This window comes from Onychostoma macrolepis, chromosome 10 (assembly GCF_012432095.1).
Source record: "Onychostoma macrolepis isolate SWU-2019 chromosome 10, ASM1243209v1, whole genome shotgun sequence".
NCBI classification, from domain to species: domain Eukaryota; kingdom Metazoa; phylum Chordata; class Actinopteri; order Cypriniformes; family Cyprinidae; genus Onychostoma; species Onychostoma macrolepis.
This window is the reverse complement of record NC_081164.1, coordinates 21,546,229-21,618,317: the sequence shown is the minus strand read 5'-3', so window position 1 is coordinate 21,618,317 and position 72,089 is coordinate 21,546,229. Positions and strand designations below refer to the sequence as shown.

General features: G+C 35.3%; 2 protein-coding genes, 1 long non-coding RNA gene and 1 pseudogene across 6 annotated transcripts; 1 reads left to right on the top strand and 3 right to left on the bottom strand.

The window, feature by feature from the left end:
- Nucleotides 1-17,936: 17,936 nt before the first annotated feature.
- LOC131547746 (uncharacterized) lies at nt 17,937-22,398 on the bottom strand. 2 transcript variants are annotated; one of them, XM_058788362.1, is made up of 3 exons: nt 22,263-22,398; nt 21,631-21,796; nt 17,937-20,546 (listed from the first exon to the last, which is right to left on the bottom strand). In XM_058788362.1, exons 2-3 carry the CDS (start codon nt 21,759-21,761, stop codon nt 18,035-18,037), a joined length of 2,643 nt encoding a protein of 880 aa, XP_058644345.1. In that variant the 5' UTR covers nt 21,762-21,796; nt 22,263-22,398; the 3' UTR covers nt 17,937-18,034. The 2 variants fall into 2 exon arrangements, with proteins under 2 accessions (XP_058644345.1, XP_058644346.1); XM_058788363.1 differs by having other exon boundaries at nt 21,631-21,775.
- An 8,711-nt stretch (nt 22,399-31,109) lies between these two features.
- On the top strand, nt 31,110-34,534 carry tdgf1 (teratocarcinoma-derived growth factor 1). The gene is made up of 6 exons (XM_058789584.1): nt 31,110-31,303; nt 31,391-31,440; nt 31,514-31,669; nt 32,601-32,715; nt 32,801-32,910; nt 33,788-34,534. Exons 1-6 carry the CDS (start codon nt 31,287-31,289, stop codon nt 33,886-33,888), a joined length of 549 nt encoding a protein of 182 aa, XP_058645567.1. The 5' UTR covers nt 31,110-31,286; the 3' UTR covers nt 33,889-34,534.
- Nucleotides 34,535-39,921: 5,387 nt separating this feature from the next.
- Nucleotides 39,922-47,432, bottom strand: LOC131548468 (uncharacterized). Of its 3 annotated transcripts, none has more exons than XR_009273159.1 (4): nt 47,300-47,432; nt 46,852-47,060; nt 45,404-45,519; nt 39,922-40,625 (listed from the first exon to the last, which is right to left on the bottom strand). It is a non-coding gene; the product is annotated as an uncharacterized LOC131548468 (long non-coding RNA). The 3 variants fall into 3 exon arrangements; XR_009273158.1 differs by lacking the exon at nt 39,922-40,625 and adding an exon at nt 43,225-44,644 and having other exon boundaries at nt 45,404-45,564; XR_009273157.1 differs by lacking the exon at nt 39,922-40,625 and adding an exon at nt 43,225-44,644.
- Nucleotides 47,433-68,379: 20,947 nt separating this feature from the next.
- LOC131548378 (C3a anaphylatoxin chemotactic receptor-like) lies at nt 68,380-71,545 on the bottom strand (annotated as a pseudogene).
- Nucleotides 71,546-72,089: the final 544 nt, after the last annotated feature.

Below are 72,089 nucleotides of genomic sequence, written 5' to 3'. Positions count from 1 at the left end.
ATTTGTACTTGTAAGGATAGATATGTGTACATAGCATGGAGACCGTGTTTAAATATGAGTTCATGGTTCACCACGCGGTCATATTATAATTATTATTTTGCATCATCCATAGTATTTTAGGTTTCGTCTGAAACCTAGTACGTCTCTTTCGCATTAATTCAACCGCATTAAACCTACTGATCTGCCACTTAACATCATATTGAACGAAACCCAACACGTAGGTCTACAATATTAGCCTAATATCAGTTCACACACAGGCTTATCGCCGTGTTAGTTGTAGTGGGTGACAAGCTACGGTATTAAGCTTGTTAACCTTATAATCGCTCATAGAAAATACATAGGATGTCATAATTTTCTTGTCATGACTAATTTATTAATGATCCAGCATCTGTATTAAAGAGAAAGAATCATTTCACCCGATGTTTAAAGAGAATAAAATAGCCTTGACAGCCTAAGTTAGTTACACATAACTAACTTGCTCTCTCTCACCGGACTCGTGTGTGTGTTTATCGGTAAAGAAGGAAAGCAGGCAGTGGACCAAACCACTGTGATGAAAGGGAGGGGGGAATCAAAACATTTCTGAACTTAAAACGTTTTTTTGCATTTATTTTGTTTTACTACTCACACAGTTATTTTAAGTATATGTCCATTATATTATTTTCAATACACAGAGTCGCTTGTAATGATATTTTTAGGGGGGGCAAACCTCAGATAGGGGGGGTCCTGTCCCCCCCCGGGATTTACGCCTATGGCTGTGGGGCTGTTTTTCAGCGGCAGGGACTGAGGGACTCGTCAGAGTAGAAGAAATGCTCAAATGCACCAAAATATTGAGATAGCCTTAATGAAAACCCAGTCCAGAGCATTCAGAACCTCAGACTGGACAGAAGGTTTACGTTCTAACAGGACAATGACCCTAAGCACAGCAAGAGTGGCTTATAGACAACTCTGTGAATGTCCTTAAGTGGCCCAGCCACAGTCGGAGCTTGAACCCAATCAAATATTTCTGGAGAAACCTGAAAATGTGTGTCTGCCCCCATCCAACCTGACAGAGCTTGAGAGGTGAAGAATGGCAGATAATTGCCAAATACAAAGCTTGTCACATCAAACAAAAAAGACATGAGGCTGTAAAGGTGCTTCAGCTAAATTGTTAGTTAATGGTATGAATACTTGCAATGTACTTATTTCAGTTTTTTATTTTTAATAAATTTACAAAGTTGGGACAATTCTGTTTTTGCTTTGTCAATATGGTGTATGGAGTATAGACTGATGTGGGGAAAAACTAATTTAAAGCAGTTTAACATAAGGCAGCAACATAAAACGTGAAAAAAATTAAGGGGTATGAATACTTTCGCAAGACACTGTATAACACGATTATACAAATTATTATTATTATTTTTAAGTAATAAAAGAACAAAAAAATGAAAAACATATATAAAAAAGCAAACATTATTTTTTTAGGGCTGCCAAAGTTAATGTCTTAATATTTAGCGAATATGGCATTTTTAACACATTGCTTTGGAATGATATTGGAAAAGAGCTTTATAATAAAAAAACCTGAATTGAAAATGTTTATTTTTTTGATTAAGTTCATTCATCCAAACATTATACTGACATTATACAAGTGTTATTAAAAAAATAAATAAAATCCAAAGAAAATAACACTCAGACTATAAGAGTATGTTTTACAAGAAAAATTTCTCATCAAATTTTCAGAAATTTTCTACATCAAAAGTTCATGTTTTAGCCTATTCAATATGTTACTAGACATTCCTTTGTAACTGTTTGTGAAATTCACTACCAATTACTAAGTTACATTTTTTTCTACACCATTTTTTTCAGTACAATTAATAGTAGAGTAAAAAGTAACATCATAAAATTAAGTAAAAGTAAACATTTAACATTTTAATTTAACAAAAAAAGGCAAGGATTATACATAACCAAAAAAAGACAGAGCTGCCTTTGGATTTTAAAAAGAGCATCCCACACAAGTGTTATTATATTTGTTTTTTAAAGAGACAAAATAGATATAGATATATATATATATATATATATATATATATATATATATATAAAACAAAATAGATCTATATATCAGTGGCGTTCCATCCATATAAGCTGCGAATGCGCCGCATACCCAGGCCGTCTGAGAGAATGAGTTCACGGGCTAATTAATATAAATATGATTATAAGTTGATACCTTATCATTTGAGATGTGATTTAAAGCTTAATAAAGCGTTGGGAATAAGTATGTAAAATTATTTATGAAAAACAGTGGTAATTTTCTGTAAATCTACGTCAGTGACGGAAGCTTCCGGGTAAGCGGATTCTCCGCGGCTGTGGCGCCTCCGCTCTGTCGCTGTGACTCGTCAGGATTGTAGCGCGTTCTCAGTGTTTCGCTGGTACGCGCGTGATTTCATGCAAGAGGTAAGCTGTCCGAGAAGTGCTCGCCCAAGTGGAAAAATGCGCTGTTGCTGCCAGATCTCGATTGCTGAAAATTACATTGTATTTGATGCAAAACTAACCCGACAAAATCATATGAAAAAAAAAAAAAAACATAACTGTATATTTTCATGCTTTCTCAAGCAAAGCAAATTTTGAAAGGCCACTAAAAACATATCTGGACATAGACAATATTGAAGACGTTATTGTCAACATGCCTAAGTAGTTAAAAAAAAAAAAAAAAAGTTTATAAAAATGTATATAAAATTTTAAATAATAACAATACCTTTGTTTTCCGTATACTTGTGTTGCTTACAGTTAAAGTCATTTTGTGATTTTATTGTTGTTTTTGCAACGTTGCTTGGCAATATTTTAAAGATATTATTATTTTTTATCATTTATTTATTTTATTTTATTTTTGGGGGGAGATTTTGCATGGTCTGTTATTGTCATCCGTGTGGTAGTTTTAACTCCTACACTGTAAAAAATAAATAAAGTTGAGCGAACTTAAAAAAAAAACATTTTTTACCAGCTTCAGCAGATTTTTGAGTTTGCTCAACTTGTTTTTGTGGGAGATTCTCAAATTTTTGTTGTATAAACAACAAGTTGAGAAAACTCAAAAATCTGCTGAAGTTTGTTGCCTTAAAATTTTAAGTTGGCTCAATTAATTTTTTTTTACAGTGTATTGACTGGGAATAAAAAATAAATCAATAAAAAAAATTAAAAAATAATTTAGTTAATGCAGAGACTTATAGACCGGGGGAATCTCCCATCTCCCCAAGCTCTGAATATTACGTATCATAACGTAACTACGCGTGAACGTTATTTGGCGGTTTTTACTTGGAAAATCAGCTGTTTTCTAGCATGCTGCATTCGAGTTAACTATGGATAAACCTGAAACGATAGAAGGATTGGAGATGAATTTCATTAACAAATAGCCTAAGGTAGGAATGTGCATACTTTTAAATGGGGGTCTTAATCTTAGCACTCAGCATACCGGTTAGAAAAGTCACCGCTCGATATATACACACACATACACAAAAGCCCCTGATCCAGCTGACTGTCCTGACCCATCCTTAGGGTCACATTCACATCATGTAGTACAGCAATCTGTTGAAGCAGGAATATAACTAAAATGATTAACATTTGAGATCATTATCGGATACAAAGGACTTCATAAGGATGTATGTCACCGAGGTCAACATGAAGAATTACATTTCAAATTAGAAATGTTCATGACTTTCAAACGACGTGCAGCGATTTGCTGGTCGATCTATAATAACTTCATGCCTCGGCTGATAATGAAATTATTCATGTTTTAGAAGGATTTCTCCAATCCAGATTGGCCTGAAATCCAATTATGCGTTTGCTCAGCAGAGAACATTTTTCATGAGAAAAAAGGCAATGAGAAGTTAATAATGTACTACCAACTGTTCTGTTAAACGGTACAAAATTATGCCAGTGTATGCAATGTGTTGTCTGGCATTAGACCTGCAAAGTAGAAACCAAGGTCAAAGCCTTTAGGTTACAAAATACACAGTCTCTCTGACTCCTCCGTGGAAGATTTTACAGCAGATCAATGATCCCAGAAGCCTCGTATCACAGGAGAGCTTACTGAAGCTTTTTTTTTTTTTAATAGCGTTAGTCTATTCTGTTCAGCATGGTTTCTGTTTTGGGATTTGGCTAAAACTAACTTTCGCTGAAGGCATGCTGTTTATTGCTAATATTACTATAATTTAGGCAATTACGCTGAAATATTGTTTTTGAAACACGCATCAATTCCTGATGGAAAAATCAGCAGTGTTGCATTACAGAAGTAAAATGGGTGGCATTTTGCCGTTTTCAGGTTTATGTTTCTCATGTAAAAAGCTATAATTGTTTGAGGCCTCTATATGTTAAGTGCTGTACTTAACAGAATTGTCTTCAGTGTCTGTTTAACTCAAAGAAGAAATAATAAATGATCACCTCTTCACAACAGTCTGAATGTATGTCGCTTCAAAAAAGGTCCTTGTTTTGGTTTCATCTCATGCATTTTGACTGACAGGCTCTAGACACTCGGCTCTCCTTGAGTGTCCATTCTCCACACGTAATTACCCATAATCACTTGTACATCCTGAGGAGGATTTGCTTCAGTGAAAGGCTTCGAGAGCCAGGGACGAATGCAGGCCTCTCTCCTCTTTAAGTGGCAAAATCAGAGGGGAAAAAAAGAAAATCAATGTGGTCAACAGCTCGATGGGTCGGAGACAGATAGACCTTCATCTGAACATGCCTTTCATCCTTCTCTATGCGTAACATTGCTACATTTTCCTTTTTCTTTTGTGAGACCTTCATCCACAATTATTCCTCCAGTGCTCTCTTTACCTTCACTGTCCTTTTAAAGCATTTAGTTGACATGTAACTCCACTGAACTTCACAATTTATTACCACTGCCAAGAAATTATTTCATATTCAGATGTTATCACTACTATTCATTTTCAGCATCAGCATTCAAACAGATACAGTGGCACGCTGCTCACTGAATGCATGTTTTCTTAAAGCAACACGTTAAATGCATGAAATATGAATGATTTTGTGTGTAGCCTGTAAATGAAGCCCATCAATCCATAAGATCAAATTTACACGGACATATCATAGTTCATGATAATGATTGAAAAATAATAAATTTCACTGAATGATCAATCATGTTGCCCAACAATGAAGATTTTTTCTTGGCCTGACAAAATTTTTACTGACTTCAAAAAAAAAGCATATCACCAGAAAACTGGAAATTCTGTCTATAATGTAAATATATTTGGATATTAATGAATTTATTGCTTTCATTTTGCTGAAAAATTATGGGATGTCGCTCAAAACATTATATTACCTTATAATGCTCAACCCATCTTAACTTATGCTTCCAAGGATATGACAAATCATTAGTGCAATTTGAAAAAAACTAATCTATGTCAGCCAGAATTCATGATAATTTAAAATCATACAACAAATGCATCAACAAGCACAAGACCAAGTCCGACAGATAAAGTGAAATGTCTATTAACTATCTGATAAAAAGTTGACCAACTTCACCTGCCAAGTTTGGCTCAGGAAAATACCAAACCAGCACTAACCAACATAAACCACTGAGGGAATTCATACTGACCTAAGATAGTCTGTGCAGTATCAGAGATGAGAGAATCCAGACAAAAGAGGAAAAATGATAATTCATGATCTGTGCAAAGACTAAAGATCCAGACGAAAAAATATTTACAAGACATTCATGAGAAGGAAAAAAATAATTATTAACACCCACTTCACTCCTGTTACACAGCCCAAGATAAAACTGACATTCAGAAAGCTAAATCTAAAATATACTTCAAAACTAATTAGTAAGTAAATACTATATTTCAGCAAACCACTAAAGATACATTTATCTTGTCATCTTGTCAAATTATTTTAGCACAAAATCAAAGCAGATGAACAAGACTGCTAATGCGACTCGTTAACATCACCAGCAAAAACCTACAGCACTGTGTGCATATTAATTATGAATATTTTCATTCAATGTCATAAAAATTCAGATTTTTGATGTATAAAGTACAAACAGAGTCAATATAGATGACATGTACAGATACAGACACTATAGACTATGACTAGGATAACAAATATCTATTTTAACCAAAAGTCATTTTAAAATACACATGGGCTGTAATTGCACTACAGCTTCAACACACTTGGTTTAACAGCTCAAATGCAACTAGAGAAGCCAGTATAACACATAATGATCCATTTCCATGCAATTACATATAAGGATACGGTTTAATGCTGCTTTTTGTAACTATAATAAAATACCTGCTTCAGTTACATTTGTAAATAATGATTTTCTATTAAATCCTAATGCCTGCTCCAAACTTTAGATTTAGCACGAGTGCATGCATAACAGTTATTTATCTGGAAAGTAAAGTCATGTAACTCATTTAAAGGTTCAATGAACAGAACATGAAACACACCACACACTCATTTAAGCATGATTTCTCATGGGGCGTCCACTGGAGGGCGATGTTGCGGGAGACTACAGGTTTTTAATGGCAGCTTGCAATGTGAAAACTGAATTATGCATTCAGACTAAAGACCTCTGTGCTACTTTTAACGGTTGCCTTATGGAAAAAAGCCCGAGGACAGTTTTTCTGCATGCCTACCGCCTTGGGTAAATGTAAAAACCCATAAAACTGAAGTGTGCAATTTTATTTCGATGCTAAAACACTTTGTTCTGTCCCAGTTTCCAAACATCTGATCAAAACACCACAATAATCCATGAGTAATCCACACCACTCCAGTCTGTCAATTAATGTCTTGTGAAATGAAAAGATGCATGTTTCCAAGAAACAATTCCATCATTAAGACGTTTTTAACTTTAAACCATTGCTTTCAGCTAAAATACGAATCCATAATCCATAATCGCGCTTCTTCCAATGAAAAATTCCATATTGTCCTCTCACATAAAAATCCACTCACATATTTGTTTAGAATGGTGTTTGATCTGTGCATATTTCTCTCCTGATTCAGACAAGGCGACTTTTTCACTGCAGGAAAGCGTTATTATGGATTATGGACTTGTATATCAGACAGGAGCAATGGTTTTAAAAACATCTTAATTGTGGATTTGTTTCTTACAAACACGCAGCTTTTAGCTTCTCAAGATGTTAACTGATGGACTGGAGTGGTGTGGATTATTGTGATGTTTTTATCAGCTGTTTGGACTCTCATTCTGACGGCACCCATTCACTGCAGAGGATCCATTACTAAGCAAATGATGCAATGCTACATTTCTCCAAATGTGTTCCAATGAAAAAACAACCTCATCTACAGTGGGGCAAAAAAGTATTTAGTCAGCCACCAATTGTGCAAGTTCTCCCACTTAAAAAGATGAGAGAGGCCTGTAATTTTCATCATAGGTATACCTCAACTATGAGAGACAAAATGAGAAGAAAAAAATCCAGAAAATCACATTGTAGGATTTTTAAAGAATTAATTGGTAAATTCCTTGGTAAAATAAGTATTTGGTCACCTACAAACAAGCAAGATTTCTGGCTCTCACAGACCTGTAACTACTTCTTTAACCCTTTCGCACTTGAGTTTAAAATATTCTAGCTGAGCCCCAGGCGTGAGTTTTTTTAGGCGACCGTTATTTTAGAATTTATAGCCTTATTGTTTCCATGGCGACGCGTCATGCTTGTCATGTGACACACCGCAGCCGTAATAGCGCTGTATGACACATGGATTGCTTTTATTTCGTTTTTCCTTTTTTTATTATTAATATTCACAAACATACTCGCTATATTATTAAATATCTGATATTCCGATTCTGAAATATGTGCAAGTAAATGTGTTTGGTTGTTTAAACACGTTTATAATGACCGTGTTAGTTGATCTATACCGGGTGATGGGCGCCGCCATGTTTGCTCGCGCTGAATCCAGCTGTGGGATTTACAACACGTAAATTCATCCTCTCCTCCCGAAACACGTTAAAATAAGTCTCCAGTAAACTGGGAGAAGAGCAGAGTAAACTTTATTGTTACTTACACTATGTGTATATGATATCAATAAAACATGTCGTCAGATTATATTTGTAAGGATTTATTATTGTTGCTTCCATAGACATCAGCGCATATTTTACAAACTATAAATGTATGGCTTTGCTAGTACTTATGTGTATTTAAATGTCTGAAATCTTAAATAAGCATTATATGGTTGAAAACACTGAATAAGTGATAATATTACAAGCGCCGCTGCCTGATCTGGCTCCGCGCCAGAAAGCAGATTTGAATTTCAGCAGTTGATGACGTGACTCACTGAAAGTTCTAATCACACCGGTGTGATCGTACGCTCCAGGGACCAGCCAAGACTGATCACACCGATGTGATCGTACGCGTTAAAGGGTTAAGAGGCTCCTCTGTCCTCCACTCGTTACCTGTATTAATGGCATCTGTTTGAACTTGTTATTAGTATAAAAGACACCTGTCCACAACCTCAAACAGTCCAACTCCAAACTCCACCATGGCCAAGACCAAAGAGCTGTCAAAGGACACCAGAAACAAAATTGTAGACCTGCACCAGGCTGGGAAGACTGAATCTGCAATAGGTAAGCAGCTTGGTGTGAAGAAATCAACTGTGGGAGCAATTATTAGAAAATGGAAGACATACAAGACCACTGATAATCTCCCTCGATCTGGGGCTCCACGCAAGATCTCACCCCGTGGGGTCAAAATGATCACAAGAACTATGAGCAAAAATCCCAGAACCACACAGGGGACCTAGTGAATGACCTGCAGAGAGCTGGGACCAAAGTAACAAAGGCTACCATCAGTAACACACTGTGCCGCCAGGGACTCAAATCCTGCAGTGCCAGAAGTGTCCGCCTGCTTAAGCCAGTACATGTCCGGCCCGTCTGAAGTTTGCTAAAGAGCATTTGGATGATCCAGAAGAGGATTGGGAGAATGTCATATGGTCAGATGAAACCAAAATAGAACTTTTTGGTAAAAACTCAACTTGTCGTGTTTGGAGGAGAAAGAGTGCTGAGTTGCATCCAAAGAACACCATACCTACTGTGAAGCATGGGGGTGGAAACATCATGCTTTGGGGCTGTTTTTCTGCAAAGGGACCAGGACGACTGATCCGTGTAAACGAAAGAATGAATGGGGCCATGTATCGTGAGATTTTGAGTGAAAACCTCCTTCCATCAGCAAGGGCATTGAAGATGAAACGTGGCTGGGTCTTTCAGCATGACAATGATCCTAAACACACTGCCTGGGCAACGAAGGAGTGGCTTCGTAAGAAGCATTTCAAGGTCCTGGAGTGGCCTAGCCAGTCTCCAGATCTCAACCCCATCGAAAATCTTTGGAGTCCGTGTTGCCCAGCGACAGCCCCAAAACATTGCTGCTCTAGAGGAGATCTGCATGGAGCAATGGGCCAAAATACCAGCAAAGTGTGTGAAAACCTTGTGAAGACTTACAGAAAACGTTTGACCTCTGTCATTGCCAACAAAGGGTATATAACAAAGTATTGAGATGAAATTTTGTTATTGACCAAATACTTATTTTCCACCATAATTTGCAAATAAATTCTTTAAAAATCCTACAATGTGATTTTCTGGATTTTTTTTTCTCATTTTGTCTCTCATAGTTGAGGTATACCTATGATGAAAATTACAGGCCTCTCTCATCTTTTTAAGTGGGAGAACTTTCACAATTGGTGGCTGACTAAATACTTTTTTGCCCCACTGTATATCTACAGGATGGCCTGAAGGTAAACATTCTGCAAATTTTCATTTTTGGGTGAACTATTCCTTTAAAAATATATGACCCACAAACTGCAACCATCCATCACTGTAATAGAGAATAAAAACTCAAAAATATTAGTTAGAAATCAATAAAGGAATTACAGCTATACATTTGACCAAATGGCATTTCTCAGCCGGGAAGTCCAGATCCAAATAATGACAAATGGTTACACAATGGAGAAACAGGAATAGGTTACTTAAATGAAAGATCTTCCCCACACAGCTCACTTTTTATTCTTTAATATCAAACCAATAGTGAAGTTTCATTCATGCTATCGTCAGCAGTCTTACGAACACCCTCTTCAGCATTTCCCATGGTGCACTTGAAAACCAAATGTGGCATCTCTGGAAAAGAGCTGCTGTAATCTGAAGTGCATTACTGAGACAGTGACGGGAACATGGCGAGTGACAGCAGCCCTGCATATTTGATGCTGTATCTCTCTGTTGGCCCACTTTTCTTTCTGCTCTTTTAAATGTAGGTTACTTAACCTAAGAATTTCACTTAGTCGTGCATTTCATGCGATGACAAAGAATGCATGCATTTCAGATGCATTCTGTTCATACGCTCTCAAATGAAGCTGAATAATAAAGGAAGAATATGCATTGAAAAAAACTGTATTTTTGTGCAAAAGGAAGAGAGGATATGTGATTCCAAATGAACACTATAAATCTATTTTCTCTTTGTCAGGTAGTAGGTAATGAGTTGCTGGGTTTTTTGAATAATTGAAAATGAACAAAGCAAAATAAAAAGTCGTATTGCGTTTCCTTTGCCGGTTTTTAATAACTGGGTTTCGCAAATTCAATCTTCCTCATAGCTGAATATGAAACAAATGCAAAACAGAGCACGCCGGTTTCTCTAAGCCCAAAAAAGCATAAGGAATTTTTTTCTCATATTGCCTTGTCAGATTTTGATAGAACAATAAGACGTTTTGCTCCTTGGGAAATAAACAGACATCAGCTTAAATATTCTGAACATATACGGGTTAGACACTTATACACTGGTATTTAGACACTTGAGCAAAACCTAAAGTATGCATTTCATCACATAACATATATATATAATATTATATTATATATAGCATTTTGGCAGTGGCATTCAGGTTTTAAGTGCATCATAGATGCTCAAGTACTTTTGGGCTGCTGAACATGCAATAAACAAGCTTATCGCTTATCCCAAGCCAATCCTTTCCATACTACGAAAATCTATTTTTAGTATAAAAGGTAACTTTATGTAAATCCATCAGAGAAGTTTTACTAGAGAAAATCAAGAGGCAACGCTTCAGAGAAGATAAATCAGAAACATATGACTGAATGTACATTTTGATGTTTCTCACATCCAACAAGACTGTTCTCTTCTGATACTCTCAGATCTGAATCAAGGGCTTTTCTGGCTCCTTTTCACAGGAACGTCAGAGATCTGTGGTCATTACTGCTCAGTCTGCAAGTCCCTCTTATAATGGAAGAGTGAATTCAAAACTGTCTAAGACTACAACCTCCTCCTGAGAAATCATTTTAGAAGTCCTTCCATGCAGTTAGAGGTACAACATTTCTTTGCTGTGATTCTGTACTTGTTATGAAGCATTAATGACTTGGTCTACTGGTCTGGATATGCAAAAATATGTATAACCTCAGGCAAGTTGTTTTTGAGATTTCTTGCATCAACTGAGATCTAAATGATTTCCCAAATAACTCTGATGCTTCCTAAGGCAACTTCAGTAGCCTATGTAATTCATCTTGAAATGTTTGAATGATTCATAAAATCATGTGTCTTGTTAAGGAAAGGTAAGTGATCAGACTAGTTTTCCCTCAACTCACATATGATAAAATAAGAAAAAATTCCCAGCCTAGAAGCCAATCTGGGTTTTATAAAAGTTTCAAAAAGTAGTTTGAAAGAGCGTGGCAGACCCTATTTAAACACTCTCTAGTGTGCATGATTCAACACCATTTAATGGCACCCGGTTGCAAGTATCTCTAAATATTGTAGATGAAATGCATGAAGGATTCCCAACAAATATACAAATAATAATAGCCAACGATAACACAACACAACCTCAAATATGACTCTGTATATATATATTTTTTATATAAACGTGCCGTCACGTGACCTGCAATCGCGCGGGTTTCCCGCGTGTTACGATTATGAATTCACATAACCGTTCCTGGATCGTTTGTCAGCTACTTACAAAGCCATTTTTACCCCGACAGTTTCACCCCAATTCACACATTCAAGGAGGCAATTCCAACAACCATTACGAGTTTTAGTCTGAATGGGTTCAACACAGGGTCTCCCTACAAACATACACATCAAGAAGTCTCTCGGATGACTGGAGAAACGCCTTAAAAAGAAATGGAAAACCTTGGTGCTTATGAAAAACATATTTACCTGACATTTACTAGTTTGGATGGGCGACATTTTTAAGATGACAAACGGCTGTTTTGGCGAGTAGCCTAAAAACCCGGGTAAAAAGTGCAAGGTGTTTGCATACTAATCAGACGTTTGCTGTACTCGCGCCTGATTGGTCAGTGTGTGACAACTCTCATTCCTCATTGGCTGCCTACAATGTCAATCACATATAATGAAATGAAACGTTCATAAGACGTTTCTTATGAAGTCATTCAACTTTCATCGTCTTTACATTTGTAAACTACTACTTCAGTGTGAGTTTTTCATTCAGTAAGATGCCATTTGTTGTCATGTAGCAGTTGATTGTCATTATGTTTTCTTGCAGGTGAACAAACCAAATTTTATGCTTCACAGTGTGCTTTCCTGAAAGTACCCATCAGCTGTGGCAAACAATAATTTCTTCAGTTTTTGTTATGAATATCTTGGGTAGAACCACATTAGCACTGTGAAGCATATGGCACTGCTGAAATTAATAACGTGCAGATGAAGTCATTATAAGTTATAGGTGCATTAAGAGGTCTAATGATGACAAAGTTTGGGGTGAAGACAATGAGTAGCATGAAATTTTGTGCTGAAGGATAAAGTGAAGGATAATTTTGCGAATCGGCAGCGAGAGGAGAGTTGATGGATGTGAGCCGCCTCAGCCACTATATCTCACTGCTGCTTCTGTTCAAGAACCGTGGGACACCTCGAGTGCTGACAGTAACCAGCCCAAATTGGCTGCCGAACACAGCTTGGGTTCCACCATAAGTGAGGGGGGTCTTAGAGATGGCTATATATCTGGGTTGGGGGTCGACAGGTCTTGTACGCTGGAGACAAGCGGCTCAAATGTGGCTGCATCATTACCGATGCTCCCGTACACCCGGCGCAGGAACCTGCTAGCATGAAAACAGACCAGCTTGATGAGAACCTGCTGTGAAACCTGATAGAAGGACTAGATGATTGTTTGGCCCAGGGTTACTGTCGTTAATAAATCTAAAAGCGTAAAAAAAAATCATTGCTTGAAATAACATATAACATTTCTCATTTTCATTCTCATAGTTGGATGTAGGCCTACTAAAATCACTAAAACTGAAATTAAAATCAATTTAAAAAAATTAAAATGAATTTAAAAAATGACAAACACACGCAACAAAATTAGCTGCAAAAAATGAAATATAAAATAAAAGCTAATTTAAAAATATTACAAAAAAACTGTGTTATAATCCTGGCCTTAATAAGCAAATAAATCACAAATTCTTTTTCAGTTATTAATGAAGTACACTTATAAAGTCCACAAATTAACAATAATGTTTCAGTTGTTATTTTCAAATGGTTGCTTTTCAATTTCTATGAAACAGAAAATGACTAAATAAGTTTTTATAATGCTGATAAAACAGTATTTTACCATAATATAAAACAGCTAAACCTAATATTGACAAATTTATATCCAGTGTACCAATTTAATCCCAGTTTCACGCAGTCAATGCAGGACAGAAATGAATCTCACTGTCTGATCAACTGGTGACCGCTAGCATTATGAAAATTAGTAAAAATGATTGGTGCTCAGAAGCTTCAGCTTTAACAAACAGACCTGCCGGAGGTTTAAAAGACGTATTATGTTAAATCTCTTCCAGGATTAGACTTCAACTCTATTCCTAAGAGATAAATAAAGGATTGTGGAGCTGCATATTGGGGTATTATAATGTTTTTGAGGATTTTTTTTCTCTTGAGACCTGTGACAGTACTGCAAATACTAAAACATCTCACTGCTTATCATTTGTCTCGTATGAATGCTTTTTAATATATTTCATCATGTGTTCTTTTTGAATATAGAGGAGACTGAGGCTAGACAGCATGAGTATTTCTCTTGAATGTCAATGTGGTGTTCTGGATGATTGTTAATAAGCTGCTGAAAAAGTTAAATATGAATGAATTAAATAAAATAAAATCTAAATAGGAATATATATATATATATAATAATAATAGTTTTTGGAATTTTTTTTTTTTCAGATTGAAAGATTGTATATAATTGTAATTTTTATTTATTTATCAAATTTTGTTTGTAAAAAATAATATTGTTACAACTAATTAAATTATTACTAAAACAAAAATTAAAAATATTAGAATGTTTATCAAATATCAAACTGAAAGATTGTATCTAATTGTTATTTTAGTTAAGGTTTGTGAGTAAATGTGAGAAACATTAACTAGAATAAAGTGTACACACTGACCCCACTCTTTCCAATTTATAAGCTTCTTTCAACCACAATATATGTCATTGCAATGTGAGAGTTTAGATGTTCACTTGTTTCTGTGTGAACAGCTCACGAAGCGAGTTGCAAACGATCTGAAAATCAGCTGGCTTCAGAAGCGAACGGGATAACAATACCACTCCTCTGCATTACCTGTTTAAACACACCTATGGGACGAGCCCAGAGATGCTGCTGAAGTGGGAGCGGTTTGATGATATATTGTGTTTGTTTCTGTGTGTGTGGTGGAGAGAAAGAGAGAACACTCTGTGCTGAAGGCATGTCTCCTTTCAGGAAAATTAAGTGTCTGTGTGGCGCCTGAGACATCCACACTACCCACCCTCCATAATTTGGTGTCAGGCCCTCCGCTCATTAATTTTACTGCAGCGTTTCCAGAAGGCCTCTGGAGCGATGCGTGTGGGGTAGACAGTCCTGCTCCTGCCATAACAACCGCAACCATGCCAGGCAAATACGTGCTTGAAAATACAGTGAGCCGTCGGCAAACACACAGGGTCGCCTGTAAATATGTATCTGATGGCGTTTTGCTTTATTTCTGTCCTAGAGAGCGAGGACTGTCACAGTATATGTGATCTTCAGCCAATAAAAACTGAATGCACAATCTGAATGATGCTTCTACCAACTAATACAGCCACAAATACAATGGTGTTGTTACTCAAATTAAAACTATTACAAATTATTTCCAATAATTGAAATGAAGCTGAAGTGAAAAAAAATATAAACATTCTATGAAAAACTAGCCTGGAAGATTTATTAATTTTTAATTTAATTTTTTTTTTACTTATTTATTTATTTATTTATTTGAAGTTTGAAAGGATGGATGAATGGAAGATGGATGGATGGATGGATGGATGGATGGATGGATGGATGGATGGATGGATAGATAGATAGATAGATACACACATGGTCAGAATTGTTGGTACCCATGGTAAATATGATCAAAGAAGGCAGTGAAAATAAATCTGCATTATTAATCCTTTTGATCTTTTATTTAAAACAAATCACAAAAATCTAACCTTTCATTGAACAATTGAAAATGTGGGAAAATCTCATTACGAAATAAATATTTTTTCTCAAATAGGAGGGAAAACAAACTTTGGAAAGCTTGAGTGGCTAAAGACTCTCAAAGGATCACAGCTGGAGAATTGCAGAAAATAGTTGAGTCTCGGGGTCAGAAAACCTTAAAAATATATATCAAACAGCATCTACACCACATGTTGTTTGGGAGGGTTTCAAGAAAAAAAAATCAAGAAAAGAAAATGCTCTCATCCGAAAACAATCCCCAGCATATTCAGTTGTCAGACACGACTTCAAACGGGACTGGCTTCTATGGTCAGAAAAAAATAGCTTTTTAGCAGCAAACACTCAAGATGGGTTTGGTGAACACATGGATAAAAAGTAGCCCATGTGTACAATGAAATATACTGCTGTATTTTTGATTTTGTGGGCCTATATTTCTGCTGGAGGTCCTGGACATCTTGTTTAAACACATGGCATCATGGATTCTATCAAATACCAACAGATAAAAAATCAATAAGTGACTGACTCTGTTAGAAATCTTATAATGGGCCATGTTTGGATACAATAATCCAAAAACAAACCTTAAAAACAATGCAAATAATGGGTCACTGGGTACAAAATGAAATTTATTAAATTAAATAAATTTTCACGGCCTTCTTTGATCATATTTACCATGGGTACCAACAATTCTGACCACGTGTATAGATGGATAGATGGATAGAAAGATAACTTAGATTGTACATAATTGTAAATGTACAATGAATTGTATACATTAATTATTGGTGCTTTTAAGAATATTATAAATCTTGTTACTTTTGAATTCACGAAGAATGTAGCCTGTTGTTAATATTAAATCAAATGAAAAATAAATAAACTAAGTAAATTAAAACTGAACATATAAAAATAAAAGCAAATAAATACCATAATATATACATTCTACTGAAATAACTCTGGGCAGCAAATGTGTTGAATTACTACTTCATGACTTTCAAAAGAACAGACATTAGGCTTTAATTGGCCTTCAAAAAAGAAACTGGAGTAAGGCAGGGTGGGTCACATTAAGCTTTGACCTTTTATTTTACGTGTTTAATTTTAGTTTTAACTACAAAATGGCACAGCCTGCAACACGCTGAACAAAATCTGCAAGAAGCGCCTTGGATTCTGGCCATCATTTAGAGAAGCACATTCAGAGGAGAGGTTTTAAATGTGTTTCTGAAAGGGCAGAGACGAGACGTTTGTGACAGATGGTGAACCGAAGTGAGACAGCTTTGCTTGAGCTCCTGCAAAACAAAAAATGAGACCAGACGATTGTCAGCACATTATTTAGTAGTTTAATTTGTGCAGTGTAAACAATAGCCAGTGAAACGCCTTCTGCTTGTTACTTAATGACAATATCTATATCTGTGCAGCAATCTTGAAAGATGATTTCTGTCTGTCAGACATAGTTTCCTATTCAGGTATAAACCTATAAAAGATCCAAGTTTGTCAACCAGTAATGGGTTGATATATCATGTACACTCAGTATAATTATTATCTTGAAGCAATTGCCCTGAAGCATATTTGACTTTTTCATGTTTATTTTTAGTTGTTTAAACGGGAAAAACATACCAAAACACACCATTAGCTAATCAGATAATTAAGGGAGATTGTGGAGATGTGATGCAAAGTATAAAAAAAAATAATAATAAATGTAAAGACCATATCAATCAACATGATCAGCTGGGTCAGAAATCCAGCTTAATTGCAAAATCAACTGTAGCTAAAATGCTAGTCAGTAAGGGCTGATGCTTGTTATGATTTTCACTGCCAGTAGGTGGCAGTGTGGGATACCCTGAGTTGAGGGCATGTGTGGTTTATAATAAATTTAACAGCCAGAATCATTGCCATTAATACTAATTGTTGATCTATTATGATCTATTAACATTTTGAGTAAAAAGAAGCATGAAAATATTTTATATTAAAATTCTGATAAGTAACTTGGATAAATATATCAGAAAATCAGCACTGAAGTATATATTAGTAGACATTTTTAATTATATATATATATATGTGTGTGTGTGTGTGTGTGTGTAAATATATCAAATATTTTATAATTCTATATTGTTTGAATACATACATATATTTTAATATAATATATTATTTTAATATCTTCCTGCAAAGTACACTTCTCTTCTAATTATGCAGTATTTTTGCCATACAAGCATGGTGATTTGCATGCTGTATTACTGCAGTTTTCATTGTTGCAGTATGTGATCATGCAGCAGAACTGCTGTTGTACTCCGTCCAATTTAATACACTTGCACTAGAGTTAAACAATTGCATTCTTGTTTTTGTTAGGAAGTGCTGAACCACATGCACTCTGTGTGCAATGACTTGAAAAAGAATAAATGATGTGCCTTGAAACTGTTAAACTAGAGCCGCAGTTCTCAGCTGTCAGCGTGACTGCATCAGAAATAATGATATGTTGTTATGGTTTGTTGTACTTGGACACAATAGATAAGACAAAGTGTAATTGTCTGCACAGGACACAACTTTATTCTGGGGTGAATCTGTAGAAGTTTTAAAAACATCACTTGTCATTTATTTTAAATGAAAAGTCTGTAATCCTCAGCGATTCTTGCTAGTTTTTGGGCCGTTCTTTGTTACATTTGGATCAAGGAGAAACTTCCAAGAAACTTTCCAATTGCTCAGAGATAGCTTGGCAGGCTCACAGGTTTTTAAATTATTTGAGAATTTCCAAGATTCCATCCATTCTGCAAACGTTTCTTCATCTTCATCTTCCACGTTGCCAGATCTGGATTGAACGTTACGCTTTGCTCGTGGTTGCGTCTTTGCTATTTTATATGCATCACTCCATCTCTTCATTTGTGGTTTCTGCTGGTCTATATCCGAGTACATTTGCTTTCTTATCTTTATAGTCTTCGTCATTATCACAGATTCATCCTCATCCTTCACGTGCTTTGAGTCAAGGTCTATCTTCATGAACCTCCAGGACTTGCTCCACATTTTCAGCTTCAAGTCTTTGAGTGAAGCAGAGGGTAAATAATAGATGCCTTTGTGTTTGGACCAAAGAATCAGGTCTTGTGCACTGAATGACCTTGGCTTTGCATCAACCCACAAGTCGATGTTCTTTGGTGGTTGTGGGTGTGACATCTTCCACGATCGACCCCATTCTGACCTGCTCTCGATCTGCACTGATTTGAGCATCGCATGGTTCTTGACATCAGATGTCAGGTGAGAATTCAAATAACATTCACCTTGTGTTTGATAAAACTCTGTGCTGCTGAACACCCAAGAATTATCCCAATCTAGCACTTCGTTTTTCATTAGTTGTGGGAGTTCAGGACCATCAAACCTCTTCTTAACCCTCCAGGAGTCATTCCACTCATCCGCAGGATATCGTTCTTTGAATGTCTGAGAATCAAATGATCTGCTAAATGCATTCAATGCTCTGCAAAGTTCCTTTCTGCCTTTGATTTCCATTGATTTCTCAAACCACGTATGTTCAGGTTGGTGATCCTCCAAGGTGGAGCACCTCCAAGAATCCATCCACGCTGTCATGGAGGGTCTATCATGATGACGCAGATGAGTTGATGACTTCCATGATTGTTCCCAGTCTGCCACAGATCGTGCATACATATGTTGACATACCGGCTGGGTAGATGCACTGGTCACTTGTCTTTCCAGAAGATGCTGACGTCTCGTTGACCTCCAGGACTCTGCCCATACGCGAACCCCTGCCGGTCCGTTATGCGGGATATCTTCATTTTCTCGCACTCTTCTAATAGGCCTGGGTTGAGAATTGGAAGACCAACCCTGCTGCCATAGACTGCCATCTTGGTTGAGAGTTAAGTTGGTGAGCCTCCAAGAATCGAGCCATTCAGTGAGATTTTTTGAGAACTGCGAAGGTGGATTTCTCCGGTTCCTCAAGGCTCTTTCTTCTCTATGCTGGTGTTTCATCATCTTCCAAGAATCCCTCCAGTTTATTTGCTCAGAGTAGTTAAGCATCTCTTGCCGCTTCTGGCTTTTTGGCAAAACAAGTACACTGAATTTCACATGTTCAGTTGGTTGCTTGTCTGGTTTCAATGTCTCAACCTTCACTTCCACCTCTTTATTTATCTCTTCTTTATACTCTGACAGATTTTTTATGGTCATCCATGATTTTTCCCATTCAGACAGCTGTGCGTCCGTCCCACCGAACTGAGAGCTCCATGGAATTGTGTGCTTCATCTCTCTAGACACATTCATTATCACGTTGCAGATGTTGGGATGCAGCTCCTCAGGCACCATTGCTTGAGATTGGATTGATTTTGACTCCTTTTCTGATATGGTTTTCGCAACTCTCCAAGATTCACTCCAAGCAGAATTATTTGTAGATTTCACACAAAGCTGATTTTTAAAGTGCTTCCAAGAATTATTCCATGATAATTCAGGTTGTTTTTCCTTATTAGCTGTGGGTTGAATTAAATCAGACTTAACAGCTACTTCTTTTACAGGCTTTGTTGACTTCCAGGACTCGTTCCAGTCTGATGTGATTTCCTCGTTTTGATTGTAAAATTTGTCAAAATCATTTTTATTTCTGTTTTCATAATAGTCTTTTCTTTTCTGACTGATTATCCAAGACTTTTCCCATTCTGGAGTGACCAGGTCTTGTTTAATGTATTCAGAGTCTAAAGCTTTGCTGAGCTTCTCCCATAGAAACATGTCTCTGGTGCTCATATTGTTGTTGGCATCAAACCCGAGATCAAACCATGGTTTACCATTAGTGCTTGGCTGAAAATTGAGAAACTTCCATGATTGCCCCCAGTCGAACGCACAGGGAATTTCTTCAGGTTGCGGCAAAGGTTGCGAAAACTTCCAAGACTTCGCCCACACCATCAACCCCGGGCAGCTTTCACTGAGCTGATGTAACAGGGCCAGTTTATTTGCTTTGGTAGTTTTAGTCGAGTCCGCCTGCCTCTGAACCCGACTGCTCTGGAAGCCTTGAGGCCTGCCAAGGTGCGTCTTTTTAGCCTTGTATGCATCAAGAGTCGATTCTTCAGGAAGCTTTGCTTTTCTCTCCAGTCTTTTAGGGGTTTTTATCTTGGAGGACATGCGCGCCTTCCAATCCTGATTGATTCTATGAAAAGTTTAATTGGTACAGACAACAAATGAAAAGACTTCTCGTTAATTATGAAATGTGTGCTTCTTTTGTTTTAACAGATTAATTAAAGATGGCTGCTGTTATTAAAATTTATATTTACACAATTAAGGCAATTAAAGTTGAAGCGACCACAAGCTCATTATCGTTCTGAATGGCCTTATTATGTGCAAACAGAATAGGCAGAGAGACATTTGGGATCAAACTGCATTAATGCAATATTAGAGTTACTGTAATTATGAGATGACTCAGAGAACTGTTCTTGTCTTCTTCAGAATTTATTCTTTTCTATGGCAACGCTCAAAATGCATCAATGAGCAGCTTGTAATTATGAGTGACAGAAAGTTTTTTTCCAAGCAGGAAACTAATAATTACAGTAATTCTGACATGGCATGAGCGCAGCAATAGCATATTCATAGATATTACAAAAGTATATGAAATGGAATTTGTTACAAATATTTACATCAACAAACTGGTTAACTATCAACAAACCCCATATGGCAAAATGTATATTTTAATTTATGTGGCCAAAATTTATTTTAAATATGCTAAATATATGTTGTAATCAGTAAAGCTCAATTAAATATATTTTTGAAATAGAAAATATATATAGTCTCAACCTTCATACATCAAAATATATTTCAAAATGTATTTCGGTGGCAAGAAAATCTAAGAAAATATATTAAAAAAATTGTACATACATTTTTAGCAACTATACCTTTGTGCCATTTTATATATATATATATATATATATATATATATATATACAGTATATATTGAAATTTATTTTAAAAACATTTCAAAAAATGTTATTATAAAATGTAATAATTGTTTTAAAAAATAATAATTTTTAATAATTTTTATTTTTATGTATTTTTTAAATTAATTAATGTTTTTGTTTTTTTTTTGTTTTTGTTTTTTTTATTTTGCCTTACTGGGCTGCTTGTAGCAAATTGGAAATGCCTCAAATATAAGACATTTTTGAGCCACAAAGTTGTTTTGTAAATATCGAGTTTTTCTGATTGACAAATGCAGGAAAACGAGAGGTTCGGCAGGTCCTCACCTTTCCAGAGCGCTCTTCCCTATCCTCTGCTCTTCCAGCTGCCGTTTCTGTCGAAACTCCCTCAGTCTGATTTCCCAGACATCCTTCATAATTGAAGCGCCACATACTAACACCTCTGTGTTTTTGTCCATTATTGTAGAGACTCCTGCCGTAAGCAGAGATGAAGCTGTCAGTGGATGAACGAGATTGGATTTAACAAGATTGCAATGTTCCTTTGCATAAACTAACCATAAAATGTGCATTTGTTTAGAATAGCTCATCGAGTAGCATGCATTTGATTAAGCTACTTAATTTCACCAGGACAGGCAATTAAATATAAACACAGTACAAAACAAATGCAGACAAAAAACAAAACAAAATGCTATTTGGAACATTTGCACATTATATAACACATTTAGCAGGAAATCATCACTTATCAGGCAAAAACAATAACATATGAAATTGCTTCTGTGATTAATTCTAAAATAGCATTACTGGATTGTACTTTCATGCTATATTTAAAAGAAATAAAACTGTTTATTCCTAGCGATATTAATTGTAATTTCATGAGTGCACTGCATCTAATACTGCTGTCCTGTCAACATAATAAAAGTGTATATTTCTGTGCTGATTAATAAAAAATGCTTACTTACCCGTCTGGCTGTTCTCTGTCTACTAAGCATCTGGAATCAGAAGCAGCTCTTATAAGTGTCAACTGTAACCAAACTGGCCCGTGTAACCAGGACTCTTGACCTGGCTATTTTTAACCCCACCAGCTGCCACGTGACTCTGTAACTCATTAGAATTGACAGAAATGCTTGTTTGCATCCATTTAAAATATTCTTTTGTACTTCACCAGATACTGCAATAGACTATATTACAATAAACCTGTGACTAAACGGATGTTGTTTTGTCACCCTTGTACATAATGATTAAAGTGGTGTCAGATTTCAGAATAAAAATGAGTTTCATCATGACAAGCGCTGATGATGGAGCTGATAATTAATACACTGAGTTTAGGTGGTACATGACACAGTAGATAATTAAAAGTGGGTTATTTGATTCCTCTGAATTTGGGCGAAAGGATCAAGTAGCGTGTTTTACAGTCTTGTGCTCAATATAGCCACTAGAGCATGATGTTTGCAACGGTTGCAGGTTAAATATGTTATGAATGTACAATCTGTATATGACCGGGTACAGTACAGTAATGAGTAAAAATAGCCACGAACAAGTTGTTCCTTTAAGGGAATAGTTCACCCAGAATGATTTACTCAGATTTACTCCCCCTCAGACCATCCAAGATGTAGATTTGTTTCTTCATCAGATTTGGAGAAATGTATGCTCAGCAATGGATCCTCTGCAGTGAATGGGTGCCGTCAGAATGATAGTCCAAACAGCTGATAAAAACATCACAATAATCCACAAGTAATCCACACCACTCCAGTCCATCAGATAACATCTTGTGAAGCCAAAAGCTGTGTGTTTATAAGAAACAAATCCATCAAGACATTTTTAACTTCAAACGTGGCTTCTGACTAAAATATGAGTCCATAATTCATAATAACACTTAATGCAGTGAAAAAGTCAATTTCCTGTTGTCTCTCACATCAAAATCCACTCACAGGTGTTTTGGATTGTTTTGGCTTGTAAACGGTGTTTTGATCTGTGCAGATTTCTCTCCTGATTCAGACCAGACCACTTTCTCACTGGAGGAAGTGTTATTATGGAGTATGGACTTGTATTTTAGTCAGTTGAAGTTAAAAACATCTTAATGATGGATTTGTTTCTTACAAACACAGCTTTTGCCTTCTCAAGATGTTAACTGATGGACTGGAGTGGTGTGGATTATTGTGATGTTTTTATCAGCTGTTTGGACTCTCATTCTGACGGCACCCATTCACTGCAGAGGATCCATTGCTGAGCAAGTGATGAATGCTACATTTCTCCAAATCTGATGAAGAAACAAACTCATCTGTATTTTGGATGGCCTGAGGGTGAGTACATTTCCAGCAAGTTTTCATTTTTGGAGGAACTATTCCTTGTAACACTTACATATACTGCATGCATATAATCAAATGTTTATATAACTCGTTTAATTGTGCTGTTTTTGTATGCAACAAATAAAAATTTGATTTCAATTGTCACCAAGTTTGCACCAATATCGTTTTGCTCTTTTAATCTCAGTGCTGTTCATATGAAAACTGTTCACTTTGCATCACATTTGTCCTTGTTTCTCACAGAAGTTGCTGACATCCTGAATCTTAACCTTTCAAACGGAGTGAAGAAACAGTGCTGAAGGTGCCATTCAGAAGGCAGACAGCTCATTAGGAGACAGAGCATCAACCTTTGCATGGCTGATAATGATTCAGCTGTCATTACCGTGTCAGTTTTCAGAATAGAAATCACAATAATCAGCTCTGTCAAATGTTCCCCATAAGAAGCAGAAACTTGCACTCGCTGTCACTGCCAAGAATGGCATGGATATTCAATCAATAATGCATTGTCAGATGTGTCCTAATTAGAATATTTCATTACAGCAAACCAAAGGCAAGGTTGTTAAGTATTTTGGAACAACATTTAAGGTAAAGTTCACCTAAAAATCTAAATTCGTGCCATTCAGAAATCTTTTGCATTCAGTGACAGTTCATAGTGACCATGTCTGTCAAGCTCCACAAAGGACAAAAAACAAAAAGCAATATAAAGGCACCATGAAAGTGCTTTTCATGAGGAAAAAATTTAAGACCAGTATCAATCTCATCTTTTGTTTTCATGATAAAATGGCTTTTAGGTTTGGAGCAACATGAAATGAGTTTTCATTTTTGGGTGAACTATCCTATGGATTCTTTATTTTATTATATTTTTTAAGGTAATTGCTACATTTGTTTTACAATTCAGACTTTATTTCTCACAATTCAATTTTTTTTTCTCAGAATTGCAAGAAAATGTCAGAATTGTGAGATAAAAACTCAAAATTATAAGGAAAAATTATAAGTCAGAACTGCAAAATATAAATTTTCTCACATATAGACTTTTTTGTCAGAGTTGCAATTCAACTTTATCTCACAATTCTGACTTTTTCCCTCAAAATTGCAAGTTCATATCTGACAATTCTTTTATATCTCGCATGTTGATGTTTTTTTCTCGGAACTGAGAAAAACAGAATTACGAGATAACTCAAAATTCTAAGGGAAAAAAAGCAGAATTGCAAGATTTTAACTCAAAACTGCATAAAAACTTGCAATTTCTCTCAATTCTCTCAAGTTTATTTCTTGCAATCCTGGCTTTTGTTTCTCAGAATTCTGAGCTTATATGTCACATATTGACGTTTTTCTCAGAATTGCAAGAAAAAGTGAGGGAAAAAAAGTCAAAATTGTGAAATAAAAAGTTGCAATTACCATCTTTTATTTTTTATCCCATGGCAGAAACAGGCTTTCATATTATTCCTTTAATGCGTTCAGGAAGTTTATTTCAGCTCATCTATGGAAGGCATTAAATAGGAACCAGTATTTAGCAAATGCAGATATTTAAAATCGAATAAACCCAAGTCAAGTAAACATAATTGCACTTCTTACCTCCATAGATGCCATTAAAACTTCCCTGTAAACATGCTGAAACACCTAATGGGCCTGCACTGGCGTTATCCAGAGGCTTGTTAATTATAGGAATGAAACACAAAGATATGTAAATTAATTATGAGCCAGCAGGGGGCTCGTATGAGTCAGCGAGATCGCTCTATTACACCCTCTTCACCCCGAGAGCTGCTGCAGAATGAAAGCGCCGGTGTCTCATTTCCTCGTCACGCAGCAATTGGCTTTTATAGAACATGCTTTGGCCGGGGATCAAATCTCATGTTGTATGATGATGAAGTTACATGGATTTAATGGCCATTGACATTTTGGTCTTATATTATTTACATGCTTTGAGTTTACTGCTGCTTGTGTTGGAAGACAGCTTCAATCCATTCATTCACTTTGCTCTTGTGGAAATCAGATTACACAGCCTTGCATCTGGAAAAACACTTCTGGTTTGCAAACAAATGTGTTCTGGGTAGTTACTATGCGGTTGCTAGGGTGTTCAGGATGGTTGCTAGGGCGTTGCTATACAATTGTGTCCTGGGCAATTGCTAGAGTGTTCTGGATGGTTGCTAGGCTCTTGCTAGAGTGCCCTGGGCAGTTGCTAGGGTGTTATACTAGGCGATTATATATACAAATCTTTATTTGACCCTCTAACTCTAGCACTCTCTATTCTAATTTTATTTTATCTATCTGTCTTCTTTTTATTTAAAAAAATACACATTTGACCCTCCATCAATTGCATATTTATTCTCCAACTGCTAGCTTTTCTTGTCAAACTAACACTAGCTTTCTTTTTTCTATTCTATCTACTTTCATTAAAAAAAGAATTCTATCTACTAATTTTCTTTAAAAAAAACTGTACTGCGTTAGGCTAACCAAGACTTGTAATAGTACTTGCATGTTGTCGCTCTTTTGTTGGTTTTGATTGCTTCTAATGTCCTCATTTGTAAGTCGCTTTGGATAAAAGCGTCTGCTAAATGACTAAATGTAAATGTTAGGTGTTTGCTAGGGCACTGCTATACAATTGTGTCCTGGGCAGTTGCTAGAGTATTCTGGGTGGTTGCTAGGGTGTTCAGGATGGTTGCTAGGGCACTGCTATAAAATTGTGTCCTGGGCAGTTGCTAAAGTGTTTTGGGTGGTTTCTAAGTGGTTGCTAGTGTGTTGCTATGCAGTTGCTAAAGTGCCCTGGGCATTTGCTAGATGGTTACTAGGGTGTTCTGGGTGGTTGCTAGGATGTTGCTATGCAGTTTCTAGAGCGGTCTTGGGTGGATGCTAAGCAGTTGCTAGGATCTTATAAGTGGTTGCTATGCTACTGCTATATAGTTGTGTCCTGGGCTGTTGCTAGAGTGTTCTGGGTGGTTGCTAGGGTGTTTTAAGTGATTGCTATGGCACTGCTATATAGTTGTGTCCTGAGCAGTAGCTAGCGTGTTCTGGATGGTTGCTAGGTGGTTGCTAGACTACACTGGATGGTTGTTAGGGTGTTATGGGTGGTTGTTAAGGCATTGGTATACAATTGTGCCCTGGGTAGGTGCTAGATTGGTTTGGGGGGTTGTTGGGCAGTTGCTCGGCTACTCTGGGTAGTTGCTAGGGTGTTGATATGTGGTTGCTAGAGTGTCCTGGGCAGGGTTAGGGTTAGATGGTTGCTAGGGTGTTCTGGTTCCTACTTCTACTTCAAATTATTTCAGTGTACTAATACTAAGTTTTCTTGTTTTGTTTTCATAATTTTCACCTGCCCGACCATAAACCAGGTAGGAAACTTCCCACAGACGGATATTAAAGGAGGAACCGTCATGTTGTGCACAGGCAAACCTCACTTACAATTTCCTAGCAATTGCATTTGAATAGTCGTCTAATTTAAAAGACAAGTGAACAGTACAAGCAGGCACATTTAATCTGGATTTGTCCCCTCAAATGGGCGTCTCGCTGCCCACCTCTGCTACTCTAATTACCTCACACATTCCCCTGGCAGCAACATGACAGACTGTCAGCCGTACCAGACAGAAATGCACCTGTGAGCAGAAAGAATAAATCACCTTTTGACTCCTCCTGCATCTGTAACAAAAGCACAGCTCCACAGTCGACCTGAAGACAGCAGCGCAGCGCAGAGACTCGTGACCTCGGCTGCTCATTAGTGCACAGGATTTAACACTTCTTCATGTGAATGAATTATCTAATTAAACCTCTTTAGCCCATTAGCAAACAAAAATGCATGCATTTATGAACTCTGCTTTGCATTTAATCAAGCAAATGGAATCCAAATTAAATTGCATATGAAATAAATAAACTAGAAATAAATAAACTTGCTGCTATGTTAGAGTGTTTTGGTGATTGACAGGACATTGATATACGGTTGCTAAGCTGTTGCTAGGGTGTTTTAAGTAGATATGGATTTAGTTTTACTTTTTAAAATTTGTTTTATCATCTGTGGTAATGTATTTGTAGTGTTTATGTATTTATATATGTATGTTTATGTATTTTCAATCATGAACCCTAAATATGAACAATAATAAGAGTTTGTTTAGTATTAGGAAAGGAAAGGAAGGAAAGGACGTGACGTGTCCCATACTTGGAATTTGTGCTCTGCATTTAACCCAAGTGCACACACACAGCAGTGAGAAGTGAACAAACACACACACACCGTGAACACACACCCAGAGCAGTGGGCAGCCAATGCTGTGGCACCCGGGGAGCAGTTGTGGGTTCGGTGCCTTGCTCAAGGGTCTCACCTCGTGGTATTGAAGGTGGAGAGAGTGCTGGACATTCACTCCCCCCACCAACAATCCCTGCCGGACCTAAAACTTGAACCCGCAACCTTCGGGTTACAAGTCCGACTCTAACCATTAGGCCACAACTGCCCCTAGTTATATTCTATATTTACTATGTTTAATATTTTAAATGAGCTTTTTTTATATATTTTTTTTTCAGTTTTCATTTAAATTTTTGTATAAATTTTAGCAATTTTGTTATGTGCTTTTGTCATTTTTATTAGTTTTTTATTTTAATATTTCTATTTAGATTTTTTTTTCCAGTTTGAGTCATTTTAGCTTAAACATTTATTTCAGTTTTTTTTTTTTTTTTAGTTTTTCAATTTTAAGTTTTTCTATGTAATATTTTTTCCAACTTTATTTCTATTACTGAAAACAATTTTTAATAATTAATTTTAATAATTAATAATAACTACACTGATAGTGATGTGCTTTTAACATTTTATTCATTTGTTTGTTTGAAATATTTCTATTTAACTTTTATTTATTTTTATTTCAGTTTGTCAAAACATTTTATTTTAATTCTAGCTTTATTTCAATTACTGAAAACATTTTTAATAATTTTTTAATTTTAGTTAAAAGTAACAACACTTATGGTGATGCGCTTTTGACTTTTTTATTCTTTTTTAAATATTCCTTTTTTTCCCTTTTTTTAAAGCCATTTTCAACTTACTTATTTTTAACATATTTATTGCATATTTAAGTTTATTTCATTTGCCAAGGAGACATTCCTAATTTTGGTTTAGGTTTTTTAGGCTTTTTAATTTTTTTATTCTAGCTTTATTTCAATGACTGAAAATTATTTTTAATAGTTTTATTTTTACTTAATTTCATAAAAAGGTCAGAGGTGGCTGTCATGCAATATAGTGGCATCTGTAATGTCAAGCACAACATGGAGAGCATTCAGTCTGACATTTAACCTTTCAGGTTTGGCCTGCGTCACACACTCTATCAACTTTATTTAGCAACATGGTCGACGTCTGCGTTAAAGATCACTCCTCTATAGATGGACAGAGCGGCTGCTCTGTTGAGAAACAATTCCCAGCAAAAATTAGAGGAAATGTTGGCATGGATGTCAAAAAACGTTAATGGCACTACAAGAAAAGCTCTCCCAGCGGTGATTCATTGTGCATGGAAATGAAAAATGCATCAACCTGAGCCATGTAATTTGCATGTAATTTCTTTTTAAAAAGGATGATTTTTCCCACCAGACTAAATGAACTGTTTTTTTTTCTTTTTCTTTTATTATGCAAAAGGCATACATTAAATGTGAAATGTAAAACAGGACAGGTCCATCACTGAAGCTTGCATTTAGATAATATTATTCTTTTTCTGTTTAAAGACATTTTTTTACTTTAAATGGAGTTGAGATTTATGAAGAGAGAGAAACCAGGGCACATATACTGAAGTGTATTTGACGTTTCTGGTTGTGCAGTTGAAACGAAAGAACGGCAAACTAAAACGTTTGAAAGTTCTTCACCTCTCTCTCGGGCTCCAAGAGGAAATCGGCTAATTAGAAACCAATAACAAAGCATATGGACAGAAATAGAGCAGGATGTGCCTGCTGTGCTTTACGCTCCTCTTTAAAGAAGCGAACCGCATCAAACACCAAAAAATCCTCAAAGAAAACTTACTCTAATTACTTTAGGTGTTCGGTGGTTATATATACCTGCTACCGCTCCTTTGGAAATGTCTGCCTGTGGGAACAAAATCACCAGAGAATTCATTTGATTTTCATGCAAAAATGTTATAAACAAATAAGAAACCACGGCAATTGAGAATTATTCTGGAAGCACAGGTCAGACTGTGCCTCTACAACAACAAACACCAAACTACTTTAACAATAATTTGATATTTATATCTGGTTTTCAAATTAAGAGATAGGATATGCCCTTTACTACATAGACAATAAAAACAATACATAAACACACAAATACATGTAAAATAAAAAAGTGCAATGAAAAGGTACACTTTAGGCAAAAGCAGCTGCATAGGTGTTGTGCACTGGATTGTCCAAGTATTATGAATAAATTATGTACATTTGCAATGAATGAAAAAGAGGCACTCATGAATAAATAAATAAATAAATATATGAGTTAATAGAACTGTGAAGGGAAAAATATATGCATTAGTAAAAGTTTGACTTAATTTATGTTTCTCATGAGCTTAAAAATTTTGATTGTCCTGAGTGAACCGAGCTGGAATCCAGACAAAAACCAGAATAAATAATGAAAATAGTCCCAATAAAATGATCTAAACCAGGGTTCCTCAAATCTTACCCTGGAGGGCCAATCCACTGCAGAGTTTAGCTCCAACCTTGATCAAACTCACCTGTCTGTGATTTTCGAATGATCCTGAAGATACTGATTAGCATGTTCAAGTGTGTTTGATTAGGGTTACAGCTAAACTCTGCAGGAAAGTGGATCTCGTGGGCCAGATTTGAGGATCCCTATGACAAAAATATGTTTTTTAGCCAAAATATATTTGAAATATCTGCTAAATATATGTTGCAAAAAGTGAACTTCAGTTAAATATATTTTTGAAATAGAAAATATATTTACTTTGAAACTTCACATACCAAAATATTTTTCAAAATATATTTACAGGGCAAGATTTCAAATCTTTCAGTATAGCCTATATTTAGGCTAAAAGCAAATGTGAATGAAATGGCCTGTATCAAAAGTAGATTTATAATGGCTTATTAATGTTTATATATTTGTAGTATTTTTTACATTGTAAAGTTTTTCATCAGAAGTGGCACTGTATGAATGTATTTTCTTAGATTTAAATATATGAAGAGCAAATGTGTTTTTAAATGCTTTTTAACCAAATATGCATTTTTAGAATTGAATATATATATATATATATATATATATATACACACATACAAAAATTGAAATACCTATTTACATAAATTTTCATTTTTATCACAAATGAAATATGGCGCTAAGGTCTATAATCTAAATGTTTTTCACTTGAGAAACAAAGATACTTCTTGGCACAATCCCGCATTATAGAGCATCAAAGTGCTTGGACGGCGATCGGGCGCAGATTGAGCCTCTAATCGCTTCTGTGATACTGAAGAGAATCGATTCGCTTCAAACCGGTTTGACTGACGGAACTAATATGAATGGACGCTCATTTGCATTAGTGGATGACTATGGGAGGGGTTTACAGGTGTTAATGGCGTCATGAGGGAGTCTGAAGCTCTAAAGATAAATAACAGACCCCGCAGAGGGTGTTCTGGTCATTTGGTGTGCGATGGTGACACTGGGGATGTTTTGATGCTGTTGGAGCAGTGCTGAGCAGATCGGGTGTTTTGCTAACGAACGGAATTATGCATCAACTATTCAGGTGAGCAAATGATTCACGATTCGTTTTGGAATAATCGAATTGCTTGTCTTTCTCCTCAGGCCTCACATTTGCTATTTTTACCTACAGGTTCCTGCTGTCTGCTGTGGTGGTCTGTCAGGCGGTTTCGTCTGAATCAGGTAAAAGTCGGATCTTTATGTTGTTTTGCTTTTCATCGCTCCTTTATAAAATGGATTCGCGTTTTCCTCCCAGGATGTGAAGGAGCGGAATGTAGGAAAGCTGGAGTTTCTGGAAAGCCAAAACAAGACGCGGAATTCTTGAATAAGTTCAACGAAATGAACACGCAAACGCCGCAACGTCAACACCGCAACGCCGAGGCCGTGTTACCGTTCATAGGACTGACCGGAGGTGAGATCATCATTACCACACTGCGAAAAAAAGAGATTGTTCTAAGTTGTAAATAAATATTATTGTAGTCAATTTTAATTACTATTTGAAAAAACTAATTATTATAATTTTTTTACAGTCAAAATTCCACACATAAGTCAAGGTGTTACTTGCTTTTCTTTTAATTGAATCGTGTAATTTTGTTTTCATTTTTTTTTTTTTTTAATGACTTGTTAATAATTTCTAGCAAACCAAGACCTTAGAAGGAGCAGAAGGTCTTAAATTCATAAAGTCGTGGTATTACATAGGCCTATTGCATGCACTGCAAATAACAAAACAAAATCTTCCTCAGTATTTTTCTTTTCTTTTCCAATACAAATATCTAAACATGGCAAATGGGACAAAATTAAATGAGTTCATGCTTTAAAAAAAAAAAAGAACAAATATCTGTCAATTGTGTATTAAAACTTTTGAATTAAGTTGTTTTTCTGAACCTACTGTCAGATATTTGTTCTCGCTTTAACCATAAACTCGTTTTGATCCCTTTATGGCATGCTTCGCAAGTAAATGTATCTTGATTTAAGAATCTTTGGACATTTGCACTGGAAAATGAAAAAATACAGAGGAAAGCATCACGATTCTAGAATGATCTGTTGCACTTTAATTGCACACCACATTTACAAACACAAACCAGAGTAAGCATTGTGCGTGAAGTAGAAAACTGTGCGATTTTTAGCATTTAGACTGGAGTGGATCTATCCATTTATTAATGGGAATTCCAGTGTTGTCAGGCGTAACGGCCTGCACAGTGTCTGGATGGTTCATGTCGTGTTGGGAAACAGATGTTGGTAGCATCTGTTTAGATTACACGTCATAAATTTTGTAGGAAGGGGCTGCTGTTTTTCGTTTATATCCTTGTTTAACATCTATATTCTGCTGTTTCTCACTTCAGTTTCTAAACAAAGCCGTACCTGCTGCAAGAACGGTGGAACGTGCATTTTGGGAAGCTTCTGCGCCTGTCCTAAGTTCTTCACAGGCCGGAGCTGCGAATACGACGAGCGCCTCCGGTAACTAAATGACGTCAGGATTGAGCTGTATGGTATTGGTGTAGTTGCACAAGGTTTTTGAATGATTGTGTTTTTATTTTGCCAGGGATTGTGGTGTGATTCCACATGGAGAGTGGGTTCAGAAAGGATGCTCGTACTGCAGATGTGGATATGGACTTCTGCACTGCTTCCCGCATGTTTTCAGCAAAGACTGTGGTGAGTTTATAGATGCATGTTTGTTGCCTTGCTCTGTTGTTGTTGTTTATCTCCAACTAAACCAGTTACAGCACCTTGAAGGATATTAAGTGTGTCTGGCATCATGTTATCAACTTTCCTTACTGTCATATAATGAATGGCCCCTAAAATGATGTTCTTACTCTGTATTTATGCCTTGTTTTTCAGTCAAATATCTAAACATTCTTAAATCAAGATACATTTACTTGAAACCAAAATGACATAATATGGTCTTGTTTCCTTTAAAAAAAAAAAAAAGTAAAAGTATGCTTAAAACAAGGAAAATATCTGCCATTGGCATTTTTATTTAATATTTTCTTATTTTTTTCCTAATTATTTTGCTTCTCAAGTAAATGTATATAGATTTAAGAATGTTAAGATATTTGTAATAGAAAACAAGACAAACTTACAAAGTAAGAGGAGCACACATTGCCTAGTTGTAATACTATTTTATTTATTTTTTCTCTCTCTCAAAAAACAAGACCTAATATGTCAAGTTATCTTCATTTAAGAAGGTTTAGATATTTGGACTGAAAAACGACAAAAATAATGAGTAAGAAAGTCATTTTTGCCTGTTTTAGCAGCCATTTCCATTATATTACAGTGAGGAAGGTTGATAACATGATGCCAGACACATGCTTAATATCCTGTAAGTGGTTTAGCTGGAGATAAACAACAATAGACAGAAGTTCTCACCTCCAACGCTTCCCTAATAGGGCTGTGAATCACTGACTAGCGCTTGATTCAACCTGATGGCAGATGATTATTCAGGCCGTCTGCGGCTTCTTTGCCGTTTCTTCGAATAACATTCCTGTATATTATTTCGTGTGCATTTATCTTTTTTATGATTTTCTTTCAGACGATTCTCAGGAAGTTCGGTGGTACCGTTCAAGCTCCCTCAGAACGTTGTCGTCTTCAGTTGTCATGTTTGTTGCCTTCATTTTACCCTTTCTACTGTAAGTTAGTTTTCTTAACTAGGTTTTGTACATAAATGCTCTATTAGACTACAAACAAGATGTTTATTTTCTTTGACATTTAGGGCAGCATTTATTGGTGGCACTGAAATGCTTTTTGCTTCCAGTGGAAGTGTAACTAGCTGTGTTAAAAGCAACCGTTTAGTGAAGGAACATGTATATAGGATTTATATTGAAAATATATTGTGTGGGTGTCAGTGCGCAGCCGAACCAAAATGAATTCTGTCTGTTTCTATGTCTCTGTATGAATTTGTTATACAAGAGAATGCACTGGCTAAAAGTGACGCTTTTTATACCCTGCATCTGTTTTGCTTTTAAAATATACATGTCATCTGAACAATGCGCTTGTTTTAAAGTCAAGTTCTCGCCTCATCTGTGCTTGAAACTTTGGTTTGCTGTGCTCGTCAGTGGAGAGAGAGGCAGATAATGCTCAGATAGCCCGTGATTGTTGACCTTTCGGCTATTTTCTCTTATCTTATATAAACAATCGTCCAGCCAATCAATCTCAGTGACTATCTTGACCTTCTTGAGTTGCCTGGTGATGTACTGTAACACTCTGTATGATTGAGCGAATGAATTGGTCTCATCTAATTAAAACTCGCATCAATAACTGAGATGACTGACTGTTTACTGACTTCAATTAAGCAATTTATCATGGGTGCCGAAAATTAGATTGGATGCCAGTAAACCGAGGCTATGAATAACCATGAGAGACTTTTGGGTGCAAAAAAACGACTTGAAGTTTTAATTTTGTAACTCTTTTGGGGGAGAAAACATAGGATTTACAAGCTAATTTTTAGTAAACCTTCTAAAGACCCCAATTATGTACACAGTATTTGCTTTTTCAAAGTTGTACATAATACAAAGATTATTAGAGACGAAAAACTATTTCAGTCTTTCTACTTTAAAATGTCATGTTTCTTGCCATTTCTTTGTAACTTTTAATGAAATTTACTAGCAATTTCTGAGCCTGAGAGTTTCTATACCTTTTTTTTTTTTTGTATAAAAGCTCTCTTCCTGCTGGCCTCTCAGAAACAGTCTGAATAAACAGTGTACTCTTTTACACTACAATGCTGCTGTTCTCTTTGGTATTAATAGCTGGGTGGGGTTGGGCAGACCATCCTAAGCCCTGCATCTTCTCCATTGTCAAGCGTGATAATGGCCTCATTCTGCATGCAGAATCTACTCTTACATGCAAAAGAGGTGCTTGCATGTCAAAGAGATGCTTATAGGGGCGTCTCATGTGATAAAGACTAGGATATGGCCTAGCCTGCTATTCAGGATTTAGGAACGGAAACAGTTTAGCTCTGTTTAACTCCATTTTGATATTTATTTTTGTGTAAGGAGAAAGTCCCAAATATTTATTCTCATTGTTCTTATTCTAATTCTTATATTCATTCTCAGTGGCAATTCTCATTTTTGCAATACAATAATTAGTTTTATTCTTTCTTACAAAAAGCAATATGGCTATTGTTAAAATACAATTAAAATTATATATCATTACTGTTAAAAAGTTCGTATTTGGTGAAATGTTTTTGGGGATAAAAAGGCTCTTCTGCTCACCTAGGCAGCATTTATTTGATCAAAAATACAGTAAATGCTGTACAAATGTTAAATATTATTACAAAATAGTTTAAAATGTAATTAATTTCTGTGACCAAAGCTGAATTTTCAGCATCATTACTCCAGTCTTCAGTGTCACATGATCCTTCAGAAATCATTCTAATATGCTGATTTGCTGCTCAAGAAACATTTCTGATTATTATCAATGTTGAAAAGTTGTAAGAGTTGGAAACCATGATACATTTTCTTTCATGATTCTTTGACGAATAGAAAGTTCAAAAGAACAGCATTTATTTGAAATAGAAAACTTTTGTAACATTATAAATGTCTTTACTGGCACTTTGATCAGTTTAATGCATCCTCGCTGAATAAAAATATAGATTTCTTTTAAAAAAAAAAAAAAAAAAAAAAAACAGACCCCAAGCTTTTAGCATACACACTATTTATAATTTAATAAACAAAATACACATGTATATATATGAAAATAAGAAACACTTTATTACAGAATTTTGAGAATAATGAAAAACAGCCTAAAATATGAAAAAGTAGGAAAATATGGTACATTTTGACAGAAATAATGTAAAACTTCTGAATAGTCCCTAAGCAGTGTTATTTTAGTATCAATTAGATCCTATTTTTCGAAATTAAGTTTGTATTAATATTTTGTTTGTATTTTTATATTTTTGGTTTTAATTTTAGTTTTAAATTTAATTTAATACATATGTGTGTGTGTCTAAATAGTTTTTAATCATATGTTTAGTTATTTTAGTTTTTGTTATTTTAGTTAAGTTAAACTAAATGAAAATGAACAATGTTGAAAAAAAGTTAATTTTTTAAAAGGTGTTTTTTAGTTTTAGTTAACTAAAACAACTTTGTCCCCCCATTTTTTTAATGCAAAATGTAACCTTTTCTTTTTGTTTTGTGGTCTGAATTGTTCATTGGTCATCAAGCACCAAAGTCAGAGTGTGTTGCCACAAAAGTTGAAGTTTGAAAGTTTTTAGCCACTGTCTCCCTCAGCGTCCTTGTGACGCACCGTCTCCACTGAACTCTCAGGATTGGGGGCCTCGAGGCCTTTGACTCTAAAGTGGCATTAGACATTCTTTAAGTTTCATTGATCCCCTTAAAATAAGCTGCTCTATCTTCTAACCTCCAGAGATTAATCCAGTAGCGACAAAGCTGGCCACATCGAGAGACTTTTTTACTCTGTTTCCATTCTTTGAGCTTCAGGAAGTCCCACATTTTCCAGAGTCACGACATTCAGACGCTCTGGAAAGAGGATTAATGGAAGCGTTTAGAAAGTGACTCCTAAGAGAAACTCTCTCCCACTATAATATAATCGGTCCTCGCTCCTGCTGGGAGACTCGTCCTCCGTATGCGATTGTTTCCATGATAGCGTTTCATTTGCACAAACCGCTCGAGTCCTTTAATGGAGGCCTGGCATGTGGGTTTAACTGGGCTGAAGGAGCTCGGCAGGAGTTTCCGCGCTGAAAAGGCCGGATGCATGGGATTACACGCAGGAAATCTGTCTGGGATTGTGCTGATTGGACGGGGGATGCTTTTGTAGCAATTGCAGGTAAACTTTTAAGTGATTGCATCACTTACGGAAAAAACAAGGGTTGTTTCAAACCAGCTCCTGAGATGCAAGCGAGTTTATCTTCATCTTTTCCAAGCTTATATCCATTTGATGAGATACAGGAAGCACAGGCACTTCAAACGCAGCCTCGTTCTCCCTCAGCAGGTGTTCTTTCTCTTTTCCAAGTGTTTGATTCAACTTTAATGCTCATATAGTTTCATTGTCTTGGATATGCATGGATCAGCTCAATCCATGCCGGGAGTCATATACTATTGATAAAAAGATGGCATTATTAATGCATGGCATATTTGACTGCGGCCCGTTTCATATGTGTGTGCAGGCGCCAATCACAATCACAAATTTTCTTTTCCAATTTCAAGTAGCCCAAAGGTTTGCTCGAGCTCCCTCTGAAAGTATTAGAACGAAGTTTATTGAAGTTAGACTGAAACTTCGTTAAAGCTTGCAGCTCAAGGAAAGCTCATGAGATGAACACAGATCTCCCAAAATATAGACGGAGAATGCTTTTGTTTAGGAGGAAGATTGTCTGTTTATCTCCATTTTTTCCTCTAAGACAGCAAAGAGGTTACATAGAGAGCAAATATAGACTTTCTGACTCATGTGTTTGTCTTTATTTCTCCTTAAATATCAGAGACAAAGTTTGCAACGTGAATAAAACACAATAAATAAAAGCAACCTCTTGAGTTTTTATAAAACTCAGTCATGTTATCTCAACATGTAAATATTATGATTGCACATGTGGGTTTGTCCAAAGTAATGCATTTCTCTAGGTGTAAACTTTGTTTTAAGTGGATAAAATACTTTAAAACATTTTATTGGAGTCTCTATTGATATCAACAGGACTGAACTTGATCTCAGTGCTAAAGCAGTTCAGTGAGTCGTTTCTGATCTTTAACTCCACAAATAATGATTTTAATCTTGAGTAAGGTTTTATGAATTTGCATAGCAAGATGAACAATCTTTTTTCAGGTGTGACTTTTAAATTATGCAACTTAATCTCTAGTTGTTTCTCAAAAATAGTTTGTATATTATAATCGTATTCATGTAAAAAAAGAAGTCTGGATTGACTGACTGACTGATTTTAACCTGGAAATAAACAATATTTCAGGATTATGTAAATGTTCAAATGCAAAAAAGAATTTGCCATAAAATCAAAAAAGAAATATTATATTAGTAAATGAGAGGCAATAATCATGCAAATTATTCTCTACAGTTTATTTCTCAAAAATATGAATATTATAATCCTATTCATGCTGCCGCTGCTTCAATCCCTATATCCACTATTATTATTAGGCCAACTATTATTATTACTAATATTATTCCACTAGGATTTCGCTTTTGTCCTACAAGCTTAATAGTAGGCCGTCATCTGTAAGTGTTATTATTGAATGTTTGATCGGTTTCCATTTACATAATGACTATGAAATTAGAGCTGTTCCTGCATTAAAGGTTGTTCATGGCACACTGTTAATTTCATTTTTCACCAAAATAACACAAGGAAATTTGATTTTGTGAATTCACAAAACTTTTCACTTTCCTCTGTACCTGTTTAAATGACCGCATCCATCTATAGCATATGTGTTTGTTTATGTTATTTGTTCCTTTTCTCTCTCTCTCTCTCTTTTTCTTCTCCTGTATGTGTGTATATATATGTCACTGCTCTCAGCTTTTGTGTAGGTCATTACATCAAGTTATTGCTGTTAATCTATGTTTCATTTCGCTCAATAAAAATCATATTCATAAAAAAATAAATAAATAAATAAATAAATAAAAATCATATTCATGCATATGATATCAAATGCACCACATTAAAAAATATTGTTTCTTTAATTTTATTTCTCAGTTAAACCTCGTTTTAGGATTGGGAAAATGTGACTGGGAAAATGTCAAATGAAAAAGTTTTACCATATATATATATATATATATATATAATGATTATCAAACAATTAAAATGATCCCAAAAAGTTTTTGTTTACATAATATATGTGTGTATACTCTGTATATTTATTATGTATGTATAAATACAAACACATGCATGTATATATTTAAGAAAAATTTATGCTTATATATTAAATATATTTATATATAATATAAAATATAAGAATATGAATATATAAATGTATAAACGTAAATATTTTCATATATATATACTGTATGTGTGTTTTATATATACATAATAAATATAGACGGCACACATACATATATAATGTAAACAAAAACTTTTATTTTGGATGCGATTAATCATTTGATAGCACAATTTTTTTTTTTTTTCGTTTTTAAAGATTATAGTATAATCATATTGATGCATATATTATAAAATGTACTAGGAGCACATAAAAATGAGATTACTTTGATTTGAAATGATTAGTAATTTCTTCTCTTTTTTTAAGTTTTTAATGATTATAATCACATTGATGCAAATATAAAATGCACTAGGACAACACAAAAATCAGGAATTATTTATTTATTTACTTATTTACTTAAAAGTTTTGCAATAAACTGAAAAATAAATATTAAGATCAAAATGTACATTTTTAATCAAATATCACTAAATTAGTACCATTATGTAAAATAATTTTCTACAGTTTTTTTTTTTTTTCTCAAAAAATAGTTTGCATATTATAATCATATTCATGCAACTAATATGTAATGCACTGGGCCTATATTTATTTATTAATTCCTTCATTCATTCCTGAAAATAAACACTGTTTTGCCATAAAATGAAACAGAAATAAGTAGTACACCATTTCTAGATACAAATCAATGTTTTTAATCAAATAAATTTAATAAAGTAAATGAGTGTCATTGATCATGTGACACGGCATTGTACACATTCAGATTTTCTTGCTTCTGCTGAAGCTCAGTTAGAACATGATCATTAGTGTAGTTGATGAAGCTCTTATGACACACCAAACACTGACACAATCTCACATGCAAGTTAATTTCTGAATCTCACTTTTCACTCCACTGAAAAGGTTTGGTATAAGAGTCTGGACCGCATGGAGTGTTTGTTGTCCTGACGAGTTTCTCAGGCCTGTCCCAGTGGAAAGCTGGTGTGACAGTGGCAAATGTCTCTTCTGTGTGGCAGTAAACAGAGGTAGATGGGGTAAACAGAGCGAGGGGCCATCAGGGGCCAGGACTCGGGCTCCTGCAAGGGTTGGGGGACGCCAGTAATAGGAAGGGAGTGGAGAGTTAACAGTAAAGTGCTGTCTGACTTACACTCACACAACAGACAGCCCTATACATCACAGACAGAGGACATGTTTACCTCAGAGCTCTTCTGCAGAGGTGCATGAGAAAAGGAATTGCCTTGTCTTATTTTATCATCTCTCTCTCCCAAGTCACCCTTTGTACCTTCATCTTCACTTATCCTTTGTTCTCGCTCCTATTTCTTTTCCGTCTGTCCCCTATCTTCACATTTCCCGTGGCTATGTTTAAACGTTGCGTCTGTGCTGTGTCCTCTCGTCTGCTCGTTCCGAGATCTCTCTTCTTATCTGAAGGTGATATGGTAAGAAGGCAGGCCTGGACGGTCCTCTACAGCGCTGATCCTCCACAGATGGGCTGCGGGTCTGTTCCGATGGGTCACGGACAGGCGAGAAATAGTCATCAATAATTAATCTTAGAACAAATATTTTCTTTTATTTTCTGAAAATAAAATATGAAGTTAAATATGGTTTCGTATGCAACAAAAGCCACAATGTGTTGAATGCATGAAACCATCCAAATTCAAGGTACATTTAAAAATGTTCAGTAATTTCATATTAAAACAAACTAATTTTTTTTAATATATATATATTTGAATAGATCACAATATATAAATTATATATATTATACATCATATATATTATTCATTTCAATAATAAAAAAATATATTGATCATTTTCAGATATTCGTAATATATTTTCAGTGTCTGATTTGTAGGACACTTTTTAAAACTTTTGTACATTAAACCAAAATATTCTTAAAATAAAATGAATATTAAAATAAAATAAAAATTATAATAATACTACAATACTATTCATATTATATATTTCATTTATAACCTAAATAATACATTGTAATATATTATTATTATTAATAAAAATAAATATTCATAAATTAATATTTTTATATGAATCTTTTGTACATTAAACCAAAATATCATCCTTTAAAGTTAATTATAACATTAAATATGAGTTTGTACCACAATATATGCATGAAACTAACATTTCATCTTAAACATTAATATTTAAATATATTATCCATATTATAATATTTACAGTATATTATAATATATAATATAAATGCATTATAAACTATTCATGTATTAAAAATATTTAGAATAAATAATATAATATTCATAAAACATAATATTTTAAATATATTTTCAATGCTTGATTTTGTTTTTGTTTACTTAACATCAAAATAACATTTTAGCATTTAAAGTACATTACTAAATGGAATATGGGTTCTTTGCAATAATAAACATGGTTCGTGCCAATGTATGCATGAAACCATCAAAATTCAAGATACATTTAAAAATGCTGAATTCTTTTATATAAAATATATTATTCATGTTGTAATAGTTATAATATATTATATAAAACATTACATTATATTATTCATATTATAATAATATTAGATGTTACATATTCCTGCATTTTACACTTTTCAAATATTTGATTTTCAGGACATTTTCTTTCCTTTTTATACATTAAACACATCAGTATTTGGTCACTCGATGTCCAGTGTAAAATCGGAAGCGAAAGCTTGGATCTACAGGCCATCTGCATTCCAGCGTGACGAGCTTCATCTGGGCCAGGTGATAAAAATTCAGCTCAGAAAACTCACAGAGCAAGGATGTCACAGTTTAGTTCTCCTCCAACCCGGTTAATTGCTTAAAGGCAGACTCGCAGAATTAAATATGTCTAATACGACCGTGCCCATAACCCATCCTGATGACAGACGTGCTGCATAAGAATCAAACCTTCCTCATTACACGAAGGGCAATTGTAGATGAATTAATTGACAGGCGGTACTGCCATAATGAACCATAAATTAAACACACCGCAATCCAGCGCTCATATTCAATACCAAAGATGTGACATTTTTGCACAGATTGATATGCAGATTGATATGCCTGCAAAAAAAAAAAAAAAAGAGACTAATACTGAATACTAACTAGGCTTGGACATTTCTTAAGAGTCTAATATGCGTTGCATGGGGTTTTGTGCATTGCTATGTGGTTGCTAGGGCTAACTGCACACTGGCTTGTTACTTACACTCATATTAAGCCATAGTGATCATATGCTTGACTTAAGGTTGAAGGGATAGTTCACCCAAACATGAAAATTTGCTGTTATTTTACATTTACATTGGCCATCCAATATGTAGGTGACTTTTTTCTTCAGCAGAACAGCAAAGAAGATTTTTAGCTGAAACGATGCTTGACTCATAAAATGCAAGTCTTTTATGAGAACACAAAATTAATACCCATGGCTCTTAACAACATACTGAGGTCTTATGAAGTGAAACGATCGGTCTGTGCAAGAAACTGAACATTATTTACAACATTATTACCTGTAATCCAGGGCCTCAGGCAAACGGGGAAACTTGATTATTTTCCACAAACCGGTACTTTTGGACAATTCGATCAATGAACTGGTTCAGTTTATAGTTTGTTTACATACTCATGCAATGACGAAACATACAAGCAATAATATCATTAAAGCACACAATAATGATGTGAAATGTGGATGTTTTACATGTCTAAAGCATTCAGTGAATCAGAGTTCAGTGACTGTTGGAGGAACTGGAGAACTGAATGTTCTGTTTTGGTTCATTTCCAGCCGGAGTGACTGTCAGGCGTCTGAAAGTGAGTTTTGATTGAGTAACTAGTACATCTGTGCTGCTCGAGCTGCAAACTGATTCAGATGATTCAGTCCGATTTGGTGAATTGGTTCAAATAGTTCACCAAAAAGAACCGTTTCAAAAGAATGATTCATTTGTGAACCAGATGCCACTCTGGACCGTTTGCCTGAGGCTCTGGATTACAGTTAATAATGCTGTAAATACTGATCAGTTTCTTGCACAGACCGATCATTTCGCTTCATAAGACCTCAATATATCACCATGAGTTAATTTTGTGTTGCCTGTATATGTTTTTTGACTCTCAAAGTGACGGTAACCATTGACTTACATTTTATGAATCACCAGGAACCACGATTTCAGCTAAAATCACCTTCACTGTTCTACTGAAGAAGAAAAAATCACCTATTGGATGTCCTGAGGGTTTTGTCCGGTTTTGCATGAAAACACAAACCAAACACAAGCCAAACACTAAATTCACAGGCGCATGAGAGATGGAAAGCCAGTGCGAGTGGGAGTGAGACAAAGGAGTGATTGAGAGATTGGTGTGGGGCTTTGGAGGAGAGCGAAGACCAGCGGCCTGGACTGATTACTCTGGGAGTCACACGCTGATCCTGCGATCCATCATTCCCTCCATCTCTGGGATTACACTCCGTCTTAAACTCCCAACACCTTGTTTCCCTCCAGGCTGGAGTTGTGTTGAACACAGAGAGCTTTAGACGCTGTGGATTATGGGCTTCTTAATTAAGTAACTCTGTTAGATCATGAATCACATCGGTGGTGATGCAAAAGAACCGGACAATATCCTAAGGGCTCAGGGGAACCCTTAACTCTGAGCTTACAAAGAGGCTTTGGATGCTTTGTTGGTTTGTTTTTGATGCTTTAATAATATGATATGTGCAGAGCTGGGAAGCAACCAATTACATGTAATCTAGATAACGTAATCAGATTCCAGAAATTAAGTACTTATAATTATATTATATTTTAAAATGCTCATAATCAAATTACAGTTACTTTTTTTATGGATTACACATGATTACAAATTATTCACACAATGACAGTAAATTATTCATAATTTACAATTCCTTTTTCCATGATGCAGGGATTCCCAAACTTTTTTGTCAGTCAAACTCCCTTGACCTAAAAATGTGTACTTAAAGTTTATAAGGTTAATATTTCAATAATTTTACAACATATTTGTGTGTTCTCTGATGTTGATTAATGGTCATATATTTTATTCTCTTTTTAAAAATAACAATAACCCCATTAAAATTTATAAACAAGTTATGTCAAAAGTAATCTAACAGTAATCCAAAAGTAGTCAGAATACATGACCTAAACTGAGTAAGTAAATCTTGATTACATTACTGAAAACAATTTTCAGCATGTAATTTGAAAACAGTAACAGACTGCAATTTGTAAGTAATCTACCCAGCACTGAATATGTAATATGTAAAATTAACTCAACACTGAACAACATTTCAAGTGGAAATGATGAAATCTGGTCCGGTCTACTTATGCTTTCAGCCTTCAGGACAAGTATTGTCCCCTTCTGGCTCCAGATGGACACGTATCCCTCACACATGGAAAGCTCTGTAATCTCAACTTCTTCACAATTTGAAGCCCTGTATAAACTTCACCTCTGTCAGCATATTTGACTGAAAATCCTGTACAAACCAGTTCATCAAAGACTGTAAATCCTCCACACCGGATTTTCCAAGAACATCCGTAAACTTTTCAGCTATAGAAACGGCCAAGGCAAAGCAGGTAAACATTTTTAACACCTTAATAAATATATTTTGAAATATAAGAAAGAAGCATGTACACAAAGATGTGCACTACCAAAATCTATCTATCTATCTATCTATCTATCTATCTATCTATCTATCTATCTATCTATCTATCTATCTATCTATCTATCTATCTATCTATCTATCTATCTATGCATTTAATAATCTAAGATAGCTATTTATCTATGCATGTATTTATACATGCATTTATTATCTCTCTCTATATATGCATGCATGCATAATCAATCAATCAATCATTTATCTATCTATCTATCTATCTATCTATCTATTCATTTAATAATCTAAACTAGCTATTTATCTATGCATGCATTTATATATGCATTTATTATCTCTCTCTATATATGCATGCATGCATAATCAATCAATCAATCATTTATCTATCTATCTATCTATCTATCTATCTATCTATCTATGCATTTAATAATCTAAACTAGCTATTTATCTATGCATGCATTTATATATGCATTTATTATCTCTCTCTATATATGCATGCATTAACTTATCTTATAACTTAATCAATCATCTATCTATCTATCTATCTATCTATCTATTTTATGCATATATTTTATCTATCTATCTATCTATGCATGCATTTACTTGTTTATTTAAAGTCTCATTTGTGTTTTTTCTTTCATATGGGTTTACAAACAAACAAACACACAGTCGATGTCTGGTTGTTTTCTAACTACCTGTGAGTCGATGAAGCTCATCTGTCATTAACGCTCTGTGTGAGTTTGCAGGTCACAGAATCTCACCTCATCCTCACAGCCCCAAACCTGGTCGATTCGTCAGTCCCTTCCCTTCCCTACAGCAAAGACGGGGTTCATTAGATCCGTTAGCAACCCAAATCCTGGCAGATTGTGAGAATCAAACACTTGTCAAACTTAACAAAGGTAACAGCATTGAACGCACTCCTTCAAACCAAATCTAGTGTTGTTAACAATCTGTAAGTATAGATAAAAAGGTTTACTGATAACCACAGAGGGATTCTTCGGTGGCTTTTTGCACTCAAGTCTCTTCTATTTTTGGAGACAAATCACTCGGTCAGCCCTGGCTGTTTCCACCCAGTCAATAAAGTCGCCTCACTGGTCTCTTTGTCTGAGCCTAATATCCACTTACCTCGAGGCAGCACGGATCTCAAGAGAACATCTCCTCAGGGAGAAACGTGTCTGCGGGAGCTATGAAATTCACAACTTCTATCACTTGAACCATACAGCATGTTATAACCAGCACATACAGAGGTACTGACACCACATTTGGTGATTTTAAACTCAACACCATGTCTAGAAATGACAGTTCCACTGAGCAAGAAAGAGAACAAAAACATTTGCCAAATGTGTCTACAAACAGCAGTAATTGTCATTTCTGAAGCATGCGTCTGGAATAGCATACTCCCATACTATTTGTACTATTTTGTGGTTTTAAGTCTGTGCACAGTATGCTACTTTTCTGTTCGCATTGAATACTAAATGAACTGCTGCATTTGCCAAAATATATAAGGCTGTGCATTAATGATGAACAGTGCATACATTCTATTTAATTATTCATGTGTTTATTTAAGCATGCAGGAAAGAGAACAAAAATTGAGCCAAATGTGTGCAGTAATCATCATATATGAAGCTTGTAAGTCAGAATGGGTGTGTATAGAATAGCATACTAGCCATACTACTTGTTCTATTTTGCAGTTTTAAGTCTATGCACTGTGCACAGCATGCAACTTTTCTGTATGCACTGAATACTTGAATTGCTACATTTGCTACAATATATGGGGCTGTGTGCATTGATGATAAATAGCGCACACATTATATTTCACACAATGCAATGCATTCAAATGCACCCTAGTTTTTCATTTTGACGAAATGTGCAACTGCACATTCTGCTCCTGCCGAAAATGAAGAATTGGATTTAAAATTGAATTTTTGATGACTGGATGAGGACACCCCTTGAATTAAACATGCAACACAATGACATCATATGACAATAACGCAGTTATCATTTCAGATCGCATATTCTGGATTTTGTACTGCATTATAGGCTACAGTACACTATGAATCAGTGAGCAGTTCACTAACATGGCTGGGATTCTTCATCTGAGGGGGTTTTCAGTGGGTTTCATATGTCTGTATGCGGTACATACCGTATTGGTGTGTCATCCTGAAATGTAACACTGCCATCTAGAGGCTGGCATGAAATGTGACTGTAGATAGGCATCGTGTTTCTGTCGGGTGTAAATGAGAACATGTCCTGTTGAAGATGTGCTCGGCTGCCCTTGGCACTGCTCTGTGGTTTAGCATACAGGAGAGATGTAGCCAGAAGCGCAGGTCATGGTGCCTTGTCTTTGCGGCTCTGCACATGAACGGAGAAAAAGAAAGAAAAAGAGAACAGGATATGAGACAACAATAAAGTCACTTTTGCTTAGTCACTTTTCCTCTATGTTTTATTGAAAATTCCCAGGGTCATTTTCTTACTATAGATAAGTTTATAGGGCATCGCTAGACACTTTTTACAGTGAAATACAAAGCCCAAGTTAAATTTTAGGCTACCGATAAACCATTGTATGTCAAAGGAGATTACCTTATACTGACCTGTGAATCACTTTCCCTGTCCGTGTGTTTTGTGTCCGGTCTGAATATGGTTCGCGATTCAGTTTGATTCATTCGGACAGTTCACTCACGCACAGAATCATTTGCGGCGGTTTCTCAAATCGTAACAAGATATTTTATAAAACAACAACAACAACAACAAAAAGGACTGGATTGCGCATATTTACACACACACACACAAAGTCATTGTAGGTAACAAAACTTTCGAATATTTTCTATCATTTTTCAGCTATGAACTCTTTTTGTGCGTGCGCCTGGTCAAGGACTCTGCACTGCAGGCTAAAGCTAATTAATAATTAATAGCAAAAAAGTATAAAAATATTATTCTAAATGATAACTTATTGAATAAAATATTTAAATCACAATTTTTAAACGTGTATCATATTTTTTTCCCACAATATTAGAATTACACAAACAAAGAAGTGTATTTTTATGCTTCAACAGTGAAATTTGTGATGATTTGTTTCAGGTGTTTTTTTTCCTTTTGCTTCATCGAAAACAAAGCATGTTTTCTTGGCAACGTTTTTTTTTAAAAAAAAAATAATTTATAGTTGTTGTTGTTTTTAAATATCGAATAACATTTTAGACATAACATTGCCAAAAACTTTGCCTATTTCTGGTCCACCAATGAAAATAGTTCCAATCCTTGCGCGACTCCGCGCCACGCACTGCAGCTGCATTACTGAATGAATCATTTTGTTTGAACGATTCAGTGACTCACTCATAAAGGCAGCCATTTGTTAGGTGCGTTCGACTTTATGCAGCACTGCGCAGAGCGCAGACCGATCGGCGGCTGACTTGAAGCAGTGCATGCCAGTTAGAAATTTTGTCCGACTTGAGACGGCGCCGACACCACGTGACTCACCACGCGAGAGCGCTTCGAGAGCAGCGCACAGTTTCTCCAGAGCGACTGCAGGAGCGGTGATGACCACACAGCTGTTTCACTATTGGCCAGATCACCACATGGCAACAATGACCTGTGTTTCTAACATCTTCAATTCCAATACTGCTCACAAATCTGTGTTTTTTTGAACAGTAAAAGCTTTTTTACTGTAGTTGCAATATTATATTGAGTCCTGTTTATCAAAAACACTGATAAAAGCATATGTACCCCCACTTTATTAGTATTTAAATAGTATATGATTATGTTGAACTTTATTCTTGAACAGAGGGCTCTGTATTAAGCAGTATATAAAAAGTGTTTCTGTTGCTCATGAAAACGTTTCTGAAACATCTGTGTATTTGACAAATACTGCATTTTATTCCCTTCATCTGTGATAAGAGTATGCAAGCACTGCATGAGCGTCACTAAGGGGAGCAGAAAGTGTCCGGCTTTTCAACTCCGCCCCAACTACTGCAAGCAGCCACTCTCGTTGATCGCCATCTGTAGCTGTTACGGAGCCAACGAGACGTGAGACGTGCGGATCCATTTGCAAGGCTTTTATTCATAAACACAGGCAGGGTCGAACAACAGCAAACAAGTATGGCATAGGCAAGACACAGTAATCCTAGGGCAAGTGTGGGTCTTTAATACTGCAATACTCGGAGCTAAACATAAACACAGAATGGATCGGTAAGGCAGCTAACACTTGGAGAGTGCTAAATGCAGAACAATACTCGGCGAACTAAATCAGGATCTGAGTGTTTATATATGGTGTGTGTAATAGCTCTCAGGTGAGTGTGTGATTGGTGACAGCTGTGTGATCAGTGCAATGGATCATGGGAAATGCAGTCCAGTGAGACGTGCAACAGTCTGTGTGGTGCAAGAATCAATATGATGGAAGGGTGACTTCTGATGGCGAGTGGACAGAAGACCACGAACCGGATTGACTCGTTCATAAAGACAGCTACTTATTTCTTTCCTGATTGTTTGAAAGAATCGGTTGAATGAACGGTTCAGTGACACAAACATTGGTCTTTGTTACCACCTGAAGGTGTAAGGATGTGACCTGCAGAAAAAGAAACATTAATGCATTGACTAATGAACCATATGAGCAATGACTAACTATGGCTCTTTATTTCCAACAAGTTCATTTTCTTGTCATTGTGTAATTAAAGTAAAAGTTGAATTAATTAAAGTTATAATTAATAAAGTGTCTGAGCTTGACCAGAGCATATTTCTGAATGTCTGCTGGAACCAAAATGTAATAAAAAAAATTTAAAAACTGCAGCAAAGTTTCTGCGGCTTTGGATACAGTGGGAGCTGTTAGTTTAAATGGGCATGAAATCTCTGCTGGTTTTTTATAGCACAATGGAAGCGAGGAAGATGGACAGTGATTGGCGTTTCTTTATCTTGCGATCACTCTACCGTCTCTAAGCGTGTCACAACAAGCACAACAAAATTGAAAAATGAACAGGAGTGCAGGACAGATTTGCTGCTCCGTAACACAGTTGCTTCCAGAGCCGCATGTTCAACAGTGTGATGTGTTTGACAGCAGCTCTTACTGTCATATGAAACTCTCAAGGGAGAAATTCCAGCAAAATACTTTTCCAAACTACTTTCAGGTTTGAGGATGATTCAGCCGGTTCAGAGATGCTTGAATAATTCCAGGCAATATAACCTGTCAAACGCCTGGCCTAAATCCTCTAAACATGCATAATGATTCCTCAGGTCTGCTGCAGAAACATTCACTAAAGAGCTGCAGGAGCATTAATTAAAATCGATATATTTTTTTTAGTGGTAGGCCGAGGTTGTACCATCAAGCTTTGTGACAGTTTTATGCCCAATTAGATATCTCCAATGAAATCAATTACAATAAAATATGAAGACTTGATTTGTGCAGATTAATATAACCTTCCCCAAATTACCTTTTCCAAAATGTGCAAATTAACAGTTTCAGCTATAAAAAGATATGTCTTACTGTAATTGCTCTGGTAGTATTTTTGATATAAGACTGAATGAGTAATAACACATTTGAAAGGCTCAACTTCACCCCCTGCTGTTTAAGAGAGGTTTCATATACCAAAGCACTTCAACAATCAGTACTATACACTGGTGTCTGATAGGTGTGTAATTAAAAGAAAAATAATTTTAAAAAAAGGTTTTTGTGAAAATTAAAAGAGCTTAAAATGCAATTTCTTACAACATTCAAAAGTTTGGGGTCAGTAAGGTTTTTCAAAAATAAATTTGAAACTACTTTAATCAAGGACGCATTATAATGTTACAAAAGATGTCTATTTCAAATAAATGCTGTTCTTTTGAACATTCTATTCATGACAGAATCACAGTTTCCACAAGAATATGAACGCTTTTCAACATTTATAATAATCAGAAATATTTCTTGAGCAGCAAATCAGCATAATGATTTCTAAAGGATCTCATGACACTGAAGACTGGAGTAATGATACTGAAAATTCAGCTTTACGTCACAGGAATAAATTACGTTTTACAATATATTCATATAGAAAACATTTATTTTAAATTGTAATAATATTCAATAAAACAAAAACAAAATCATAAAACAAATCCAAAGTTCTTCATATATTTTTCATTTTTCACATTGACTTTAGTGAATGTTTCTCAGAACGGATATTTTTTTAAATCAACTTCTACAAAAACTTCCACCATTATAAGATGTAGTTCACTGAATACACGTTCACGTTGACCTTTTGTGACCCAAACCTATTTAATTACTTTTCATATTCCTATTTTTCCTCAAAATAATGGATTCAGTGAAGCAGGAAAGAAGTAATAAGAGAGAGAGACAGCAATCTTCCACACAAAGCCTCATCAATGCACCTGATTAAACTGATCAGTCCTGATCCGACACACCGATGAACTCCGTTTCCTTCATTTGCACCTGTTTCTGACCTGATGATAGTAAACTCTCGGCCTTTCTCTCCCTCTGATGATCTCACCATTCTCCTAACCAACCTGTTTTTCTCCATTCCCTGATCCATCACTCCAGCGGCCTCATCTTACCCACTATTCCCAGAAATCCCGCTCACCGCCGGCCCTCTCTGCTCTCATTAGCCCCTCTGACAGCCTTGATCTATGTCTGTGTTCCGTCTATCAGCTTGTGTAAAGTCCACTATTCTTAGGTTATAGTTCAGGTTTGTTATCCGACTTACTATAGCCGCAGTTAAATTGGTAATGACCTCCTGAGCAGCGGCGGCTTCTGTTCCCTGAGGCTTCTGCAGTAATGGGCAATGGAGGCATTTTTCCATGAGGTCATTTTCAGGGGCAGCGATGCTGCCGGTCCACACGGATTCAGCACAGCTCATGGGTTTGATGATGGATGGGTTTAGTCAGTGAGCGTGGAGAAACATTTTCCCCCAAACACTTTTGGAATACATTTGCTTTTGGATATTCCCGACAGGATAGCTGCTTAATAACCCTTCTTCTGGAGCAATTTCCATTATTTACACGGTTACTGTTTATACACTCTTAAATATAAAGGCTCTTTATTGGCATTGATGGTGAAGAACCTCAAACATCCATGAAACCAGATTCTTCATAGTGGAAAAAGTTAAATAAAACTTAGGGAAAATAAGTTCTAAAATAGTTCTTCTATGAAAGCATTATGAAAACTAGTTGACTAATAAAATAAATATGTTTGGTTAATATACAGCATTATTATAAGGCAAACTATATATTTTTGTATGCTATGACAGGTTGCAGTTTGTAACCATTTTCTATTTAATGTTCAATCTGCTTTAATAGTCCTGCAGTGTGACAAATTAAAATTAAATGAACAAATAAAAAGCAAAACTAGTCTAGTAATATGAGGTCATGAAGATGCACATATAACACAGGTCTGATCTTTAAAAAGTCTGGAAAAAGTCCTAATATGTGACCCTGGACCACAAAACCAGTCTTAAGTCGCTGGGGTATATTTGTAGCAATAGCCAAAAATACATTGTATGGGTCAAAATTATTCATTTTTCTTTTATGCCAAAAATCATTAGGACATTAAGTAAAGATCATGTTCCATGAAGATATTTTGTAAATTTCCTACTGTAAATATATCAAAACTTAATTTTTGATTAGTAATATGCATTGCTAAGAACTTCATTTGGACAACTTTAAAGGCGATTTTCTCAACATTTCGATTTTTTTTGCACCCTCAGATTCCAGATTTTCAAATAGTTGTATCTCAGCCAAATATTGTCCGATCCTAACAAATCATACATCAATGGAAAGCATATTTATTCAGCTTTCAGATGATGTAGAAATCTCAATTTCGAAAAATTGACCCTTATGACTGGTTTTGTGGTCCAGGGTCACATATTACCAAATTTGATGATGAAAATATCAATTAAAACTGTACAAATTTTTAACAAAAGAAATAACATTTTTCAACTTTATATATAGGGATATATAAATCTGAAAAGGAGTGGAAAAAGTTGGATTAGGCATAAAATAATTGTCTTCAGAATGATTAATACATGTGAAAATCGTGTCTTTGTATGTATTTCCGCTCATAAAATGCAAGATTTCTTCACATTACAAATGCTATGAAAGCAAAAATTCTAATAAACATCATATTTTGTGAAAAAGAATGATGTTCTCATGCAAAACAGGCACTATTTTTGGAATCAGCACCCAAAATTAGTAAGAAACAAGTATTGGATTTCATTCAGCAAATATACAGTGCAGTATAACATTTATACAAGAAATGCAATAATTGCATTAGATAAAATATAAAAGCAAGTGTAGAGATGATGCGCAAATACATTTTTCAAGCAAAACATTTCACAAGCACAAATTTGAAATGATAAACCACCATGTTTTCTTCAAATAATGAAGCTGGGGTATTTGTTTGATCTTGCTGTCATTTTATAGGAAAAGAAATTCACACATTTTTATTCACAAACCACTCGTTAGTCACTGTATCTTAGATCTCGGTTTGATCCGTAATGATTCATTTGACATCTCATATCTCACAGTCAGCTGCATATCCTGCAAGTATTCCTGTAAAATTAACACGAGGACTGTTTATCACTTCAATAAGTCCAGGCGTAAATCCCTGCGCTGCTGACAAGTCATTCTGACTGTTCTCCTGCCAGACGTCAGTGAGGAATCTGGGATCTGTCAGTGTGAGTTTGTGTTTTTGGGAGCTGGGACATCTCATATTGTGTGAGCGTGTGGGTCTTGCAGGACCCCCTTCACTGCCCTCTGTGGCAGCGTCATGTTTTATTGGAGCGTAATGAAATTCCCACACATCATAAACCCTCAGCTATGCCCTTACAGCACATGAGTCCTGCGGTAAGGCGGAGATGCCCTAGAGCTGCTTGTCTATTCCAGTTTACGGCTCGTACAGATATCTGGGTTCAAACCTGATGCTTCATCAGAGCTTTTTAATGGTGAAGATATTGCAGGCTCTCTGAAGAGCTGCTCTTAATACGCACACCGCAAGTGTTTACGGCAGTGCAGAGCTTCCACAAATTTCATCCAGTGACATTACAAGCACTGTTTCCTGAGCAATTGCTTATAACTATACATCACTAATTATAAGCAATATTAATAGTATATATATAGGTTCTCTCAAAGTTATAAAATTTTTATTTTATTTTATTATTATTATTATTATTATTATTATTTTAATGTTTTAGTTTAATGTTGACCCTTACAGAAAAAAACACATGAACTTCACATGTTAATATCACATGTGAAATATGTGAAACCCATATGACATATAACATATTGCACGTGTTCACATGGGTTTCACACATTTACACCATGAAAATGTTCCAAAATCACATGTTTCGTGTGAATTTCATATGTTTTTCACATATTTCACATGTGATTTTCAGTAAGGACATATAAAAATTGTTTAAATGTTACCCAACGCAAATCTCACAGGAGCAGGTAAAAAATATATAGCACGGGTCCCGCCATGCCATGATTTGGTGCATAAAACAAGAATGATGGAGTTACATAAACACTAGGCTTGCTATGGGGTAGTCGGTGTCACACAGTGTTTGGTCGTACACCAGTTAAATTACAGCCCACACTGTCGTTTTGCTTTTTTTTTAGAAACAAAAATCATTTCATTCAGCTGGAAGACATAGGCTACGCTACAATTCTGAACTCAAAGCGTCTGCTCTGTTCCATACAGCCAAGGGTGCCAGGTCTCCGTGAAAAAACTGGCCCAATGGCCAGTCAAAACAGCCCAAAGTAGCCAAGTAATTCAAAATATGTAATTTCCACCTAAAATACATATTTTACAGTCACTGGTATGCACATTGATCGTAAACAGCGCAGTTTTATCATGGGAAGAATGCAAAACATTTAAATGCAAGCATTTCGGTCAAATGTAATTTATGCAATATTTCAAGCTTTTACCCCTGGGGTGGAAATCAATGCAGGTAACATTTAAAAGTTTTTGACTTTTCAATAGCGCATCCAACACTAGCTGCAGGAGTCAGATTTGACTGCCTTTGGCTCGGACATTTCCAAAGGACCATAACAACATTTCTGTCATGACAACTCTCGGAGGGATTGGCATGGTAATGTACATGGCAATGTTAATGTATTTCGTCTTGATGGAATAGATCTGCTACGCTGCTGCTGCTTTGGCACAGCAAGTACCGAGACTTGCTACTGCCAATACATCCACAACATGCTGCTGTGAGCATGAAAGAAATTCTGCTGCTGCAAATATAACGTACATGAAATAACCCCCTATAGCAGGGATCCTCAAATCTGGCCCACGAGATCCACTTTCCTGCAGAGTTTAGCTCTAACCCTAATCAAACACACCTGAGCATGCTAATCAGTGTCTTCAAGATCATTAGAAAATCACAGGTAGGTGAGTTTGATCAGGGTTGGAGCTAAACTCTGCAGCAGATTGGCCCTCCAGGGAAAGATTTGAGGAACTCTGCCCTGTAGCATACATGAATCACCTCGTAGCAGATCTATACAGGTGGAGCTGGGGAAGGTGGAGGGTTTCTGAAGCACGCTACAAACTGCTACAACAAGCACTAGTCATATATTTGAATGTTGAGCAGAGAGCTCATTGGCTACCGATACAGGAGAGAACCAATCAGCTATGCCATGTGATAATGTCATTAGGTCAGATTGAGTTAGACCTATTGGACTGCGCCATCTAGAGTTTTATGCCAGAACTCTGTATTTCAGATGCTGTGGAATGAGATTGGTCTGTTGGTTTGTCAGGTTATGCTGTTTTTTGATGCGCATGGACGAATTTATTCAGCAAATACATTTCCATCTTCCATTATTCGCATGAATCCTTTTTCACACAAGTCAAAAACCACCTTAAGCGAACGTAAAAATGTTTGCAAATTAAGTTTTGTTTTGTTTTTCTCGAAATTTGGCGTTTCCATCACTTGTTTCTTTATACTTTAAAATGCGCATTAAAACACTTTAAAAGACTTTAATAGTATTTATAGCTCCTGTAACTTAAGACATGCTGTTTGACTATATGAGGAAGATTACCTCAAAATAGACCTTAGACAGGGTAAGTCCATATTTCGTTTGTGACAGGAATGAAAACGAGGCTGTGAGGGACTAAACATTCAATAAATTGTATTATTGCTTGAAAAGATACCGACTGTTCAGCTGACAAAATGCCTTTCTGAGGAAAAAAACTTTAAGTAGACAAAAAACTAAGTAAAAGAGTTTTGAAAGGACTTTTGTGTAGTGCATGCCATTGTGACTATGAGTAGCTTTGATATTTATATTGATTTATGTATTTTTAAGTGCATCTGAATCAACTGTGACCTTTAGCTCAGTGTTTTTTGTGAAAGGCCCAGAGGCAGGTGTACCGTGTTTTGCTCTTGTGTATTCACACACAGACTGACAAATCCTCACGGCACGTCAGGCTGGCTCAACACAACACATCTCTCAGCCAGACGACTGGCCCACAAATCCCAGCAGGCAGCTGCCCAGAATATCAAAGCACAGTTTTGTCATGCTTACAGAGTGACTACACACAGACAAATGAGAAAATGACAGCGCTTATTAAACACACTCCCTCGCTGCCTGACGCTTACGGATACATGGGAGCATATTTAGCATAGACAAAAGTTACAGCAGTAATGATGAATGTGTCTCCAGCACAATTACTGAGGATTTCTTTTACCATATAACTATAAATAATGGAGCAAAAGGAAGGTGGATGTCATAAAAAGGCTTTGATGGTTAATATACGAGCACATACACAGATCTGGATGAGATATTGCTAGATTAATATAACAAGTTGGATGTTCATCTAAAATGTATATACTGTATAACTACTTGTTCAGAGAACATTCAAAATGAACATTGCCATAATGTTTGCAAAATGATACAATGGAATGTTTTCTTAACATTTAAATAAAAATGTTTTAAACATTTTTAAAAAGTGGATGTTTCTAATTTCCAGAAATAATGTTTTTAATAATAGGAATGTTAGCAAAAGTTCTTAGAACGTATTTTTGTAAGCTGAGAATATGCTGTAGTCATTTTCATTTGCTCAAATTAAACATGATGTGTGAACCCAGACAAAGGTCAGAAGAGGTCAAATGAGCAAGGAAGCATCTAGGGCATATTTTCATTTTCCCAGGTTTTACATCTTACTTTGCAAACACAAAAATGTCCCAAAACAAATATTTAAAAAGGCATCCGTCATCAAAAAGTCCAATTTAAAAGTAAAAGTAAAAATAATTAAATGAGATCAATATCGTATAATTCTGTTAGTTTTACCTGAAAATGATTCACTTTTGTTGATCCAATATATCTTTAAAAAAGATATTTAAAAAAATAAGCTATATTTTCATGCTGGACAAAAAAAAATGTATTCCTAAGTATAATGTACGAGAGGCAGCAAGTGAAAAGCAATTGATAACTGCAATATTAACCAAGCAATTTCTCATTAAATGAAGCAACATGCATCATACTTTTTATTACAGCTGCTAACGACTACAAAAACAATAGAAGACAAACCATTTTAGATCTCCAACATGACTGATCATTAAATACTAACAAGTGTTTCCCTTTGCTCAAAAACACAAAAATATACTTCCCAATCCACGCTGAGAAATACATGCCAGTTTCAGGCAAAGCCAACAAAATGAAAAATGTTGTTGCTTAGAAAATAAACTAACTGAAATAAAATCTAGGTGTATAATAAAATAAAGGCAACATTTCTCATTTTCATTTAGAAAATACTTGTTTGATGTACAAAATTAACTTTAAAAATGTCAATTAAAATGAATAAACATGATATAGACATTTAAAAAATAAACTAATAAAAACAACAAAATTACTAAAACTTTAACTAAAATTAAAACCGACAATATAAAAATGAAAGCTAATTAAAAATATTGATTAAACCTATAATAGTATCTCAGTCATACAAAAACATCACTAAATCCAACAGAAAAAAAATTACAAATTTACTTGAATTCAATGTAATGTAACAAAGTTGTGGCGAAATGTTAAATAATTTAACAAATTAAAATGAAAACAAAAAAATAAAAACTAATTCAAAATATTAATAAAAATTATAAAAGTATCTCACTTATACTAAAATAACACTGAACAGAAAAAAAAGTTGACCATTTTACAAATTTAAGTGAACTGAATGTCATGTAATTACTTAAATCGTTTTAGTATATGTTTATCAAACCCATGGCATCACAAAGTTAAGCCACACAGAAGTATTTTTGACCCTGACGTGGTAATTATGATCACAATGGTGCATTTTGTTCGTAGTTTCCTACTGAAGACACTGATGAGAGTGACCGGCCTGCTTTCCTCTCTAAACCCTGTAAGTCCAGCAGTGGTTTGCTGTGGTAAGTTGCCGACTCCAATGGGAACGGTGGCATTCCTCTTGGCTTAAACACACCGATACTGCGGGTCAGAGCCCCATTTGTCTTTTGTGTTTTTGCTCCAGAAATAAACGATGATGAGATCAAAGGGAAGAGAAACTGCCAGATCGCCCACAGGCCGGCCTGTACCTGAGCACCACACTTCATCTTCTGTGAGTCGCCGTTCAGTTTGGTCCTTCACCGCTAATGTTTCTTTCTGAATGTTCCTTGGTATTTTGATGTTTTCTCTTGACAAAAAAGTGCAGGACTGGAGCTCGTTTGGAGGTTAATTGGTCAACGCATGCACAAAAGGTCAAAAGGTACTTCCTCACAGAGAAAATTCTCACAACTTTCACTATTTTTTAAAGGTTATATAAATGTTGGGACAAAACTTTCTTGAAGTAATGTTTATGGAACGTTCATATATTTATTAATATGTATTTTATATAGGTTTATTAATATTTGATATATGTTCTCATAATGTTGAGAAAACATTCTCAAATCAACATTCTTTGATTGATAAGCATTGTAAGAAACATTTACATAACCTTTAAATAATGTTAAAATCACAAAAAAATGGACACTTTAATGTTATATATATTTATGCATAATTATATCTATATATATAATATTAAAAACAAACATTCAAATAACGTTACATTTTGGATGAAAATAAAGATAGTAGAATGTTATAAAAACGTTTGTGTAACCTTTAAATAATGTTATAATCATAAAAAGGAAACTGGACAAATCAATATTCTTAGAATAATAAAAAGAAACTTTCAAATAAAAATGAAAAAGAATGTTGAAAAAAGTTTTTGTAGCCTTTAAATACAGCATTGTCGCGATGATAAATTTTTACATTCTTAGCATATTAGAAATGAAAATTCAAATAATGTTATATTTTGGAAAACTTACAATTTGTGTGAAAATAATGTTAGAAACGTTTTTGTAACCTTTAGATAATGTTCTAATCAGGACAAAGAAACTGGACAATTCAACATTCTTGGAATATTAAAAATGAAAAATTCAAATAAAGATATATTTTGGGTAAAAATAAAGTTGGAATATTAAAATAATTGTTCAATAATGTTCTAACCATGACAAGAAAACTAGACAATTCAATGTTCTTAGAAAAATAAATAATTAAATAAATAAAAACGTTGAAATAACCTTGCATTTTGGGGAAAATAAAGTTAGTAGAATGTTGTAAAAATGTTTTTGTAACTTTAAATACCATTCTATTCATGAAAGAAAACTGGACATTTCAACATTCTAAAAGCATTTCAAAACAATGTTTCCACAACATTTTTATAACCTAAACTTGGATTTTGCACTGTAAAAAGTGATAAGTTGACTTAACTTAAAAAAATTGAGGAAACCTGTTGCCTTAACATTTTTAAGTAAATGATAATTAAAAAATAAGTTAATTGAATTGTCAATTTCACTTAACTTTTTTTTTTTTAATTATTATGTACTTAATAATTTTAAGGCAATGGGTTTCCTCAGTTTTTTTTAAGTTAAGTCAACTTTCACTTTTTACAGTGTGGAAGCTAGTGGATTTTCTTTGCAGAATCAGACTGGAAGTTAACTGGCACTGACTGTAATAAAACCTAATTGTGATTGTAGACTGGATAATGTCATTTGCATGCATTTTGATGAAGAAGAATAGAGATCATGCTTGTCAGAAAATACTAATGTGCATCATTTGCTCTTCATGTTATTGTTAAAATGTCAAACAGTTTCTGAACTTGTAAGTAGGAAGTTCCCAGAAGTGAAAGTGAAATCGTGCTGCATGCACGCTGGGGAACATCTAACATTTAATGCAAAGTGTCTTGGAAATGTTCTCATTTATCTTGATTATGAATTATGTGTCAAGTGCAGTTTGTCTTAGTTTGCGTGGAATACAATCATTCCCTGTAAAAAATGGTTTGTCCATGTATAATAAGGATCTACAGATATTGCATGCTCCCATGAAAGATGACGATTGGTTATAGTTGGGAGGAATACCACAAGCACTGATGCACAGCTATCCGTCACCCCGAGATGTTCTGCTTTCATTGTTTCAGATGATAAATTTGGCACGTGTTCATGATAAATACGGGCTGAAGAAGTATTGGGAAGAGAAGATCGAAAGCCACGGTCAGAGGATGGGAAATGAAGACTCGAGAATGAAGAACAGCGCTTTATCCAAGTGTGTATATGTCTATCACAGAGAGTCAGATCTCTTCTTTGATAACTGCTGCTACAGAATAACTTCATCCATTGTGTTGCTTTTCTTTCCATTTGTCACTTTTCAAGCTTATTTTCCAGGGCGGTAATTGCAAAGAAAGATTAGGTCAAATAAACTGAAATGAAAAGATGATTTTGATAAACGACCTTGAGTCACAAAATCTAACTTGCTGGAATGAACCTCATGGGAGGAAACGGAAAAACTCATAATTGTTTTTCTGACCTAGTTTCGGATCCATAAACAGTTCTGTCTTTTGGAAATGAAAAGCATCCCCAATGAGAGTCCAGGGGTTAAAGGGTAAATCCAGACAGGCTTCTATTGCTTGTTTCTGCTGCCCTCTAGTGTTTCCTTCAGGAAGGTCATGTGGATTAGCACATACACTGGTACAAATCTCCAGGCTTTGGACCTTGTTCGAATCAAAGGCAGTGTGTTTCAGTAGAAACAGCTGTAGAGACAAGGATGGCCTTCTAAGTGTGTAATGAATACATTGTTCATACAGATGAACCGCAACAGGCTTCAAAGCAAATCCAAGGGTTTATTAATACTCAGATCCAAATCTGAGCAATGTTGGAGAAGCTATACTTTGAACCGGGGTAAATGTAAATCAGAATTTACAGTAGTGTCAAAGTAGATTATTATAGAAGTGGCTAATAAAAAAGTAACTAAAATGGTTTTCTTATTATGCAGCCTATATAAAAATATTTAATATTATATTCTGCAATATTGCATTATTTTAAAAAAAATTATTTCTAATTATTTTTCTGCTGTAAAAATAAATAAAATAAAATAAAAACATTTATTTTTATCATCAATGATGAAAACATAACTTCCTATTTTGTGGAAACGCTATGATTCAAAAGTTTTGTTTTTGTTTTGTTTTTCTCAGCATGGATGCATTAAATTGATAAAAAATGACAGTAAATACATTTATAATGTTATATAATATTTCTATTTGAAATAAACATTCTTCCATTTCCACAAAAATGTTAAACAGCAAAAAAAAAAAAAAAAAGGAAGGATCATGTGATTCTGAAGACTGGAGTAATGATGTTGAAAATTCAGCTTTGATCACAGGAATAAATTACATTTTAGCATATATTCACATAGAAAACAGTAAATCACAGTAATATTTCACAGTTTTACTCAGTTTTTTTCTGTATCTTTGATCAAATGAATGAAGCCTCGGTGAGCAAAAGAGACTTGTTTCAAAAACCTTAAAAACATCTTAATAACTTTTGAATGGTAATTTATATTTCAAATGAGCAAATGTTTAACTGTTCATAAAAATGAAACCTATTTGCTGAGCTGAGACTCTCCGAAACCACTTGTATCACGATTGAGAAGGATTTTGTATGTGTGTGACCTTCATGACTTGTGGCATCAAATGACAGCTTTTGTTACAGTAAAGTCCATGTGCGCATACAGCAATAAAGCACGTTTATCATAAAGACTGGTTGTTTTCTTTCAGGTTACGTGAGGAGTGGGTCCAGAGGCTTCAGTTTCGGAACCAGCACGTGATCGAGAGCACGAGAGAGCAACAGATAAGAAGAGCTCAGAGGGTTCAAGGGATTTTAAGAGTTTAGACGGCTTGAATGATTTTAAGTCTAGTTCTTTAACTTAAATGAGTTAAATAGTTTTTTGATGCAGCCTTTGGGACAGAAAGACGCTGTTGCAGACATACACCATTAAACTCAATGTGATCCTGCCTTCCAGCATCCGTTTTTCATATAAGGCTCATTGGGTTACATAGAATATAATCTTGCTTTTAATAAAACTTAAATATCATACATTTACTGTGGGAGCTTTTAATGCTTTATGCTTTTTCTGAGAAAGACAGTATTCATAATTTGTCATGGTTGCTCTCTCTTTCTGTTCGACATTTCCCTCTTTAAGAATAATAGTTTGCTCTTTTTGCCATTATGTGAGACATGATGTCATAAATCTTTTGCACCACATGAGTCAAATACATGTAAGTTCTCAGTATTTTAGACTTATATTGTCCTTATCAAGCTCAATAATAAGAATACGAATAAACTACTCACACTGTTTATCCTACAAAAGGCATGCAGAAGTGACCAGGGTCACTTTTATAGCATTTCATAGTACAGAAAGTGTTATAAGAGAACATTTTCACATTCATTTTATTTACATTTTCATTTATGATAATGCTTTTGGCATGCAAACATTGAAGTCTGTTATATGTCATTTAACTGATGAGTTTCTTCTGAAGAAAAAGAGGAACTTGTTACAAAAGGTTTTAGTTATTGTTATGTGTATCTTAATATATAACTGTAAAGTTCATTTTACATTTACAGCAAAGTATTTGGAAACTTAATTTAACAAGTGTCTCCTGGTCACTTTCCTGTCATGATGAAAAGGAGGAAGTTGTTTTGTTGCAGCGGTCAGTTTTCTTAGTAATTCCTCTAAACGTGCGTGTCTTTGTTCCTTTTTTTGTTTTTTTTTTATCTAGCCACAATCCTCATTTAAAATAAAAAATTCTAATTACAAGTGATCTGAAGGTTTAAAGAACATTACAATAATGATAAAATGTAACTTTTTGCATTTTATATTTAAAACAATGTTTATACATCATGCACTTTGCTTTTGAGTTATCGCACCATAACATAGAAAAACACCAACATGACTAAATCACTGTGATAAGGGAGAGTAAAATAAAACTTGCTTTTTTATATTCACAAATGCAACCTTTAAATTACATTTTTTTATTTTTCTTCATGAATTCAGCATAGAAACCACATGCCATTTTTAGTGAAATATCACAACCTTTTTCTAAGCTGACAGCAACCTAAAAAGTTAATCAAGCATCAGTATTCCATCACGGCAATGTTAAGCTTTGACGATCACTGAAAATACATCAACAATAGAGAGAAAAAACACAAAAACATCCGTTGTTAGTTCTTTCGGCATCCTTCCACCTCCCTATCTCCCCCTTTATGCATATTTATTTAATTAATCCTTCTGTCTATAGGGGACTTTCGGAGTTCGAGTAGAATAGTCTCTCTGAGCCCTCCATTGCAGATATCATGCCAAATCCGTTTACCACTAATGCTAAGATTATATGGGCACACAAACTCGTGAAAGAGTTAGAACCGGTTTACAGGTTTCATAGAAAGATCAAATCAGTCGCTGTAGAAATCAAATTCATTAATGGTTGCGGACAAAATAGCTCAACACGAGAGCCAACGCAAACGCAATGACATGTAAAATAAAACTTAATCATGTTTTAAAGAAGAGTGGCTTGATTAAGTGCTGGAAATAGCGGATGGGCACAGAACGGTAACAAAACTCTTAAACATTTACAGGTGTAGTAGTGTGCAAACTCTACTCTTTTGTAATAAATATTTATTACAAATAAATATATATATATATATATATATATATATATATTTGTTTTTGTTTTTATTTTATAAATTACATTATATTATTAGCCTAATAAATAGTTGATCTAATAAAGGTAATTCTGCTTCATTTTTTTTTTCATATTAGCTATATATTATATTACATTACATTACATTACATTACATTATTATAAAGAATTGAACTGTTCTTTGTGAGGTTTTTTAAATTATTTTTATTAGAATTTCTTGGTGGCACAGTACTGTAAAAAAAAAGGTTTCTCAGGTAACCTGAAATGAGAGAACTCTAAAAAGAGTCAATCAAATATAAATATAGCACATTAAAGTTATGCACTTTTTGTGTGTGCGCTGTACAGATATAAAGGTATAAAGAATGATTTTGCTGAAATGTCCAACCAATAGAGAAAAGGTTTGCTCAGCAAGAAAAAAAATTAGAAGGAACATTGCTTACATGTATGGAAAATAAGCAATTTGACAAAGGCAACTATTCAATTTTATTAAACAATGAAAATTATATTTAAATAAACTTTACTTCATACATTTATTTCAAATATTTAAATATGCAGTCACTTATATGTCAATGATGTTTATATGTTTTAAATCACACTTCAGTTTTACAGATCAAATAATGCCTTAAAAACTTGTACTCACCTCACCAGCTGCTCTGTACTAACTAGCGATACTTGTCAGCGCTTACTAGGAATAATCACAAGAAATGGACGAAGTCCTACTGATTCGATGAAAGGACTACAACGAACTCTGGGTGATTGCATGAGTAATTGTTTATTTTGGACAAATACAAAAAGTGTTTTATTGTATAGAAAGTGTTATAAGAGAACATTTTCACATGAATTTCACTTAAATTTGCATTTATGCTAATGAATTTGGCATGCATGCAAACCTTAAAGTTTGTCATCTGTCATTTAACTGGAAAGTGTCTCATCATAATGTAAGGGTGGATTCCCTACAGTGGTTCAACGTTATCAGCACAATGGTAAAAACTGTACATTTCTTGTCTATTACCACCCATTGCCACTTATACCAACAATGGAAATAAGCACAGTGAGAATAGCAAAATATGTGGGAGAGCGTTGCTATTGAGTGACTATATTATATTGCAATAGGTAGCACTTCAGTGTTAATCAAGAATCTAGTTGAATCAAAACTAGTTAGTATATAATTTACAATTGAAATGGTTTAATAATAATATTTTATTATGGTTACACTTGAATTGGTTACAAAATAGATGATGGATGGTAAAACATATAGTTAATTGTACCCAGCATATATGTAAAATGTTACTTGAGAGAGACAGTGTCACAGCCATCTGCTGGAGTGCCCTTGCCAGCCATCAGAGGGCACTCTTCTGGACTTTTGTTTGTGTTGATCCGGACTTCAGTTCCCATCACCCCTTGCACTTATTAGTTGTCATTGTTCCCAGCTGTGTCATACTTATTAGTTCCCCTATATATACCATGTTCTGTTAGCCCTTGTTTGCTTCAGTATTATTTCCTGTTATGCTGTTTTTGGATAACCTTTTGCCTTTGTTTTCTGCTTGTTGCGCTGGTTTTGGATCTTTGTTTTTTGTGGATTAATAAACTGCACTTGGATCTTATGTTTTCCACAAGTGATCCGTGACATCAGATCTGACTGACTGAAGCCAACATCAGATCCAGCAGTTGGGCAGTGTTCTCTGTTTTTCTTTTGGACCATGGGCATTCATATTCTTCCTCCAGCCACAGTGGGGCTGGATTACAATGATGCGGCGCTCAAGGATTTTTTTAATGGTTGCCTGGATGAACCTCGGTCCCAGTGTGAGATGGAAGCACTTCAGACTCTGGATTATTGGGGTTTTGTTAACTATCTCTGTTACCGCAGTTTAGTGGTATCACCAGGTCAGTCTGAGCCCATTGCAGTGCCCCCGGAGATGCCAGAGTCTGCTGTAACATCTCCAGAGAACAGTGAAACTTCCCTATATCTGACCCGTAAACATAGGGTGAGGAGGAAGGCAGCTAAGTCCGCTCCTGTGGTCCCAAATCCAGTGGTCCTGGAGGACCCGACTCCGGTGGTCCCAATGTCCAGTGGTCCTGGAGGACCTGACTATGGTGGTCCCGAGTCCGGTCGTCCAGGAGGACCTGACTCTGGTGGTCTCAGAGTCTACTACAGAACACGCTCCAGTACAGGAGTCCACAGAATCCACTCCAGAGCCTTCTCCAGTCCAGGAGCCTTCATAGCCCACGCCAGAGTTCGCTCCAGTCCGGGAGCCCTCAGAGTCCACTCCAGAGCCTGCTCCAGGCCAGGAGTCCACAGAATCCACTCCAGAGCCTGCTCCAGTCCGGGAGCCCTCAGAGTCCACTCCAGAAGGCTGGCTCTCCGAGTCCACTCCAGTGCCTACTCTAGTCTATGAGTTTACTCCCGATCCCACTCAAGTTTGAGTTCACCCCAGGGCTCACTCCAGTCCAGTTGTCCACTCCTGAGACTGCTTCAGTTCCTTCCGGGGTGGCGGCATCTGCTGCAGAGCCTCCAGAGGTGGCGGGGGTGTTCACTTCAGCTCCTCTCAAGAGAGGGGTGTCCATTTATGAACTCTTCATTTATCCTGGCGAGGTCATGGAGACCATCAGTGAATCTCCTGTCATACCAGTCTCAGCCCTTAAAGCCAATCATAAACTCTTAGCCCTGCCTATTACGGTCACAAAGACTACGTCTGAATTCACTCAGTGCCCTGTTACGGTCAAGGAGACCATTGCTGAACTGTCTGCCTGCCCTGTTATGGTCAAGGAGACCGTTGCTGAACTGTTGATCTGTCCTATTGCGGCTATCAACGCTGTTACTAAGCCCTCTGTGCTCTCTATTGCAGTCCTGCCTGAGCCGCTAGGGGGTCATCTGCTTTGTCAGCTCCGCTGAGGTGGTCTTCAATAACACATTTACTTGATCTACACCCGCCCGCAGCAACGCTGAGGTGTCGGGAAGTTCGAAAACCGTATACCATCACTCAGCCGTTTTAAACTTCCTTTTGCCCCCAAACGAAGAATGAAAATGAACTTCGTTTGAAGTATATCGGGGCCTTTACTGTATGTCATGTATACACATGTTGGCCTACAGGCCACTATCAGCACCTCTGTATTGCCAAATGGCCCTTTTGTTACGTAAGATAGGTTTGGGACAGGAAAGCAGAAGCCTTTGATCATTTTCAATCCTACAAAAAAAAAAAAAAAAAAAAAGGAAAAAGAGGTACTTGTTGGTACAAAGTTTCTTAGTAATTGCCAGTAAATGTGTGTCTAAGACTGATGTAGCTGAAGCAATTAGTCAGCAGAGAAGGCAGTATAGCGCATAAGTGTTTGCTTAATACTTAGTTTCTATTTCTGTTGTTTAGATTGTAGCAACATAGGCTCATTGGAAATACGTGCCTCTACATACATTTCTGCCAAACTGAAAAAAACATACCTAAATGTACAATTCACTACAGTTTCCAGTCGAAACAAACTAGTGAAAAAACAACACTCATTAGGTTGATTACGTTCTGGGGTACCCTCCAAAATGGCGGAAGATGGTAACTCGGGGACAAGAATTGCTGAATAAATTATTAAATGGTATAATTAAATAGTTATTGTTTTCTTTGCACACAAATAGTATTCTTGTGTCACATCATGGACTAATAAAATGCAATGTCAATTGCTTTGGATACAAATGTTTGCCAAATGTGAATAGATGTAAGAAATAGCAATTTGATATGTAAATAAATGCAGGAATGTAGATAACCAGTTGCAAATGAGTTGGTTATGCTTTTCACAAGACTTTGTTTTAAAGAAATTTTGCAGAAATGTATAACATTAATGTTTATAATGTCTTAATGCCTTGTAGTCCACATTTAGCAGTTTAGAGCTGGGCAACAACAAATATATATTGCATATTGCTTGAGTACAGTATGCCGTGAGGAAAAAGAGGAAGTTAAGTTACAGCGGTCAATTTTCTTAATTTTCAGCAAATATGTCTGTGTCTAACGATCTAACTGATTATTTTTTGCTTTTGCTTTTAAAGCATTATCTGAATTTTGTTTTTTGTTAAAGATGAGAAAATGTCTCTTAGCACAATGAAACTACTAGGTGAATAAAACAATTTGACCTAATTATGAACAATCTCTACTCAAAATTAATTACAAGTGAATTGAATGTTTATTGAACATTACAATAATTATACAATTAAACTTTATAATTATTTTTGCATTTTTTGTTTAAAGCACTGTTTATACACTTTGCTTTTATTTTATCACATGATAACGTCATAACACTAAAGTGGGGGAGGGGCAGCAAAATTATAAAATGACTGAATCACTGGATTATGGAAAAGTATTAATTTTATTCACAAATGCAAGCTTTAAATTATGCATGTTCATTTCTTCTTCTTCATGAATTCAGTGTAGAAACCACATGCCATTATTAGTGAAATATAACAAACTTTATCTAAGCTGACAGCAACCAAAAGAATATACTAAAGCATAGTATGCTTGTTTTAAACTTTGGCAACAGTTCATCACAAACCACTGAAAATATATAAACAATAGAGAAAAAAAACAGGAATCATGAATAAAAATTAGATGACTTGCTGAGTTTGATTTGATGACTTTTGGGAAAAAAAATAATGAAATAGTTTTAGAATAGTAATACAAATCAATCAGACAACTGAATAAGTGAGTTGATATCTTCACTAGCGTGAGTGCATTTGCTGTGAGTGGGTGGTTTGTGATATTTGTGTTCCTTCCTCAGAGAAAACTCTTTCAAAAACACGTCTTAGAGAAAGTTTAACATTGCTCTTAAAATCATGCCCCATGAAAACATACAGAACGGGGTTCAAACAGCTGTTGAAATACGCCAAAGAGATGGCCAATGGATCCACTGCCAAAGCCACAGAGGAACTGGATTCCTCTCCATACATTATTATCAAATCCACTATGTGATACGGCAGCCAGCAGAGAAAAAAGGCCACAATAACGGCCAACATGATGCGAAACGCTCGTCCAGAGTGAAAATGACTGTTGTGATGCATATCAGAGGAATCAAAAAGCCAAACACAAATCTGATTATACTTAACCTTCTATATATTTTATAATGGTCTGTATGTTGATAATGCAGGCAGTATGTTTTATTATTTTCTGTGTAAGTCTCTCTTAACATCATAAAAGGCAGACTAAGAACTGAAGCCAGAATCCAGGCCACTGCGCAGGACAGTCGTGCGATGAACAGGCTGCGATGATTTTGAGCCCAAACCGGTGTGATCACCTGAGTAAACCGATCCAGACTAATCAAGCTCAAGGTGAAAACGCTGGAAAACATGGTGATGGGCATAATGAAGTGGAAAATCTTGCACATTATGGATCCAAAAGGCCAGTGTTCTTCAAAAGTGCTCTCGGTCACGTAGTAAAGAGTGGAAAGGCAGCACAAAAGGTCAGCAATCGCTAGATTGAGAAACCCTACTGTATTAACAGTCCTCTTCATCTTCAATCCAGCAACATACACGACAAATGCATTTCCAGGAACGCCGAGGATCAAGGTCAGGTAGTAGAAGACCAGAGAACTCACTCTCATCGGACTTTCCAAAATAACATAATAATCCTCCATTGCTGTGATTGAGCTGAAGGGTCCGGTTTATCCTGCCAATATCACATAGGCCTACTGTCAATGTAAAATCATAAATCATATTTAAAGTGTTGTGTAAGATAAGAAATTTTTATAAATGAATATATGATCAGCAAAGCTGAATAATGATAACAAATATGCAACCAAATAAATACTATTTTAGCATTACTTTAAAGTACATAAAATGTTTAAAAATCATATAGCTCTACATAAGCAATCATGACTCACGGTGTGATGATTCGATTCACAATTATCCTGGCAAATGATTTCTTCTCTAATGATCAAGACGTTATACCACTTCTTCAACTTTATCACTTCATCAGGCTTCACCAACATTTCAAACATGGTTGAGCTGTGAAACATCATGACCCAACTCTATGTAAAACTGGTTAAGCTTTCCTATCGCACAAGGGAACTCATACATTGAAAAAATACTGATGTTCAACAAAAAACAGCAATTTAACATATAAATAAATGCAGGAATACAGTCAACCAATTGCAAGTCAATTTAGTTTACACTGCATTTATATATACAATTGTTTACAGAAATTCATAATGTTAATTTATAATATATTATTTTTTGTTTGTAATGTAATATCGTATTTAATATGTATAGTATAAAGAGCTGGACGTTTACACTTCATGATATAAATGGTCATTCAGATGAGATTTTCTATATAGCATTGCTTTATATGAGTATATATGCATAACATTCATCGTTTAGGTTATTAAATCTGCAAAGTTTGAATTTCAGATTCTTTGTGCAAAGTAGTTGGTGGTGAATTGAGTTTGAATGGCTTTTAACAATGCGAGTCGGTGGCAGACTTTCAAACATATTTTAAAACCCTTTTATCCAAATCAATGCTGCCATTTTCAGTGCAAACAAAGAGTCATGTTATGGCTAATGGATGAGAAATGGTGAGAAAGCCACTTGTGTGAGAGATTAAATGTGTTGAGCAGAGAAACACGTCTATCGGTCTAAACAGTCGCAGGTGATGCACATTAGGAGAGACTGAGCTCTGGTGGTGTGGTGTTAAACTGAGTTGTTTTATGTAGCATAATGGTAATATTTGCACAATGTCTCTAACTTTCAAGGCTGAGCAGAACTATTTTTGGATCGTTTAATGCTTTTGGGAAGTTGGCACATACTGTGGTGTGACAAAACTATTTTAAACTGCATTTTTGTCACTGTTGTTTAAATAAACATTTAAGAGATCATATTAATATGTAGGCCTAATATTGCTACATTTAATACACTGTAGGACCGTTTAAATTGAATAAGGATGGAAAAATAGTGATTAAAATATAGAATTTAAAATAAATGGTTACCAGTTGCAGGACCTGAGATCTAATGCACTTCCTGTAAAAACCTTTAGATAATCCTGATGTTGATATGAAGGTGAGGTAAATTAGCCTACTCACCGTTTGGTGAAATTCAACGGTCTGGATCCTAAATGTCCTGAATCACGTAGAGCTCCATTTTTGAGTGGTAGGGGATGTACAGACTCATAATAAAGTTAATTAGTCAACATAAGAACCGTTTCATCCCACTTTTCGTGCATTTACTGGTAAATTCAAAAGTCTGTCAGAGTTTTAGCTTTTTAACGCAGCAGAGCGCGAGCAGGGACTCCGGGAGTGGCGCGAATTTCTGAGGTGAGGGAAGAAAAATTAAATTAATTAATAATAACATTCGATTAATTTACTTATGAGCATGAGGTTACCTCCAGTTAAACTGGAAGTAAAAAATATGAAGAGTAGGTTAAGATTAGTTAAGAAGCAATATAAAGAAAAAAGTTTAAATCTCCATTCTGTTTATCCTTCACTATGAACATTAACTTTATGGTGTTTGAAGTGAAAACATCCATTTCTGGAGCCCTAATGTAGAGTATAGGTCTATTATTTCAATATTTTCACAACATAAATACAAAAAAGGCCATCAGGACACCAATACAAAACTACTACGAAATGAATGCATTAAATGATGACGTGGGTTAAAGTTATTTTACTGTATGATAAGATACAAGAGACATAGCATATTAATTTAAATAGGCTAACGCTTTTGTCAAAATTAAAAGACAATTTGAATGTTTAATGATCATAAGACAGTAATTCTAACTTAAAACATACACTTACACTTATGTAATCTTCAGCGATAATACACTGCCGCTCAAAAGTTTGGGATCAGTAAGATTTTTAGTGTTTTTTAAGGGAGTCTCTTCTGCTCATCAAGGCTGTATTTATTCGATCAAAAATACAGAAAATGAAACCTGTAAGTGAAATCTTGTTGTAATTTCTAATATTGGTTTCCTATTTTAATATACTTTAAAATAGAATTTATTTCTGTGATGCAGCGCTGAATTTTCAGCATCATTACTCCAGTCTTCAGTGTCACATGATCCTTCAGAAATCATTGTTGAATCAGTGTTGAAACTGTTGTGTTGCTTCATATTGTTTTTTTGGAACCTGTGATACTTTTTTCTTTGATTCTTTGATGAACACAAAGTTAAAAGGAACAGCATTTGTTCAAAATATAAATCTTTTCTAACAATATAAGTTTATTTGACATTTATTCATTTAACATATATATCCCTCCTGAATAAATGTATTAATTTCTTTAAAAAAAGAAAGAAAAAATTACTGACCCCAAACTTTTGAATAGCATTGTATATTGAAACACAAAATTAAAAAATTAATGTTTTAAATAAATGCTGTTCTTTTTAACTTTTTATTAATCAAAGAATACTAAAAAAAAAAAAAGAAAAAAAAAATATCAC

Bases quoted from the DNA above. Each gene is read 5' to 3' on its own strand.
- LOC131547746 (XM_058788362.1), bottom strand. From the start codon at position 21,761: ATGGACAAAAACACAGAGGTGTTAGTATGTGGCGCTTCAATTATGAAG. The intron at 20,547-21,630 runs GTGAGGACCTGC...AACTTTTCATAG, and splicing joins GGGAAGAGCGCTCTGGAAAG to AATCAATCAGGATTGGAAGG.
- tdgf1 (XM_058789584.1), top strand. The intron at 31,670-32,600 runs GTGAGATCATCA...TTCTCACTTCAG, and splicing joins GTTCATAGGACTGACCGGAG to TTTCTAAACAAAGCCGTACC. The intron at 32,911-33,787 runs GTGAGTTTATAG...ATTTTCTTTCAG, and splicing joins TGTTTTCAGCAAAGACTGTG to ACGATTCTCAGGAAGTTCGG.